Genomic DNA, 65,805 nt, shown 5'->3' on the forward strand with positions numbered 1-65,805 from the left:
CTAGGGCCTGGGCCTAGGCCTAGGCCTAGGCCTAGGCCCTGGGCCTAGGCCTAGGCCTGGGCCTAAGGCCCTAGGAGGCCCTGGGCCTGGGCCCTAGGCCCTGGGCCTAGGCCTGGGCCTAGGCCCTGGGCCTGGGCCCTGGGCCCTGGGCCTAGGCCCTAGGCCTGGGCCTAGGCCTAGGCCTAGGCCCTGGGCCTAGGCCTGGGCCTAGGCCTAGGCCTAGGCCTAGGCCTAGGCCTGGGCCTGGGCCCTGGGCCTAGGCCCTAGGCCCTGGGCCCTGGGCCCTGGGCCTGGGCCTGAGGCCTGGGCCTGGGCCCTGGGCCCTGGGCCTGGGCCTGGGCCTGGGCCTAGGCCTAGGCCTAGGCCTAGGCCTGGGCCTGGGCCCTAGGCCTGGGCCTGGGCCCTAGGCCTGGGCCTGGGCCTAGGCCCTGGGCCCTAGGCCTAGGCCCTGGGCCTAGGCCTAGGCCTGGGCCTAGGCCCTAGGCCCTGGGCCTGGGCCTGGGCCTGGGCCTGGGCCTGGGCCTGGGCCCTGGGCCCTGGGCCTGGGCCCTGGGCCTGGGCCTGGGCCCTGGGCCCTGGGCCTGGGCCTGGGCCTGGGCCTGGGCCCTGGGCCCTGGGCCTGGGCCTGGGCCTGGGCCCTGGGCCTAGGCCTAGGCCTGGGCCTGGGCCTAGGCCTGGGCCTGGGCCTGGGCCTGGGCCCTGGGCCTGGGCCTGGGCCTGGGCCTGGGCCCTGGGCCTGGGCCTGGGCCTGGGCCCTGGGCCTGGGCCACAGGCCTGGGCCTGGGCCTGGGCCTGGGCCTGGGCCTGGGCCTGGGCCTGGGCCCTGGGCCTGGGCCCTGGGCCTGGGCCTGGGCCCTGGGCCTGGGCCTGGGCCTGGGCCTAGGCCTGGGCCTGGGCCTGGGCCTGGGCCTGGGCCTGGGCCTGAGGCCTGGGCCTAGGCCCTGGGCCCTGGGCCTGGGCCTGGGCCTGGGCCTGGGCCTAGGCCCTGGGCCTAGGCCTGGGCCTAGGCCTGGGCCTGGGCCTAGGCCCTGGGCCTGGGCCTGGGCCTGGGCCTAGGCCTGGGCCTGGGCCTGGGCCCTGGGCCTGGGCCTAGGCCTAGGCCCTGGGCCTAGGCCTGGGCCTGGGCCTGGGCCTGGGCCCTGGGCCTACAGGCCTGGGCCTGGGCCTGGGCCTGGGCCCTAGGCCTGGGCCTGGGCCTAGGCCTAGGCCTAGGCCCTGGGCCTGGGCCTGGGCCTGGGCCTGGGCCTGGGCCTGGGCCTAGGGCCTGGGCCTGGGCCTGGGCCTGGGCCCTAGGCCTGGGCCTAGGCCTAGGCCTGGGCCTGGGCCTGGGCCTGGGCCTGGGCCTAGGCCTGGGCCTGGGCCTAGGCCCTAGGCCTAGGCCCTGGGCCTGGGCCTGGGCCTGGGCCTGGGCCTGGGCCTAGGCCCTGGGCCTAGGCCTGGGCCTGGGCCTAGGCCTGGGCCCTAGGCCCTGGGCCTAGGCCTGGGCCTAGGCCTGGGCCTGGGCCCTGGGCCTGGGGGCCCTAGGCCTGGGCCCTAGGCCTGGGCCTAGGCCTGGGCCTGGGCCTAGGCCTGGGCCCTAGGCCTAGGCCTGGGCCTGGGCCCTGGGCCTAGGCCTAGGCCCTGGGCCTGGGCCTAGGCCTGGGCCCTGGGCCTGGGCCTGGGCCTGGGCCTAGGCCCTGGGCCTGGGCCCCTGGGCCTGGGCCCTGGGCCTGGGCCTGGGCCTAGGCCTGGGCCCTGGGCCTGGGCCCTGGGCCCTAGGCCCTGGGCCCTAGGCCTGGGCCTGGGCCCTAGGCCCTAGGCCCTAGGCCCTGGGCCCTAGGCCTAGGCCTGGGCCTAGGCCCTAGGCCCTAGGCCTAGGCCTAGGCCTAGGCCCTAGGCCTAGGCCTAGGCCTAGGCCTGGGCCCTGGGCCCTGGGCCCTGAGGCCTGGGCCTGGGCCCTGGGCCCTGGGCCTGGGCCTGGGCCCTGGGCCTGGGCCTAGGCCCTGGGCCTAGGCCTAGGCCTAGGCCTAGGCCCTAGGCCTAGGCCTAGGCCCTGGGCCCTAGGCCCTGGGCCTAGGCCTGGGCCTGGGCCCTAGGCCCTGGGCCTAGGCCTGGGCCCTGGGCCTGGGCCCTGGGCCTGGGCCCTGGGCCTGGGCCTGGGCCTAGGCCCTGGGCCTGGGCCCTGGGCCTGGGCCTGGGCCTAGGCCTAGGCCCTGGGCCTGGGGCCTAGGCCCTGGGCCTAGGCCTGGGCCTAGGCCTAGGCCTAGGCCTAGGCCCTAGGCCTGGGCCCTGGGCCTAGGCCCTGGGCCTGGGGCCTGGGCCTAGGCCTGGGCCTGGGCCCTGGGCCTAGGCCCTGGGCCTGGGCCTGGGCCTAGGCCCTGGGCCCTAGGCCTAGGCCTCAGGCCCTGGGCCTGGGCCCTGGGCCCTGGGCCTGGGCCTGGGCCCTGGGCCCTAGGCCTAGGCCTAGGCCTAGGCCCTAGGCCTAGGCCTAGGCCCTAGGCCTAGGCCTAGGCCTAGGCCCTAGGCCTAGGCCTAGGCCCTGGGCCTAGGCCTAGGCCTGGGCCTAGGCCTAGGCCCTAGGCCTAGGCCCTAGGCCCTAGGCCCTAGGCCTGGGCCTGGGCCCTAGGCCTAGGCCCTAGGCCTAGGCCTGGGCCTAGGCCTAGGCCTAGGCCTAGGCCTAGGCCTAGGCCTAGGCCCTAGGCCTAGGCCCTGGGCCTAGGCCTGGGCCCTAGGCCTAGGCCTGGGCCCTGGGCCTGGGCCTGGGCCTGGGCCCTGGGCCCTGGGCCCTAGGCCCAGGCCTAGGCCTGGGCCTGGGCCTGGCCTAGGCCCTAGGCCCTGGGCCCTGGGCCCTAGGCCTGGGCCTGGGCCCTGGGCCCTAGGCCTAGGCCTAGGCCTAGGCCCTAGGCCTAGGCCTAGGCCCTGGCCTAGGCCTAGGCCCTAGGCCTAGGCCCTAGGCCCTAGGCCTGGGCCTGGCCCTAGGCCTAGGCCTAGGCCTGGCCCTGGGCCTAGGCCCTGGGCCCTGGGCCTGGCCTAGGCCTAGGCCCTGGGCCCTGGGCCTAGGCCTAGGCCCTGGGCCTAGGCCCTAGGCCCTGGGCCTAGGCCTAGGCCCTGGGCCTGGGCCTAGGCCTGGGCCTGGGCCTGGCCTGGGCCTGGGCCCTAGGCCTGGGCCTGGGCCCTAGGCCTAGGCCTGGGCCTGGGCCTAGGCCTAGGCCTGGGCCTAGGCCTAGGCCTAGGCCTGGGCCTAGGCCCTAGGCCTAGGCCTAGGCCTGGGCCTAGGCCTAGGCCTAGGCCTGGGCCTAGGCCCTGGGCCCTGGGGCCTAGGCCTGGGCCTAGGCCTGGGCCTGGCCCTGGCCCTAGGCCCTGGCCTGGCCCTAGGCCAGGCCTAGGCCTAGGCCCTAGGCCCTGGGCCCTAGGCCCAGGCCTGGCCCTGGGCCCTGGGCCTGGCCTAGGCCCTGGGCCTGGGCCCTGGGCCTAGGCCCTGGGCCCTAGGCCTAGGCCTAGGCCTAGGCCTGGGCCTGGCCTAGGCCTGGGCCTAGGCCTAGGCCTAGGCCTGGGCCTAGGCCCTAGGCCCTAGGCCTAGGCCTGGGCCTAGGCCTGGGCCTAGGCCCTGGGCCTGGCCTAGGCCTGGCCCTAGGCCTAGGCCTGGGCCTAGGCCCTGGGCCTAGGCCTAGGGGCCTGGGCCTAGGCCCTGGGGCCCTAGGCCTGGGCCCTGGGCCTGGGCCCTGGGCCTAGGCCCTGGGCCTGCCTAGGCCTGGGCCTGGGCCTGGCCTGGGCCTAGGCCTAGGCCTAGGCCCTGGGCCTGGCCTGGGCCTGGGCCTAGGCCCTAGGCCTAGGCCTGGGCCCTGGGCCTGGGCCTGGGCCTAGGCCTGGGCCTGGCCTGGGCCTGGGCCCTGGGCCTGGGCCTGGGCCCTGGGCCCTAGGCCTAGGCCAGGCCTAGGCCTAGGCCTAGGCCCTAGGCCTAGGCCTAGGCCCTAGGCCTAGGCCTAGGCCCTGGGCCTAGGCCTGGGCCTGGGCCTGGCCCTAGGCCCTAGGCCCTAGGCCTAGGCCTGGGCCTAGGCCTGGGCCTAGGCCTAGGCCTAGGCCCTAGGCCTAGGCCTAGGCCTAGGCCCTGGGCCCTAGGCCCTAGGCCCTGAGGCCTAGGCCCTAGGCCCTAGGCCTAGGCCTAGGCCTAGGCCCTAGGCCTAGGCCTAGGCCCTGGGCCCTAGGCCTAGGCCCTAGGCCCTAGGCCCTGGGCCCTGGGCCTAGGCCCTGGCCTAGGCCTAGGCCTAGGCCTAGGCCTAGGCCTAGGCCTAGGCCTAGGCCCTAGGCCTAGGCCTAGGGCCTAGGCCCTAGGCCTAGGCCCTAGGCCTAGGCCCTAGGCCTAGGCCCTAGGCCCTAGGCCTAGGCCTAGGCCTAGGCCTAGGCCCTGGGCCTAGGCCTGGGCCTAGGCCTAGGCCCTAGGCCTAGGCCCCTAGGCCTAGGCCCTAGGCCCTAGGCCTAGGCCTGGGCCCTGGGCCCTAGGCCCTGGGCCCTAGGCCTAGGCCTGGGCCCTAGGCCTGGGGCCTAGGCCCTAGGCCCTAGGCCTAGGCCTAGGCCCTAGGCCTGGCCCTGGGGCCTAGGCCCTGGGCCTAGGCCTAGCCTAGGCCTAGGCCCTGGGCCCTGGGCCTGGCCTAGGCCTAGGCCTGGGCCTAGGCCTGAGGCCCTGGGCCTAGGCCTGGGCCTGGCCTGGGCCCTGGGCCTAGGCCCTGGCCTAGGCCCTAGGCCTAGGCCCTAGGCCCTAGGCCCTAGGCCCTAGGCCTGCCTAGGCCCTAGGCCTAGGCCCTAGGCCTAGGCCTAGGCCCCTAGGCCCAGGCCTGGGCCTAGGCCCTGGCCTAGGCCTAGGCCTAGGCCTGGGCCCTGGGCCTGGGCCTGGGCCTAGGCCTAGGCCCTGGGCCCTGGCCTGGCCTAGGCCTGGGCCTGGCGGCCTAGGCCCTAGGCCTAGGCCTAGGCCTAGGCCTGGCCTGGCCTGGGCCCTAGGCCCTAGGCCCCTAGGCCTAGGCCTAGGCCTAGGCCTAGGCCTAGGCCTAGGCCTAGGCCTAGGCCTAGGCCTAGGCCTGGCCTGGGCCTGGGCCTGGGCCCTAGGCCTAGGCCTAGGCCAGGCCTGGGCCCTGGCCCTAGGCCTAGGCCTGGGCCTAGGCCTAGGCCCTAGGCCTGGCCCTAGGCCTAGGCCTAGGCCCTAGGCCTAGGCCTAGGCCCTGGCCTGGGCCTAGGCCTGGGCCCTGGGGCCTGGGCCTGGGCCTGGGCCTAGGCCCTAGGCCTAGGGCCTAGGCCTAGGCCTAGGCCTGGGCCCTAGGCCTGGCCTAGGCCTGGGCCTGGGCCTAGGCCTAGGCCTAGGCCTAGGCCTAGGCCTAGGCTGGCCTAGGCCTAGGCCCTGGGCCCTAGGCCTAGGCCTAGGCCTAGGCCTAGGCCCTAGGCCTAGGCCCTAGGCCTAGGCCTAGGCCCTAGGCCTGGGCCCTAGGCCCTGGAGGCCTAGGCCTAGGCCTGGGCCTGGGCCTGGGCCCTAGGCCTGGGCCCTGGCCTAGGCCTAGGCCCTAGGCCCTAGGCCTAGCCCTAGGCCCTAGGCCTAGGCCTAGGCCCTAGGCCTAGGCCTAGGCCCTGGGCCTAGGCCCTAGGCCTAGGGCCTAGGCCCTAGGCCTAGGCCCTGGGCCTAGGCCTAGGCCCTGGGCCTAGGCCTGGGCCTGGGCCCCTGGGCCTGGGCCTGGGCCTAGGCCTGGGCCTAGGCCCTAGGCCTAGGCCTAGGCCTGGCCTAGGCCCTAGGCCCTGGGCCTAGGCCTGGGCCTAGGCCTGGGCCTGGGCCTAGGCCCTAGGCCTAGGCCTAGGCCCTAGGCCCTGGGCCTAGGCCTAGCCAGGCCTGGGCCTAGGCCCTAGGCCCTAGGCCTGGGCCTGGGCCCTGGGCCCTAGGCCTAGGCCCTAGGCCTAGGCCTAGGCCTAGGCCCTAGGCCTGGGCCCTAGGCCTAGGCCTGAGGCCTAGGCCTAGGCCCTAGGCCCTGGGCCCTAGGCCTGGGCCAGGCCCTAGGCCTGGGCCTGGGCCTGGGCCTAGGCCCTAGGCCTAGGCCTAGGCCCCTAGGCCCTAGGCCTGGGCCTGGCCTAGGCCTGGCCTAGGCCTAGGCCTGGCCTGGGCCTGGCCTGGGCCTAGGCCTGGGCCTAGGCCTAGGCCCTGGCCAGGCCTGAGGCCTAGGCCTAGGCCTAGGCCTAGGCCTGGGCCTGGGCCTAGGCCCTAGGCCCTAGGCCTGGGCCCTAGGCCCTGGGCCCTAGGCCCTGGGCCTAGGCCCTGGGCCTGGGCCCTAGGCCTAGGCCTAGGCCTGGGCCTAGGCCTAGGCCTAGGCCTGGGCCTGGGCCCTAGGCCTAGGCCCTGGGCCCTGGGCCTAGGCCCTGGGCCTGGGCCTAGGCCTAGGCCTAGGCCTGGGCCTGGGCCTAGGCCCTAGGCCTAGGCCTAGGCCTGGGCCCTAGGCCTGGCCAGGCCCTGGGCCTGGGCCTGGCCTAGGCCCTAGGCCTAGGCCCTAGGCCTAGGCCCTGGGCCCTAGGCCCTAGGCCTAGGCCTAGGCCCTAGGCCCTAGGCCTAGGCCCTGGGCCTAGGCCTGGGCCTAGGCCTAGGCCTGGGCCTGGGCCTGGCCCTAGGCCCTGGGCCTGGGCCTGGCCTGGCCTGGGCCTGGGCCCTAGGCCTGGGCCTAGGCCTGGCCCTAGGCCTAGGCCTAGGCCTAGGCCTAGGCCTAGGCCTAGGCCCTAGGCCTAGGCCTGGCCAGGCCCTAGGCCTAGGCCTGGGCCTAGGCCTAGGCCTAGGCCTAGGCCTAGGCCTGGGCCTAGGCCAGGCCTAGGCCCTGGGCCTAGGCCCTAGGCCTAGGCCTAGGCCTGGGCCTAGGCCTAGGCCTAGGCCTAGGCCTCTAGGCCTAGGCCTGGGCCTAGGCCCTAGGCCTAGGCCTGGGCCTGGCCTGGGCCTAGGCCTAGGCCTAGGCCCTAGGCCCTAGGCCTAGGCCCTAGGCCTGGGCCTAGGCCAGGCTAGGCCTAGGCCCTAGGCCTAGGCCTAGGCCTGGCCTAGGCCTAGGCCTAGGCCTAGGCCAGGCCTAAGGCCTAGGCCTAAAGGCCTAAAGGCCTAGGCCTAAAAGGCCCTAAAGGCCTAAAGGCCTGAACCCTAAACCCTAAAAACCCTAACCCTAAACCCTAAACCCTAAACCCTAAAACCCTATACCCTAAAACCCTATACCCTATACCCTATACCCTATACCCTATACCCTATACCCTAAACCCTATACCCTAAACCCTATACCCTATACCCTATACCCTATACCCTATACCCTATACCCTAAACCCTAAACCCTATACCCTATACCCTATACCCTATACCCTATACCCTATACCCTATACCCTATACCCTATACCCTATACCCTATACCCTATACCCTATACCCTATACCCTATACCCTATACCCTATACCCTAAACCCTATACCCTATACCCTATACCCTATACCCTATACCCTATACCCTATACCCTATACCCTATACCCTATACCCTATACCCTATACCCCAAACCCCAAACCCCAAACCCCAAACCCTATACCCCAAACCCCAAAACCCAAACCCCAAACCCCAAACCCCAAACCCCAAACCCCAAAACCCCAAACCCCAAACCCTATACCCTTAGCCCTAAACCCCAAACCCCAAACCCTAAAACCCTAAACCCTAAACCTTTTGTTTCATGGAAAAATGGATTATTTCACGGAAAAATGGATTATTTCACGTCAAAAGAAATTATTTTTTGTCAAATTGGATTATTTCAAGTCTCATCAAAATGGATTTTTTCTTGCCAAAATTGATTATTTCACGTCAAATTTGATTATTTCATGGAAAATGGATTATTTCACGTGAAAATGGATTATTTCATGTCAAAATGGATTATTTCACATCAAACTGGATTATTTCTTAATAAAATGGATTATTTCACATCAAAATAAATTATTTCATGTCAAAATGGATTACTTCACGTCACGTAAAAATGGATTATTTCACATCAAAATGGATTATTTCACGTCAAAGTGGATTATTTCGTGGAAAAATGGATTATTTCATGTCAAAATAAATTATTTCCAATCAAAATGCGTTACTTCACGTCATGTCAAAATGGATAATTTCATTGAAAAATAGATTATTTCCTGGAAAAATGGATTATTTCACGTCAAAATGGATTATTTCATGTCAAAAGAAATTCTTTCACATCAAAATGGATTATTTCGCATCACGTCAAAATGGATAATTTCATGAAAAATGGATTATTTTCTGGAAAAATGGATTATTTCACGTTAAAATGGATTATTTCATGAAAAAATGGATTATTTCATGTCAAAAGAAATTCTTTCACATCAAAATGGATTATTTCGCATCACGTCTAATGGATAATTTCATGGATAATGGATTACTTCCTGGAAAAATGGATAAAATGGATTATTTCTTGGAAAAATGGATTATTTCATTGAAAAATGGATTATTTCACGTCAAATGGATTATTTCTTGGAAAATGGATTATTTCATGTCAAAATGGATTATTTCATGGAAAAATAAATTATTTCATGTCAAAATGGACTATTTCACGTTAAAATGGATTATTTCACGTCGAAATGGATTATTTCAAGGAAAAATGGATTATTTCTCAGAAAAATGGATTATTTCATGGAAAGATCAATTATTTTATGGAAAAATGGATTATTGCTTGTCAAAAATGGATTATTTCATGGAAAAATGGAATATTTCACTTAAAAAATGGATTATTTCACGTCACGGCAAAATGGATTATTTCAATGAAAAATGGATTATTTCCTGGAAAATGGATTATTTCACTTCAAAATGGTTTATTTCATGGAAAAATGGAATAGTTCACGTCAAAGTGGATTATTTCGTGGAAAATGGATTATTTCGTGGAAAATGGATTATTTCACATCAAACTGGATTATTTCTTGGAAAAATGGATTATTTCACGTCAAAATAAATTATGTCACGTCAAAATGGATTATTTTACATCACGTCAAAATGGATTATTTCACGTCAAAATGGATTATTTCACATCAAAGTGGATTATTTCGTGGAAAAAATGGATTATTTCACGTCAAAATGGATTATTTCATGTCAAAATGGATAATTTCATGAAAAATGGACTATTTCCTGGGAAAATGGATAATTTCATAATTATGTATCGGTTGTTGCCATGGGCAATCGTGGATAGGATGGATAGGATGGTGAAGTGTTTTGCTAATGCCCGTGGAATTTTGTCCGGCATGGATTGAGGTCAATTAGACGGTGAGCTTTGGTGCTGAGCAAGCTGTTGACTACAAAGTATGTCGTTTGTTGTTATTGTATTTTCTATATTTTTAGATTTTACAGTGGAGAAAATCATTTATATGGTAAAGCATCTCGGCCATGGAAACTAATTCGTATGTAGGCACCTGTCTGTTGTATTGTTGAATCTATTTATTTATTTTTGCTTTCTCCATTTCATGACATGGTGCCCAATAAAATAAAATAGAATAAAAAACCATTTCTTCACGTGAGAATAAGGAAGTTACATGCCTATTACAAGAGCAATATATATTTTCTCATAGATCTTCTTGACAGGAATCAATCTATCTGCTTTCTCTCCTCTTTGAAAAATTATTACCCTTGACAGGACATCGAATTGGCAATAAAAGGAAAGTTTGATGCGGTTTTGGATACTATAGGTGGACCAAAGATGGAGAGAATAGGCGTTAATTTTTTGAAAAGAGGTGGACGCTATATTACACTCCAGGTAGGATAAAGCGTAGTTGTATGGTTTCCTCCAGTATTGCAAGTTCAGACTTCACTCAACCTCAGTTGCAGGGGAATTTAATAATTATGAATTTTGATTATGTTGGGTTCCCTGCACTTTCAACAAGGTTACGAAAGAAACAATTTCAGTACCTCAACTCTCATGGAATAGGTATGGTTATGTTTTTCTCAATGGCGCAGTACCCAAAAAAATCTCCATTCTAACAAAAAAAAGTTGAGGGTTTTATTTTTCTGTGTTCTTCCATTTCTTGCTTGGTACAGTTTTGTTTTCATTTTCGAATTCATGCACCTGGGTTTGTTGGATACAATGTCCATCTTATAAATCCCGTTGTCTTTGATACTATATGGTTCTTCCCTTCCAAGTACTGGTATACTTGTTTACAATTACCTGGTTTATAGAGCAAACGGCATATTTTGTTGACCGTGTCAGTCATGCTTCACTATACATATTAATCTTCTATTTGCCATCCTGATGGCGGCAGAATATTTCGAGACATTAATGAGGCCCGAGCATGAAGATTTAGTGGAGATCCGCAAGCTATCTGAAGCTGGGAGGTTGCATATACCTGTTGATAAAACATTCCCAATTACACAAGTGAGAGAAGCACACGAGGCTAAAAAGAGGCAAATTCCCGGAAAAGTGGTGCTGGAAATCGACTGAAATGTATGCAGAAGCTGATGTGTTCGGTTAGTCTTTATAAATGGTTCTCTACTTTGGAGGGGTAGCATGGGCAAAGAGGTGCGTGCAGAAAATTCTTGGCATCTGAGTAGATAGACTTCGCGTTTTGGCGAAGAGCAACATCTTCATCACGGGAGGGACTCAGGCGTTGTGACCAGTTAATTCAATGCCTCGGGTTTCAGCAGGGTACATTGCCATTTCGTTATCTTGGTGTGCCTATTATCTCAACTAGACTGCGTAAGGTGGACTGTAAAGCCTTGATTGATTCTATCACGGCTCGTGCCCGTTCTTGGTCCCAACGCTTTCTTTCCTTTGCTGGTCGCCTACAGCTTATAAAGTCGGTCTTGCATTCCATTCAAGTATACTGGGCCACCATCTTTTCTTTACCCAAATCAGTATTGCATAGTATTGAGGCTGTTCTGCGGCAATTCCTATGGAAAGGTCCTGACCTTGGAGTTGGTGGAGCTAAAGTAGCGTGGAAGGCTGTTTGCTTACCCAAAGAGGAAGGCGGCCTAGGCATCCGGAGACTTGTTGAATACAACAATGCTATGACTTTAAAGCACATTTGGCTTCTCTTTACCGACAAAGAATCCTTGTGGTGTAAGTGGATACACTCCACCTTTTTAAAGAAGGCAAATTTTTGGCTTGTGCCCAAACCTACCTTCTGTTATTGGACATGGAAGAAAATCCTTGATATGCGGTTATCTGCTCAAGCTATGTTCCAATGGAAGATTGGAAATGGGCGCTCTGTATCCTTCTGGTTTGACTGGTGGCACAGCAGGGGCCCGCTATACTTGCTTTTTAGTAATGCGGAGATCTATCAATCGCGCATTCCTCGGGATGCTACAGTGCGATCTTTCTACGAAGGTTCTTGGCAACCTTCTAACACCCTTGCCACTATTATGGGTTGGATGGATCCCCTTCCGTCTATTGTGGATAGCTCGTTGGACAGCTCGTTGGACAGCTTCGGTTGGACACCTCATCCTTCTAATTCCTTTTCTGTTACTCTTGCTTGGAATCATATCCGAAGGAAATGGCATCCAACCCCCTGGCATTCCTTCATTTGGGATCGGCACATAGCTCCTCGTCATGCTTTTCTCCTTTGGTTAATATCCCTTAATCGGCTACCTACCCAGGTATTCTTGTTACAAAATCGCAGGATTGCCGATGCTCTCTGTGCCTTTTGTGGATCTACACCAGACTCAATCAACCATCTCTTCTTTGAATGCACTTCTACCAGTAGATTGGCTTCTCTTTGGGCGACAAATTGCAGGCTACCTTGGCACAATCGTCCCTGGCAAGAACATATCCTCTGGGCTATGAAAGTTTGCGGAGGATCTTCGTTTGCCCACCGCATTTCTAGATTTTCCTTTGGTGCTCTATGTCACATTATTTGGACCGAAAGGAACAACGCTATCTTCAGGAACAAAAGCGTTTTCATCCCTGGTATGCGTAAGCATCTCTTCAAAGTCGTGATGGACAAAGCTATTTCCATGGGGACAGTTGAGGATACTTATAGGAACCGCATTGTCCAGAGAAAGTGGGACCTTCCTCCTTCTATCTTTGATTAATGACGATTATGGCTGATCTGATGCCTTTTGGAGCGAATTCCGGAGTTGTGGGCTTCACCTCCGTGGTTCGGTTTGGCCCAGCTTATTGTGGTGGTTTTGGTTTCCCGGCGCCTTTTGTGCTGCTTGGGTAGTGCTGCTCCCGGCTGTTCCGGAGCCCTCTTCAGCAGATTGCCGGAGTTTTTGGCGTCGCCCATCTAATCTGCGGCTGGATTGGTTGTCTTTGTCTTCTTATTTCTTTTTTCCATGTTCTTAGCCGTCCTTCGGCTTGTTATATAGTTCCTGCTGGACCCTCTTGACCTTGTATGGACATTACTATGTCCTAATATGGTCATGAGCTGGTTTGGGCTTAGGTTGTACTTGGTGATTTGGAAAGTTATACATATTCTTACCTTACCAAAAAAAAAAAAAAAAGACTTCGCGTTTTGGCTGTCTTTGCTGGATCAAGTCTGTTTTCCAATTAATAGTGATCTCACTTCGACAGTTGTTGGCCCGTGTTTCGTTGTAATAAATTACTTTAAATAGACTGATTTTAAGCTCCCAGTCCTCACTTAAATAATGTTATTGGGAATGACTTTATACACTTTACCAATACAGTGACTGGCAATAGTTTGGAAACCTAAAGTGACTACTGAACTGCGATCGCAAAATAAGTGGAGAGTGACTAGCCGGATGCTCAGTTCTTGATATAGATTATGGACTCAAGGGATGCAGTTGAAACTACAGAGATTTGACTTGCGTCCGTGGCTCGTAGAGCGAGGGAGAACGATATTCAGCTGATGATTCCAGCGTACAAGGTTACTCGGTAACATTGTGCAAACTCCCGCGAGATAGCAATTACGGTGCACAGGAAAATCAAAAATTTAGAATGGATTGCATTTTCAGAAATTGTCATGAGACACCGCTCAGAAGAACAAACAGGAACATTCGGTATTCAGAAAATGACTAAATAAATGACTTTCCTTCAGATTAATCTATTAGAAGAAAAATTACATCGTATCGTTTGGACAGTGCTCGTCGAGATAGAAACAACGATACAGTTCTCGTGATAATGTAACACTTTAACAAGTTAAATCAGGCTAACGGCCTAACAAAAATGTCGATTTGTAAAGTTAAACACTGAAAAGAGCAAGATATTACAATCCGCTGCTTCTATCATCAACCGTAGTCTGCAAATGCTTTGACGGAGTAAGCAAGATGAATCGTTTGAGATGTTTCGTGCATCGGTTCTTATAGGATATTCAGATGAAAATGAAAGTATTGACCATGAAATCAATCTTCACAACATTACAAAGGAGTATAATAGATAAAGTCACTGCAACAGTACATACATCACGTGGCTCGCCAACCAAAAAGACAGGAGAAATGTTCATAATTACACGAAACGATCCTTGAAAACTGGGAATAATTCCAATACATGGACTTCTCGAACCAACACAACCATGCTGTTTTTCCTTGCTCATCTGACGGAAGGAAAGATTGTGATGAATTATGGGTTATTAACATGATGGCCCCGTTTAACAACAGAGAAGGTAAAGCACTAGTGCGAAAGAGGCTAGATAGAGTCCTTTGCAACATTAATTGGAGAGTATGGTTCCCAAATGCGGAAGCTTATGCCTTACTTACAATAGGCTCCGACCATAGCCCAATTCTCCTATCCCTCTTCCCAGGGCGGGCCAAAAGGAAAAAGGAATTCAAGTTCGAGGCATTTTGGCTTGCTGATACTGAGTGTAAGGAGCTGGTGAAGGAAACATGGTGCGACCCGGAAGAAAATTCAGCAGCTTTCGCTTGCAAACTGAAAAAAACCACCAATGTATTGAACTCGTGGAGCAAAAAGAAATTCTCCAATGCCTATAACCAGATTGAGGCATTAAAAAGAAGACTAACGACCCTCACAAACACAATAAATGGCAATAGCAGCAAAAGAGAAATATAGCAAATCAAAATGCAAATTCAGAAGTTGTGGAAGCAGGAAGAGCTTTATTAGGGAATGAGATCGCAGATTAATTGGATCAAATGCGGAGATAAAAACACCAAATACTTCCATACTGCTACGGTTCAACGAAGACAAAGGAACAAAATCTCAATGTTGAAAGTAGACGATATGTGGTGCAGAGACCCCTATGGTCTGAAGCAACACATTGCCAATTTTTATGACTCTTTGTACGAATCTGTGGGAACTAGGAACTTTAGCCCTATACTAGACCAATACTCTTTCCAAGTTCCAAAGGGGATGAATGAGACGTTAATGGCACCAGTGTCCATAGATGAGGTAAAGAAGGCGACTTTCCAACAAAGAGCAACAAAGGCCCCGAGACCTGACGGGATGAATGGCCAGTTTTATCAGCATCATTGGGAGTTTTTACAACACAATCTACACAGGCAAGTCAGCAATTTCTTCCATTCAAGCAATCTCGATCCAGAACTCAACAAAACACACATAGTGCTTATCCCTAAAGTGTCTAACCCAGAAAGCATCACACAATTCAGACCCATTAGCCTGTGCAACTTCAGCTACAAAATCATTTCAAAGGTGATGGCGAACCGCATCAAGCCCTGGCTCCCAAACCTTATTGCTAAAGAACAGAGCGAATTTGTTTGTGGGAGGCTTATTCAAGATAATATACTTATAGTCTAGGAGATTCTATATCAACTGAGAATCAGGAAAAGAAAACGGAAGTTACAGGCTATCTTAAAGCTAGACATGCAAAAAGCATATGATAGAGTGGAGTGGGACTTACTTTGTGCGAGCATGTTGAAAATGGGGTTCTGTGAGAAATGGGTGTCTTTGGTGAAACAGTGTATCTCTACTGCCACATTTAGCATCAAGGTAAATGGGGAGCCTTTACAGTATTTCCAGCCATCAAGGGGAATTAGACAAGGAGACCCACTATCTCCTTACTTATTCATAATCATGGCCAATGTGCTCTCTTCCATGCTATCAAAGGCAGTGGACGATGGCCCCGTTGTTGCGACCCTAAAAAAGATTGAAGGTTTAGGGGTATTGCCTAAATAGCGGGCCGATTGGCCCATCGAATAGACGTGGGCTCTCCCAAGCCCATATCCCGCGCGACATTGGGTTTTTGAATTCTAAACAAGTCTATAAGAAAGATGTAAATAAGGAGCCGCCACTAGCCTATTTGGGTCAACTAGAAACCAAGTGAGGTATAAGAATATACCTCACTACTCACGCAACCAGAGATTGAGAGGTCGGGGACTTGATTATGCTAATTGATCGACTAGCGCCCTTTCGACACCTAAACTTGATCGCTTATCAACTAACGGGTACATGCAAATTTAAGATCCTATGATTCATCTTGACCAATTTAAAAGAGAAAATAACAAACAATTTATTAAATGCTCAATCAATTAATAATCGAAATAAAAGTGCGCAATCAACGACCTAGCATGGGTCTCTAAGGCAAACAAGATTTTACTCAAATTTGAAACCAATTTTTAAAGATTTTTCGAATTTTTTATACTAAACCTAAAACTAAATAAAATTAAACTTAGCACTAAAATTTAACTAAAACTAGTTAAAAGGCAAAATCTTAGATTTTCTTATTCTTTGGGTTTTTTTTTGAATTTTTGAATTAATAATTTTTTAATATTATTTAATTCTGAAAATGGGGCCCAGTTCAACTCAACCCGCTTCACGGGTTGGACCTGGACCATAGAGGTCTGGGTCGGAGTCAGGTCGCGGGCCGGCCATTTAGGGCGCAAATGATAGCCATTCTGCTTCAGAAATCAACTTCTGGCTAGAAATTGATTTCTAGAATTCTAGAGGAGAAATCTGTTTGATAAAACAGGAGAAAATTTCTACTTCTGGAGGAGAATTTAAAAAAAAAAAATTGAATTTTTTTATTTTTTATTTATTTTTTGTCTAAGACCGATGATCGGCGTTGGCAGACGGTGGCCAGCAACCGACCTCACTGGCCTTGCCCTAGCCGGCCATGGCCAAGATGGATTCTGGAAGAGAAATTTGATTCTGGAGTCAAAAAAAGAATTTATTTTGTCAAACGCATATCTGCTCTAGAATGCAAAAATTGCTCCAAAATAAGAATCCAGAAATTTTTTAACAAATGCATTTCTGCTCCAAAATGCATTCTAGAGCAGAAATTCTACTCCAAAATGGTTACCATGCGCACCCTAACTAACCGGCCCGAGCAGAATTGAGCCCGGCGAGATGGGCTTGAACTATTCAATAGTTCAAGCTCAATCTCTAATTAAACATAAACTCAGCCCATACCCACAATATAAAAAACCTACTGGCCGGCCTAATTTGGCGGCCTAGGATGAAATGAAAATAAAAAAGGTAAAAAGAGGAGCCCCAAAGCCCAACTCTAAGTAAAACAAAAGGGGGCCAGAATTCTAAACGGCCCACACGCGCAGAAAGAAGCCCACATTCCAATTTCTTTTCTCCGGCCCGACCCGACCGTGCTAAGGTCGTCTCTTTCACCTGACTCACACCCGAGACACACCCGACGCTTGACGTCGCGGCCACCACGGCGCCACTGCCCGCGGCTGCCGATCTACTCCCGCCGATACCGCGGCTCAACCTCGCGGCCCCCTAGCATCAACTTGCGGCCATCACTAACCGATGGAGCCATTGTTAGAAATTAAATCAAATTTGTTGGTACTTGTTTCCTTTTTGAGTCTGTTCGTATTTTCATATTTTGATTTTTCGTGTTTTTAGGTAAAATAATTGTTTTTTCAGATATATGATGAGATATTAAGAGATATAGTTAGATATGAAGAGATAAGATGAGATATTGTGAGATATTCTTTCTAGTTATATTTTAGGAAAGATAAGGGTCACGTAACTTTTCTTTAAATATGTGAGTCTTGTAATTTTTTCATAAGAGTGAAATCTGAGTGAAATATATTGAGTCAGAAAATTCTATCTATCTTCTTCTTTTCTTTGCGTGAGTTGTGATTGTTTCACCTTCAAAAATTTCTTCCATCAAATCAAATTATTACCGTGTCTCTGACGCTTAACAAATTGGTATTAGAGCTTACGGTTCGTGATCATGGCCTCAACGAACAATCAGCTTCCTCTTCAATACCCTTGTCTTACGAAAGAAAATTATGGTAACTGGGCTGTTAGAATGAAAGCTCTACTCGGCGCCTACGGTGTGTGGGAACTTGTTAACACTGGCTATGATGAGCCAGAGGATGAAGCCACGTTGAACCAGAACCAAAGGAATGCCTTGGAGAAGGTTCGAACGAAAGATCAATATGCCATGTCGATCATCTATCAAGCGTTAGATGATTCCATGTTCGAAAAAGTTTCGAACGCCACTACCGCTAAAGAGGCATGGGAGATTCTTCAAAACACACATCAAGGAGTTCAAAAAGTTGAGAAGATTCGCCTTCAAACCTTGAGAGGCGAATTCGAGGTAATTCATATGAAAGAATCTGAATCGATTGCTGATTATTTCACGAGAATTTTGGCAATTGTTAATCAGATGAAAAGAAACGGAGAAGACGTTTTCGATGTTCGTGTTGTTGAGAAAATACTTCGGTCCTTAGACAAGAAGTATGATCATATTGCGGTTGCAATCGAAGAATCCAAAGACTTGGATGCCATGACGGTCGATGAACTTATGGGTTCATTACAAGCCCATGAAGAAAGGTTTGGAAAGAAAAAGATTGAACCGGTGGAGGAAGTTCTCCAAACGCAATTGACCATTCGAGATGAGAAGGAGCAAAGAAGAGATCCCGTACAAAATCGCGGGACAAATCAAGACCGTGATCAAGGTCGTGGCCGAGGTCACTTTCGAGGAAGAGGTCGTGGATGAAGCAGAGGAGATCCTGCTCGAAGTGATGGAGGATTCCAGTACCAAAGAGGTGTTCGTGGAAGAGGAAAGAACTCGACGAGCCAATGGTATGATAAATCTAAAATCCAATGTTATCATTGCAATAAACTTAGCCATTATGCTTCTAACTGCTGGAACAAAGAAAGTAGCAGAGCAGATGAAAAGGCGAACTTGGTGAATGATGCTGATCAAGTTCTCTTATTGGCATTCAAAGAATATGAAGAAGGTCAAAGTAATACGTGGTACTTGGATACCGGCGCAAGCAATCACATGTGCGAGAGGAAGGAGATGTTTGCCGAGTTAGATGAGACAATTAAAGGGACTGTCTCATTCGGTGATAACTCTAAAATTCTTGTTGAAGGGAAAGGTACAATTTTGATTCGCTTAAAGAATGGTGTACGTCAATTTATTACCGATGTTTATTATGTTCCAAAAATGTCATGCAATATGATTGAGAAGACTAGTCAAAGATATTCTTATGCAGCAGAAGAAAGCAACGAAAATTTTTGTTGATAATGTTTCTGCTATTGCTTTGGCGAAAAATCCAGTTTTTCATGAACGAAGTAAACATATCAATGTTCGATATCACTTCATCCGAGAACAGGTTAAAGAGAATGAAGTTGAAGTATTGCGTGTGAAGACCGGAGATCAAGTAGCAGATATATTTACTAAACCTCTCAAGATCGATGCTTTTCGAAAGTTCAAGAGCCTGCTTGGAATGATCGATGGAAGAGAATTTGGTTTAAGGGAAAGTGTTAGAAATTAAATCAAATTTGCTGGTACTTGTTTCCTTTTTGAGTCTGTTCGTATTTCCATATTTTGATTTTTCGTGTTTTTAGGTAAAATAATTGTTTTTTCAGATATATGGTGAGATATTAAGAGATATGGTTAGATATGAAGAGATAAGATGAGATATTGTGAGATATGCTTTCTAGTTATATTTTAGGAAAGATAAGGGTCATGTAACTTTTCTTTAAATATGGGAGTCTTGTAATTTTTTCATAAGAGTGAAATCTGAGTGAAATATATTGAGTTAGAAAATTCTATCTATCTTCTTCTTTTCTTTGCGCGAGTTGTGATTGTTTCACCTTAAAAAATTTCTTCCATCAAATCAAGTTGTTGCCGCGTCTCTGACGCTCAACAGCCATTCCCAGAAATCAACACGAAAGACCAAAAACGAGTCGCCAAAACACAACAGCCAAGCAAGAACCCAAACGAACGTGATAAACACATATATGCGAGACAAAGGAAAGGTAACGAACTAACGAGACGGGAACCGAGGCAATCATCAGAAAAGCGAGGAGATTCCAACTCGAAGGTTCATCCATGTTCGATGCCGGGTTCGTCGGTGGGAATGAGCTATTGGAGTCGTCGACGGCGAGGACAGAAATGCCGGTTTTCGTTAGCGAACGGACGCTTGATTCCTTGCTCGACTTATCCTTATTTTTCTTCTCTGTGTGGCCAGAACCGAAAGGATCGCTGGCTCCTCCTCTCTTCTTTCTGCTCTCTGTTTCTCCCTTCTTTTGTCTTTCGTTTGTTGCTTTTCCACAAGAAACTTTGAAGAGACCAAAGAGATGATCGGCCTCCCCTTTTTTCACAGTCTGTGATGCAGAGCAAAACATATAAGGAACGATAACATGCAAAGCGTGTAGGAAATCTCCAATTTTTAATATCTAAAAATTCTATCGTCTCAAACATGAATAAACACCTTTTATATGAGGTGTTAACCCTAACCCTACTAGGACTCTAGCAAACACAAACTTACAAAATTGCCACTAGTAGCAAAAAAATAAAGCCCAAAAGAAAATACTAAAAAAAATTGAAAAATCCATCTAAATGACCCCGCAGCGCCAAAATTCATCATTAGTCATGGCCAAAGGTGTGAGAATTGATCAGGAGGCCGTTTCACTGCAACCGACCGAATTTGAGTTCCAAACTCGTCGACCTCCGAGTCCGCCGGTCCTAAGAGCATCTTCCTCCCTTCGACTTCCGTTGGGATTTCTGCCTGTCCAATCGGCCCAAAAACGCACTGCTAATACTCTCCAGATCATTCTCCTCCACTTGAGAAAAACTCGTCCTCGAGGTAGAATTAGGATCTGGATACAAAGGCTCAGTGGATTCATGAAACGGTGACAAATCAGCAACATTGAAAGTGTTGGAAATGCCCATGCTACATGGAAGGTCTATAACATAAACATTATCGTTGATCTTTCTGCTGACAGTGTAAGGTCTGTACTTCTTTGGCTGCAACTTGCTATAAGAACCGATGGGAAACCGCTCCTTATGAAGAAACACCATGACTTTATCGTCTACTGCAAACACCAGCTTTCGCCTGTGTTTATCTATTGCAGCTTTATACTTTTGATTAGCCTCTTCCAACTTCTGTTTGACTTCCTTATGCATCTCTACAATTTGCTTAGCCACATGATCCGCTGCTACACTCTTATTTGCTTGCTTGGGCAACTGAATCAAATCCAGGTTATGCAGAGGTGCCTTTGTATAAACGACTGAAAAGGGTGACTTACCAGTAGAACGGTGAACGGCATTGTTGTAAGCAAACTCTGTTTGCGATAAAGCAATATCCCACTGCTTCGGTTTATCACCACAAATACTTCGAATTAAATTACCCAGAGTTCTATTGACCACCTCTGGCTGCCCATCAGTCTGCGGGTGAGCCGTGCTACTAAAGTTCAAAGATGAATCAAATAGCTTCCACAAGGTCTGCCAAAAATGCCCCAGAAATTTGTTATCCCTATTCGAGATAATAGACTTAGGGATGCCATGCAAACGAACCACTTCCTTAAAGAATAATCTGGCCACACTTACTGCATCAGAAGTCTTCCTGCAAGGAATGAAGTGCGCCATCTTGGAAAATCTGTCAACCACAACGAAAATAGAATCCACCCCTCTTTGGGTTCGTGGCAAACCAAGTACAAAATCCATGGACAGATTTTCCCATATATTTTCAGGGATAGGTAAAGGCATATACAGACCCATATTTTTAGATTGCCCTTTTGCAGTCTAGCAAATATAACACTTCTGCACATACCCGCTGACATCTCTACGCAATTAGGACTAGTAAAAACATTCCCGAACTGCAGTAACAGTTTTATCACGTCCCAGATGTGCAGCTAACCCACCATCATGTAAATCACGAATTACCTTCTTTCGTAATGATGTCCGAGGAAGGCAAAGTTGATTGCCACGCATCAGATAACCATCCAGAATATAGAACTCTTGTACAGGTTGACCGGCAGCACACGTCTCCCAAATCTACCCAAAATCATCATTGCCTGCATAACAGTCTTTCAGCTGCTCGAACCCCAGAATATCCTGGGTTAACGTAATCAACAAGCCAGCCCTCCTGCTCAACGCATCTGCTACAACATTATGCACACCTGATTTGTGCTGTAACCTGAAAGGGAATTTCTGTAAGAACTAACACCAATGCGCATGCATATCCTTACTGATCCTCTTCTAACTATTCAAATATTTCAAAACTTCATGATCAGAATAAAGCACGAATTCTTTACCAATCAAATAGTGCTCCCACGTCCTCAAAGCCCTTACAACAGAATAAAATTCTTTGTCATAAGTGCTCCACTTTTGCCTCACCTCGCTAAGCTTCTCATTGAAATAGCAAATTGGTTTGCGCTCTTGAGACAAAATAGCTCCTATACCCGCTCCACTGGCATCACAATCTGCCTCAAACAGCTTATCAAAATTAGGTAAAGCAAGAACAGGCGCGGTACACAACTTTTGCTTCAGAATAGCAAAACTATTCTCGGCTTTCTCTCCCAACAAAAATTTGCCTTTCTTCATACATTCTGTAATTGGGGATGCTATAGTGCTAAAATCCTTAATGAATCGCTTGTAAAAAGTAGCCAACCCATGAAAACTCCTAACTTCAGAAACCGTTTTAGGTGTAGGCCACTCCCTAATTGCTTTCACCTTCACCTCATCCACCTCTATTCCCTCAACAGTGATAATAAATCGCAAGAAAAACAGCTTGTTAGTTAAAAAACTGCATCTTTTTAAGATTTATATACAGCTTATTAGCCTGCAATGCTGTCAACACCTCTCTCAAGTGCTTCAAATGATCCTCCTCGGTCTTACCATAAATCAGGATATCATCAAAATAAACTACAACGAATTTGCCAATAAAAGATTTCAAAACCTGATTCGTAAGCCTCATGAAAGTACTTGGAGCATTGAAAAGTCCGAAAGGCATCACCAACCATTCGTACAACCCCTTCTTTGTTTTGAAAGCTGTCTTTCACTCATCTCCAGGCCGAATCCGAATCTGATGGTACCCATTCTTCAAATCCAGCTTCGAGAACCATTTAGCACTGTGCAACCTATCCAGCATGTCATCCAATCTCGGAATTGGAAACTTGTAACCCACGGTTATTTTGTTGATGGCTCTGTTGTCTAGACACATCCTCCAACTCCCATCTTTCTTAGGAGTCAACAAAGCAGGAACGGCACATTGGCTCATACTATTCTGAATGTGCCCCTTTTGCAGCAGCTCCTCCACCTTCTCTTTTAGAATCTCGCTCTCCTTAGGACTCATCCTGTAGGGATTAAGTCTATATAGTGCTGAATATCGCACATAGGCGACAACCCATCTGGAATCTCCATAGGCATCAACTCACTAAACTCCTTTAATAAAGGTTTAACTGATTCAGGCTGCTCCTCCACTTGTAATTCAGCCTCTGTCTTGAATGCCTGTTTCACTATTAGCGCGTGAATCTGTCGGGTCTCCTTAATCTCAACTTCAAATTTCCTTGTAAGGGTAAGGAAATTATTTTCAACAGCTTGTTTTCCTTTATTCTTCAATGGTAGCAATGTATACTTCACTCCACCCCTCACCAGACTATACTGATTGCTCCTCCTCGAATGCTGTGCATCTACATCATATTGCCACGACCTTCCAAACAACACGTGGCATACATCTATGTCTACCACATCACAATACAACTCATCATGATACTTACTGATGGAGAATGGAATTTTGCATCGTTCAGTCACCTGAATACTTTCCGCTCCAGATTTAATCCATCCTAACATATATTGGTTAGGATGTTTCTCCACAGGTATCTCCAGCTTCTTTACTGCCTCCTTCCCGATAATATTCTTCATGCTACCACTATCAATGACCACCACAAAGATCTTACCCAGAATGGTGCACCTGATTCGAAATAATTGATGGCGCTGCGAATCATCTTCTTGTTTTGGGGCTAACATCATCCTGCGCACTATGCAAGTTATCTCCCCCTCTTTCTCATCTTCGAGATCTTCTTCCTCACCATCTGGTTCATAGCAATATTCATCTTTCTCCTCTTCTCTTGCTGCCATGTTTACTGTCTTCCTTTGAGGGCATTCATTGGATCGGTGCCCTGGCTGATTACATCTGTAACACTTTATCGCCGCCAGTTTAGCATAAGGATTCGGGTTCGCAGTTTTCTGTGCATGCGTCCCCTTGTCTTTCGCTTCATTCATAGGATGCTTTCCTACCGCCTCATCTTCCTGATTTCGCCCTACGTTAAAGCGATTGTTGAAACTGCTCTTTTCTATTAAACTGCCTGAATTGCTACCTCTATAATTTTCGTAGCCTCTTTTTCCCATTTCTTGCTGCATCAATTATGCCTTCATCGACATATTCTTCGCTTCAGATAGATTCCACAGAACCTGCACTCTGATTTTTATCTCGAACGAAGGGCTTCAATCCATCGAGATATCTAGCCACCTGCTGTCCCTCCGTCTCCGACAGATTATTTTGCTCCGCCAATCTCATAAATTCTGCCGTATACTCATGTATAGTTTGATTACCCTGCTAGCAACATTGGTACTGCTGGAACATAATCTGCTCATAGTCGGGTGGAAGGAACTCCTGCTTCAGCAATCTCTTTATTCTGTGCCAAGTTCGAACTCTCTCTTTTCCTTCACGATCCCTCCTATTCTGCAATCTCTCCCACCATGCGGACGCACCTCCCTTCAATCTACAAGCCACTAATCGCACCCGTTTCTCACTAGGGGTCTCCATATAATCGAAGAATTTATCAATATCAGCAATCCAATCCAGAAAATCTTCTATTCCCAGACCTCCATTAAAATAAGGTATATCGACTTTTAATTTAAAGTAGTTGCCTTCACGATCATCATAACGTCGTCTTCCATTATATCCCCTCCGAAGTCTCCCATAGCGATGTTTGCCTCCATAGCCAGCGGGCTCTTTGTCAGCAGACTTGTCTTCCTCTTCTTCCTAACTCTCTGAAAATAAAGGATTATACTGCCTGCGGACAGGAACAGGACTATTAACAGGATCACCACGAGCAACATCTGCACCCGGCCTTCTGCCATGCTGCCTATTCCGGTTCACATCAACGCCGAAAGCTTCAAATCGATCTGCTATTTCATCAAATCGTTCTTCGATACGATGAAGTCTGTGATCAATTCGTTGATCTAGGCGTTCCATTAAACGCTGCTCCAAATATTACAGCGCATCATCCCCAAGGATCGGGGCTCTAGTCTCTTGAACATTGTCACGAAGACCACCGCTTCCTCCGCCAGTTGCCATTGGCTCCGATACCACCTGACGCAGCGCAAAGCGTATAAGGCACAATAACACGCAAAGCGTATAGGAAATCTCCAATTTTTAATATCTAAAAATTTTGTCGTCTCAAACATGAATAAACACCTTTTATATGAGGTGTTAACCCTAACCCTACTAGGACTCTAGCAAACCCAAAATTACAAAATTGCCACTAGTAGCAAAAAAATAAAGCCCAAAAGAAAATACTAAAAAAAATTGAAAAATCCATCTAAACAACCCCGCAATGCCAAAATTCATCATTAGTCATGGCCAAAGGTGTGAGAATTGATCAGGAGGCCATTTCGCTGCAACCAACCGAATTTGAGTTCCAAACTTGTCGACCTCCGAGTCCGCCGGTCCTAAGAGCATCTTCCTCCCTTCGACTTCCATTGGGATTTCTGCCTGTCCAATCGGCCCAAAAACACACTGCTAATACTCTCTACATCACTCTCGCCTCTCTCCTTTTCTTTTCGTTACTTTTTTTTCCCTTTGGTTTTTTTGTTACGCCTATGGAGAATCCAAAAGAAGAAACTCCCTCGCCCCACCCCCCCACCCCTTTGCTTTGCTTTATCCCAAGATACGTCGATTCAGTGTATTCATCCTCGTGCCTCTTCATGTGTATTCATGTATCTCTTGAATTCATGAATCTCGTGAATTCATGAATCCTTCGATTCGTGTATCTCTTGGATTAATATATCCCTTAGATACATAAACTTTAAGACTCTATATATAGAGGTCTCCCCTTAGTTCAAAGGTATGTACTTCCAAACACAATTTCCATAGCAATCTTCCAAGTGTGCTGGTTTCGAGCAGTGTTCGACAGAGTCCTATTCGTATAGTGCAAATACCAACAAGTTCGAGGTGTTGTATCTTGGGAGGCATAATTCGCGAAGCTGCTGCGCACCGTAGGCAAGAACTAATCGCCTTTAGGAGATTCGGTTAGTATCGTACCTCACCTCTAGATCCCTTTTGTCATTTATTCTTTGAGTCTTTGGTCATCAAGAAGCCATCGAGTACTCGGAGAAGACATCGAGGACTCGGAGAAGCCATCAAGCACTCAGAGAAGTTCACGATATCTAAAGAAGCCATTCGACTACTCGAAGAAGTCATGAAGAAGCCGTCGAACCGTCGAACACAAGACGAAATCGTCAATCGATTACTGGAGTTATATTACAACCAAGTAAGTTTATATTTGGTTTGTAATTGTATCATCGAGTACATCAACTTGATCATTATATTGTTATCATCTTCTTCATGTAATAGATTTCTGATTACTACAAACAGTATTATGTATTCTCCCCAATATGTGTTTTTCGGTGCTTGTGCGCGTGTGCACACATATCTTTCCAACAACCTTAAGGCGTTAGTCGTTTATCGATTAATTGATTTGTTGTGATTATTTACTATTTGTTTGGTCATCAAAAAATCGAGGTGGTTGATAACAACGAAGTACCCATTGATGTCGGAAATGTTCTTGGAAATGTTCCTTTGGTCGACCCAACCGCTGCCGTTGGAGGGGTTCAAACCTCGAGGCCTAAAATTGTGGCAGTTAATGCTGCGAGCCTTCGGGCTAGTACCATCTTTGGTGGTACGGGTATACATCAACAGGCTTTGCCTCCCTTGATGGTACCATCTCATACACCGAATGAGAAATCGGAGAAATTCACCGGCGTGGGTTTTAAACAGTGGCAACAGAAGATGTTCTTCTATTTGACCACATTGAATCTGACCAAGTATTTATCGAAGGTGTGCCCGATAATTAGTCCAAATGAGCAAGATGTCACAACGCTCGTGGCGTTGGAGGCTTGAAAGAATGGGGACTTCCTATACCAGAATTATATTCTTAACTATTTGGACAATTCCTTATACAATATTTATTGTAACTTTGGAAGTGCTAAACAGTTATGGAAGTCCTTAGAAAAGAAAAACAAGACTTAGGACGCAGGCACCAAGAAATTTGTGGTAGCCAAACTCCTGGAATTCACAATGATAGATTCTAAATCTATCATGAATCTGATTTAGGAATTACAAATAATTCTGAACGACATCTTTGTTGAGGGAACGATACTTAGTGAATCATTCCAAGTTGCAGCTATAATTGAAAGGTTGCCTCCGTGCCGGTTAGGCTTCAAAAATTATTTGAAGGATAAACGGAAAGAGATAAGTCTTGAAGATCTCATTCTTCGCCTCCTAATCGAGGAGGAATGCTAATCCTATTGTTGAACCAAAGGCCAACGTAGTTGAGTCTTCCAATTCCACGCAAGATGAGCTCGGAAAGTTTCTTGCAACAGGTAGTCCGCAACATCAGGTTCCAAATCACATCTACGAAAGTCGGGTGCGCTTTGACTGTTTGCTGGAAGGAACAGGATCAGATTTTTCTGGCAGAGATGATTTGAGGGGGTTGTAGCAGTCTAGAGTCACAATCATCTTTTCAAGCTTAACAAGATATGCGGACATTGAACCGAGAGAGACTTGGCTAGCCTTGATGTCAGCCTGAATAGGTGCCAGGGTTGAAGAAACAGGGGCTTCCACAGGGGGTGTGGACCTAGATGGACGAGGAGGTCGAGGTGCACTGTTCTTGGGAACAGGAGCTGGTTTCTTCAACTTCTGAACTGCTGAAGTGCTGCCTTTTAATTTCCTAATATAATTTAGGACATTAAAAGCTCTTCTTCAATCATGGTCATAGACACTTAGTCGGTCAGTTCCGACCAAGCACATATACGAACATACGAATCAAAGTGAACAGTCAATTATGGTCAATGGGAATAGGAAATACAATCAAAGTGAACATTAAAATACGGTCAAAAAGTGAATACTGATTTGGTGGAAAGGTTGTAATATTAGGGGAAGTGGAGTTTGAAATGATTGAGAAAGGACATTAGAGTCAAAAAGGAAACGAAAGAAAGATAGAAAGAAAGGAAAAGAAAGAAGTAAAAGAAAGGAGAGAGAGAGAAAAAGACTCGGCGAGAAGAGACGACAAACAAGAAGCGAGAGGCCTCGCGCAGGAGGAGAAAAGGAGGAGAAGAGAGAGAGAGAGAGAGTACACGGAAGTAAGGGAGAGTTTGTTGAGCAGAGTGACGCATCAAGGAAAGTCACAAATTCCACGGCCATAGAGTCAAAATCAGCCAAAACCATCGACTTCCCTAATACACATTTGAACAGCTACATAAGTTCATGCACGTCTATGATATTTAAAGAAGAGGAGGGAGCGGGAGTGTTTGGTGAAGAGGGCGTTGGTGGAAGCAAATAGAGAACATAGCAAAGAGAGAGAAGAAAATATATATGTGTGTTCAGATGAAATGAATTTAAATACAAATTATGGAAAAATAGCGTCTCCACCACTACTTTACTGTTTGGCCAAAAATAAATAAATAAAACTCCTCTATTTGTGACGGAAATTCCATAAGTCAAAGCTCTCTCTTGTGATTCTGGTCCCACATTCAAGGTGGACCATTAGATCAAAGGGAGAGAAAACGTGGTCCATCAAATTTGTTTTGCAAAACCGATGTTTGTCATAACTTAGACACAATGAAGGAAAGTTACGGATGCAACAATTGATCGAATTTACAGATTGAGAAAAATCACAAGCGTAATGAAAATTATTAAAACATAGGCCTCAAACCTTTACTAAGAGTAAAATAAAATTACGATCAATTCAAATATTTTACTAAAAATATGCAAAAGAAATTTACTTTTAACCGAATAGGTTACTATTCACAGGCTCTAGAGAACTTACGACCACCAAGGAAAAATTAAACCCTCCAAAAAAAGTTATGTAATGAAAAATTACAAATAAATTACTATTAGTGATGAAAATTACGTATGCCACAAGAATGTTACAATTCATTAGATAATTTATTAACAGTAGAAGAAGATATTCATTAGGTAGATACTATTTTTTGTGAAATATTACAAATCATAGGATTCATGGAGTTTACGACAACAAAAGGAAATTACATAATATGAAAAAGAGAGATAGTCATAGAATGATATGTAACCAACATATTACTATTAGTGAGGAAAATTACAAATAGGGAAAATCACGAACAACTAGACAGACCCGGTCTGTTTTCCCTTCTTGAGTCAAGTTCAGCCTGAGTATTTCAATCAAAGGGAAGAGCCAGAGCAAAGCAAACAAGGGAATGCATCAGTTCATTTTAGGGCGTTCTTCTGTGGTGCTTAGTGCACCAAATTCTTGTTTCTTTGTTCGCTTGTAACCCTCTCAAGAAGAGGAAAACGAGTGGAAGCGATACAAATGCAGAAAATAAGGGCACCGACAGATCGTCTACATATTCGTCCATCTATCCAACGCCAACGGGCGCGGGGAAAGCGATCCTTGCGATGTAGTCTTGAGCTATAGAGGCTCAGGTACTCGCAAGATCGCAAGGGCTTCACTGATTACCTCACCATGAAATTCTTGAGCTTTAATCTCACTTGTTTATCCGTCTCACAGTAATATCCGTCCTTGATAAATTATTTCCACATTTGCCATCGCGAAATTTTAATTTTCTACAATAATTTACGAGATTAAATGCTCTTCTTCATTCATGGTCATGGACACTCAGTGGGTCACTTCCGATCAAGCACATATACGAACAGACGGTCAAAGTGAACATTCAAATATGGTCAATGTGAATAGGACATACGATGAAAGTGAACATTAAAATACGGTCAAAAAGTGAATAGTGATATGTTGGAAAGGCAGTAACATTAGGTGAAGTGGAGTTTGAAATGATGAGAATTAGGGGTGATCGGTTCCCGGTCCGGTCCGGTTCCGAGTGGAACCGGGAACCGGACCGGGAGAACCGGTTCCCAATTTTGGAAACCGTGGACCGGACCGTTTGGTCCTAGGACCGGGAACCGGACCGGACCGTCGGTCCGGTCCGGTTCCGGTCCGGTCCAATAGAACCGATCACTTAGGATTTAGTTTTTTTTTTGGTCAAATACTTAGGGTTTAGTTCACATTATACTAATTTTTATCAATGAATTTATATCAATGAAGTTCACTTAGAGTTTAATTCACATTTTACTAATTTTTATCAAAGAATTTATGTCAATAAAGTTTACTTAGGATTGAGTTTACATTTTATTAATTTTTTTGAAGAAAAAATATGTCGGTCCGGTCCGGTCAGTCCGGTCCGGTCCGGTTCCCCCTTGTAACCGGGAACCGGACCGCCCGGACACCGGTTCCATTTTTAGGAACCGGGAACCGGACCGGCACCCCTTAGAACCGCCCAAATAGTGTCGGTCCGGTTCGGTCCGGGCGGTTCCCGGTTTGGGCGGTTCCATTTGCACACCCCTAATGAGAATAGACGTTAGAGTCCAAAAGGAAAAGACGAAAAGATAGAAAGAAAGAAAGGAGAAAAAGAAAGGAGAGGGGGGGAGAGAGAGAGTGTCGGCGAGAGGATAAGATAAACAAGGAGAAAAAGAAAGGAGAGAGGGGGGGAGAGAGAGAGTGTCGGCGAGAGGATAAGATAAAACAAGGAGGGAGAGGCCTCGCGCAGGAGGAGAAAAGAAAGAGAGACAGACAGACAGAGCACACCGAATTAAGGGAGAGTTCGTTGAGCAGAGTGACGCTTCAAGGAAAATCACAAATTCGACGGCCATAGAGTCAAAATCAGCCGAAACCCCCAACTGGAGAGTGACAGTAGACTCAAAGAGCTTTCCATCCGTAGATAATTCACTCCGTACAGAGATCAGGAGGTCGGTCAAAAGGGGTCCGAAAACACCGTTTTTCGGAATGCCCGCCGGTGAAAGGATCAGCTGACACCCTCTTGGAAAGAGCCAAATTCGGTAAGCTACACTTAGAATCGGTGTACTAGCCATATACCGTTGGAAAATAGACTCGATCGTCGTGGAACCTAGGTCATAGCTTTTCGTGTTGGTATAAGTTAGGTCAAGATCTGACCACGTTTGTCGTGAGGAAAATAATCGAGTTCCATGTCAACCCAAAGCTTTCCATCCAGGTTAGTGAAAACTCTAGGCATGAAGTTAGATCGATCATTTTAGTACTCTTGAATTCGGTTGGTTGATGCCTACTTATTTAGTTTAAATTTTGATGTTGAATTTATATGAACTTCAAGCGTAACTTGCTGAGTTAATTGTTGGCTTGAATTGAAGAGTTTTATATATATGCTTGGGATATGTTTAAATAATTAGCAAAATAGTTGGTTGCATCTTGGATGGAGGAAAAAGGATAAATTGAACTAAACCTAAAGGTGGCAAAAAGTGCAGGCATTTAGAGGGTGAGGTCCATTGGGTAATAACTGCATGACACTACATTAGTTTGGCTAATGAAAATGGGATTAGACAGAAGGGGTTGCGAAAACGAGGTGGTGGACATAGTTAGGGTTGTTTATATATTAGGCTAAAAAATATAAGAGTTAGGTCGGAGATTATGATAAGGCATCGTGTGAGCTTATTATCATAGGAAGATGCTCCCATGGAGTTTCCTACATAATTTCAATATCTTGGGTGTGAATCGAAAGAATCCAGCTTTAAATATCGTAGACGTGCGTTAAGTTATGTAGTTGTTCAAATGTGTTTTAGGGAAGTCGATTAATTACACTTCAATCTGTTTCCATATGTGTGTAAATATTTAAATGTGTTTCAAAAATGACTTGGGCTATTTGGGGGCCTCTTTAGGGCCACCTAATCTTCCACACTGAAACGACTGTCAGCTTACTTAACTAAAGGCCGTGTCGTCATTGCCTAACTCTTTCTCCAGAACACGAACCTTCTTCAGCATTGCCTAGGCGGAGAAATTAAGAACACGTAATTAGGAGTGGACCAAGCCAACAAGCTTGACTTTGATTGGAGGGTGAGGTCCGAAAGAAGCTGACTCCACCTGTTTGTGAGCAGAATCCGAGGCTGTAAGGACACGAGGTATGCTGAACATTCTCAAGCACTTGATTTTTTACACACGATTAGCTGACCGAGGATCGTACGAGCTTCGCTCGCTTGATAAGTTAAGGACTACAAGCATTTGCAGAAAAGCATCCTAAGAGCATCTTTCTTTGTTCATCAATCCCTTTGGCCGCAGAAAAAGCTGTCTTTCGTTTCGACTAGACGTGCGTGAAGTTATGTAGTTGTTCAAATGTGTTTTAACAAAGTCGATTAATTACACTTCAATCTGTTTAAATATGTGTTTAAATATTTAAACATGCGTCAAATATGTGTTTCGGAACAAGTACTTGATGTGGGCATTCTGGGGAGAAATTAACGTACACGTTATTCGGAGTGGACCAAGCCAAACAAGCATTTGCAGAAAAGCATCATAAAAGCACGTTTCGTTTCAACTTCCTACCTTAGATCCTCATGGACAGAGTGTGACATTCCGGATTTTGGCCCATTTTTGGGATTTATAAAACGTGTAATTCGTCAGTGCGCTTATAATAAAATCTCGCCCGGAACTGATCACTCCTGGGTTATTATTTTTAAAATTAGAGATTTCGCTAGAATCGCACTTGATCGAATTTGGCCGTTATTTAGACCCCGAACTTGGCAGTCGATTTTCGGGAGTTTTGGGACGAAATAAATTGGACGGTGTCAATATTATGGTAGCCAACGTTGAGATTTTCAGGAATGATGGAAAAAGGGGAGTGTTTGACCACGTGCAAATTTGGACTAGTAGACCTCCCTCGTTATAATTTGGTCTAATTAATTTGGCCTTTGTCCCTTTTTATATGCGAGACTTATTTTGGACCGGTAGATCGTTTTCGGTTTTGAATTTGGACCATCGGTTTGCAAATAATATTTGAATGTTCAAATTATTTCTTATTCTATTTTCTCTCTCTCCTCTCTCTCTCCTCTGGCCGCGTGCGCGTCTGCCCCATGCAGCGTCCCCTCAGCCCATACCCCTTGCAGACCTACTCTCCCTGACACTCTCTCTCTTCTCTTTCCTTCTCTTCCTTTTTCTTTTTCTTCTTCTTCTTCTTCTTCTTCTCTTTCCTTGGCCGACTGGTTCGCTCCGCTTCTGCTAGAGCTCGCCTGACCGTCGTCGACCCCCTCCGCCTCCGCCGGACGCCGCCCTACTAGCCGCCGACGCCGCCGTCCGCCTCGCACCGTCGTCGCGCCGCCGCGCTGCCCAGCGGCTCCGTCCCGACTCGGTCTCTTTCTCCTACCCCTGTTTTCTTCCGCCCCGAGCTCGCCCTACCCAGCTCATTTCGCCGCCCGCGCCGCCGTCCGGACGCTCGTCGCCTCCCCTCGGCTCGCCACCGCCGCTCCGGTTTCCCTTCTCGGGCCCGCCTTCGCCCGCCATTCGGCGGCAGCCAGCTGCCCCCTCCTTGTTCACGGCCGTGCTAGGCATTTGCCGAAGTCGCCGCCGTCCGGTCTCCATCGCCGCCGCCGTGTCGCCCGGCCCAGAGCTAGCTTGCCCGAGCTCGCCCGGCCCACCGACCGGATGCTACTCGCCGCCAGTGGCTTGCCCCGTCAGCCGTCGATCGTCGTTCGGCCAGCCGGCTCGCCGTAGAAGCGTCTTGACCATGCTCGAGCTCGTCGGCCGAGTGTTCTCGGGGCCGTGGCCAAGTCGCCCAAGCCGTGGCCGAATCGTTGCCCGTGCCCGTGCCCGCGCCCACGCCCGTGCTTGTGCCCGTGCCCACGCCCGTGCCCGTGCCCGCGCCCACGCCCGTGCTTGTGCCCGTGCCCACGCCCGTGCCCGTGCCCGTGCCCACGCTCGTGCCCGTGCCCGTGCCTGTGCTCGCGCCCGTCGCCGTGCCCAGCCGTGACCGAGAATTTTGCCCGTGGCCGACCGCCGTGCCCGCGCGTGTGCCTAGTCCGCACTGTTCACCCGGGCCATTTTAGGCCCGAGCCGACTTTTCCCGGGCCAAACTTAGGTAAGTGGCTTCCTAAACCCTACCTAGTATTTTGGGTACTTTATTGACTTGTCTCGGGTTAGAACGGCTAGGACGTGTTTTAATTTAATTATATTATGTTACAATTGCGCTATTTAAATTGGATTAAATGATATGCTTGACTCGGGTAATGGTGTATGGCCGACTTGAACGTCGGGTTTGTGGACTGAGGTGGCGAATTGTGAATTGGACTGAGTTGTGAGTATGGGTTGTTTGATGCAATTGGCGTGAAATTGATTTAATTGATTGGCGTGTGCTTGCCTGTTTATTTTAAGCCCGGATTGATCGGAGGGCTACGGACTTGGGACGTGTTGACGGCGGTCCGTGTGAAGGCATGAATGGCCGATGTGCCAAATGGATTCGGGCTTGAGACGTGTTGACGGTGGCCCGTTAAAGGTGTGTTGGACCGGGACGTGTTTACGTCGGTCATTGGAATTTGAGCCCGGATTGATCGGAGGGCTACGGACTTGGGACGTGTTGACGGCGGTCCGTGAAAGGAAAGTGTGGCTTGGGACGTGTTGACGGCGGCCACTGGAATTGATTGAATGGTATGGCTTGGGACGTGTTGACGGCGGCCATTGGAATTGATCGAATTGTGAGGCTTGTGTGCCTGTGAGAATGAATTTGAGGCGCAGTGGCGCGAGTTGTGAGAAAGATGTTCGGACACGCATGTGATTTGAGTGTGACTGAATTGGCCGGTTGAGCGTGTGGCCGAATTGGCTGGTTGAGCGTGTGGCCGATTTGGCTGGTTGAGCGTGTGATTTAATTGACCGGTTGAACGTGTGGTTGCTTGGCTAAATTTGGTTAAATGCGAGTGAGATTGCGTGTGCCGGGTGACCGTGATATGATGATGAACTATTATTGCATTGTCATGTTTGGACTAATATGCAGGGTTGGCTCGTGATTCGAGGGCAAGGTAAGTATAATGATGTGAACTCTATATGTTATGGGGTAGTTTGCATGTACGACTTGTCTGGGTACGCATTGGCCTACGTGGGGTATAGGGGGTTGCTTATTGAGACTCGTTCTCACGGTTATTATATAACCATTTCAGATCCGCGACCGTGAGTGATGGGAGACGCTGCAAGGGTATCTCGGAGATCGAGGACGGGTCGAGTGTCCCGTATTTTGAGTTTCCCCTTTTGTAGAGGAGTTAAGTTCGCGAACCATTGTTCCTTTTGATGAGCGTTGTATGTATTTGCCAAGTGTAGGAATTACAGTTATTGTTTTGTGCTATTGTTACCCCTTGTCATTATTAATTGTCCGGGTTGTTTCTATTTGCTTCCGCGCGTGCCTAATCTCTGATGTTTGGGTTGGGTCGGCGACGCGTCCTGGGACGTCGCGTTCAATGATCGACCATCGCGGGATAATCGCGCGCTCGTAGGGTGCGGGGCGTGACATCCCCGTTGATTTGGTATCAAAGCAAGGTCAGCTCGATCCAAGTGGTCGAAACCTGGAGTGATAAGGAGCGATGACTTTGGGGTAGCCAGTTAGGGAGATTTGTTGGCCATGCGTTACCCCAGACTATTTGATTGTGATTGCTGAGTGATGTTATGCAATAACGTGTGAAATGCAGGCGCGTCAGGACTTGAGGTAAGTGCACGAACCCTATTGGTTGTGATTGGGTGTTGTTTGTGATTGACTATCTGCTAAGTGAATTGTGGTGATTCACTGCCTAGGGCTCGGGACTGGTATAGTTGGCCTAGGTTTTTAATTCCCGATGAGAATTATAGCAGGTAAGTGGGTGTTGTGAACCCTTGAACCCTGTGAGGTTGAGTAGTCGAGGTAGAGGTCGAGGTTGAGGTCGTGTAGGTCCGCAAGTTGGAGTTGCAGAGGATCCCAGATGGGATGAGATTTTGAGGGCACTCGAGGAAGTTAGAATTTTAATGGGAAGGCAAACTGAGAAGCGAAATGCTACTGTTGCTACTAATGCTGAGGCCGCTGTTGTCGCCGCCAATGGAAGTAACGGGAATCGTGGGCATAATGGAAATGTTGGGAATCAAGGTCAAGGGTAAGTTAATGCAGTCAAACAGATGCGTCAGTTGGTTGGAAAATTTTTGAAACTTAAACTTGCAAGGTTCGATGGGAAGATGTGACCCGGAGGCTACATTACTTTGGATAGAAAGGACTTAGAAAAATAGGCTTTGAGGTATTCGGGTGCACTGATGATGAGAAAGTGACCCTGTGTGTATATCAACTCTAAGGAAATGCAAGTGACTGGTAAAAGGACCCCCAAAGTAGGATATTTAGAAGGGCATAACTCCAAGCTGGGGAGTCATTGTCGAGGTCTTCAATGAGGAGTACATTCAGAGAGTGCGCGATGACAGAAAATGATATAGTTTCTTTGGCTTTGCTAGATTCGGATGTAATTGATCAATACGAGGTCGAGTTTATAAGGTTGCCTAAGTACGAACCAAGGATGGTCAAGGACCATGTGGATAGGACAAGGAGGTTTCGGGATGGATTGGAACTGGAATTCCGCAATCAGTTAGTACTTTTGAGTCTTAAGGGATGGTAATAAGCTATATGACAAGGCTTAAACGGTTGAAAGGGATATGAATGAGAGGGTTAACGTATATGGATCGCGGTACACGCCAGCTAGGGACAATGGGAACTTTGGGAGGAAGCTTATGACCGAGAACAAGAAACTTGTCCCTTCGTTAAGAAAGAACTTTAGAAAGACGAACTACTACTCCAACGCCACATGTCGGCCTTGTGGAAAGGGGCATAGAAATGACTATTGCCAAGGTAGAAGTGGAGCATGTTGTGGATGTGGTCAGCAAGGTCATTAAGTGAGAAATTGCGGAGCCGACGGGTTAGACCACTAATGCAATCATAGCGATTGCAAGTAGGATATTAAGCGGGAGCTTCCTCGCAGAATAATCAGAATTGACCATTGACGTAAGGAAAGATGTACGCTGTGGTGGGGAAGGAATCAGAGGATGTGCCGCGAAAGTCTAAAGGCGTTACGTGTTGATATTGGGTGCAATAGGCAATGATTTTGAAGTTATAACTCTAATGGTCATGTACGACTTATAATTACTTATGGTGGATAGGCGCAATCGATTTATGGACTTCTGATTTACTAGTGACATTCTTGGACGAGTTTGGAAGGAGGAGTTATACTTGGAAATTTCGGATCTTGTAAAGAACCGAGGTGATTTGTTTTGGGAGACTGTTGGATCGAAATTAGATGGATTGAGCTTTGTCTTTGAGGTAAAAAAAAAAATCAATTTGGGACTGATTAGTTGGTTGAGGAATCAAGGCTAAAGGACATAGCCGAGGTATGTAATCTTCTCGATGGAATTGCCGGGATTGCCACCTGATAGGAGAGTCGAGATTGTGATTGAGTTGGCCCCAGGGACAAAACCGACCTTGGGAGCGCTCTACAAGATATCACTGTCGGAATTGAAGGAATCGAAAGTCCAAATGTGAAAGCTATTGGATAAAGGTTTTATTCGTTCGAGTGCGTCTCCACGGGGAACGCCGGTTTTATTCGTGAGGAAGAAGAACGGATCGTTAAGGTTATGTATTGACTACAGACAGTTGAATTAGGTGACCATTAATGATAAACGCCCGTTGCCAAGAGTAAATGACCTGTTCGACCAGTTACAAAGGGCATCAATATTTTGTAAGATCGACTTGAGGACTAGTTATCACCAATTGAGAATCAAGAAGGAGGATGTGCCGAAGGCGGCATTTAGGACGAGGTATGGACACTATGAGTTTATGGTGATGTCGTTTGGACGGACGAACGCCCCTGCAGCCTTATTGGATTTAATGAATCAGGTATTCAAGGAATTTCTGGATCAGTTTGTGATCGTGTTCATAGAAGATATTCCGGTGCATTCGAAGAGTTCCGTCGAGCATGAGGTGATATTCGAGAAAGGAATTGCAGTGGATCTAGCAAAGATTGAAGTTGTCAGGAATTGGCTAAGACCAACAACAGTAATCGAGGTTCGGAGGTTCTTGGATCTGGCAAGTCATTATAGACGTCTCGTGGAAGGGGTTTTTAACGTTAGTAATACCGTGGACGCGTTTGCAAAAGAAGGAAACGAAATTTGAATGGACGGATAACTACCAAATGAGTTTTCAGGATTGAAACAGAGTTTGACAATCATGCCAGTGTTGACGGTCCCGTTAGGTTTGGGAGGATATAAAATCTACAGTGACGCGTCGTTAAGAAGACTCGAATGTGTGTTGACACAACGTGGAAGAGTAGTGCCATACGCATCGCGACAAATGAGACCGCATAAGCTGAATTATCCAACTCATGATTTGGAATTAGCCGCAATTATTTTCGCCCTTAAGATTTGAAGGCATAACCCGTGTGGGGAGAGATTTCAGATTTACATAGATCATCAGAGTTTAAAGGTATCAGTTTTCCCGAAAAGAACTTAGCATGAGACAGCGCCATTGGATGGAACTCCTCAAGGACTACAATTGCGATAGATTATGTATCACCCTGGAAAAGCTAATAAGGTAGCGGATGCACTGAGCCGGAAATCAAGCATTGCGCATATGATGGTCAAGGAGTGGATTCTGTTGGAGGGAGTTCGAGATTTGGAATTTAAGTTTGAAGTGAGTCATGTCTCGAGTCTACTTGCAGCATTGAGGATTGAACCAGAAATACAGACTAAGATTAAGGCTTTACAATCGACGGACCCAGATATTCAGAAAATTTTGAGTATGGATGCCACAAAAAGGAAGTCGGATTTTCAGGTATCCGAGGATGGGATTTTAAAGTTCCGAGGACGGTTATGTGTACCCAGTGATGCCGAACTGAAGGAAGAAATTTTGTCTGAAGCACACCGCAGCACTTACAGTATTCACCCGGGAAGTACGAAAATGTATCAGAATTTACGGCAACATTATTGGTGGAACGACATGAAAGTGGACGTGGCCAAGCATGTAGCTAAGTGTTTAACATGTCAACAAGTGAAGGCGCAACATTGCAAGCCGGGTGGAATGTTGCAGCCATTAGAGATTCCCGAGTGGAAATGGGAACACATCACGATGGGCTTTGTAATGGGATTACCGAGAAGTCAAAGGGGTCATGATTCGATTTGGGTGATAGTTGATCGATTGACAAAGTCAGCACATTTTCTACCGGTGCGAAAGGATTTCGCCTTGGAAAGGTATGCCGATTTGTATGTGCGACATGTAGTCCGTCTTCATGGAGTACCGGTGACGATTATTTCGAGACCGTGATCCTAAATTTCTTGCCGCCTTTTGGAAAAGTCTTCATGCGGCATTAGGAACGGTTACTGCTTTAGCACGGCCTATCATCCCCAGACGGATGGCCAGTCTAAAAGGACGATTCAGACTTTGGAGGATATGCTGCGAGCATGTGTTTTGGATTTTAAGGGTGGTTGGGAGGAACAGCTACATTTGGTTGAATTCGCCTACAACAATAGCTACCAGCAGAGTATTAGAATGGCACCATTTGAAGCGCTTTATGGAAGAGTTTGCAGAACACCGGTTTGTTGGGATGAAGTGGGTCAGAGGAGCATTACGGGTTCAGAGTTAGTGCAACAGTCGATTGAGACAGTCAAGGTTATCCGGGACAGACTCAGAACCGCACAGAGCCGCCAAAAGAATTATGCAGACCGGAGACGTAGGCCTTTGGAGTTTCAAGTAGGGGACCACGTTTTTCTCAAGGTATCGCCTATGAGAGGATTATCTCGGTTTGGTAAGAAAGGGAAGTTGAGCCCGAGGTACGTGGGTCCATTTGAGGTCTTAGAGAGAATAGGCACCTTGGCTTATCGTCTCGCGCTACCGCCAAAGCTATCTCACGTTCATAATGTATTCCACGTGTCTATGTTGAAGAAGTACGAACCGGACCCGACCCACGTGCTGAGCCATGAAGAAATAGACATGGACGACAGGGTGTCGTACGTGGAAAGGCCAATTCGAATCGAGGACAAAATTGAAAGAGTATTGCGGAACAAGAAAATTCCGATGGTCAAAGTGATTTCGGAGCACCATGGGACCGAAGGTGCGACGTGGGAAAGTGAAGAGTTAATGCGACACCAGTACCCCCACTTGTTTGTATAGTTGAGTTGGATTGCAAATTTCGAGGACGAAATTTTTGTAAGGGGGAAGAGTTGTGACATTCCGGATTTTGGCCCATTTTTGGGATTTATAAAACGTGTAATTCGTCAGTGCGCTTATAATAAAATCTCGCCCGGAACTGATCACTCCTGGGTTATTATTTTTAAAATTAGAGATTTCGCTAGAATCGCACTTGATCGAATTTGGCCGTTATTTAGACCCCGAACTTGGCAGTCGATTTTCGGGAGTTTTGGGACGAAATAAATTGGACGGTGTCAATATTATGGTAGCCAACGTTGAGATTTTCAGGAATGATGGAAAAAGGGGAGTGTTTGACCACGTGCAAATTTGGACTAGTAGACCTCCCTCGTTATAATTTGGTCTAATTAATTTGGCCTTTGTCCCTTTTTATATGCGAGACTTATTTTGGACCGGTAGATCGTTTTCGGTTTTGAATTTGGACCATCGGTTTGCAAATAATATTTGAATGTTCAAATTATTTCTTATTCTATTTTCTCTCTCTCCTCTCTCTCTCCTCTGGCCGCGTGCGCGTCGCCCATGCGGCGTCCTCACCCCATACCCCTTGAGACCTACTCTCCCCGACACTCTCTCTCTTCTCTTTCCTTCTCTTCCTTTTTCTTTTCTTCTTCTTCTTCTTCTTCTTCTCTTTCCTTGGCCGACCGGGTTCGCTCCGCTCTCGCTAGAGCTCGCCTGACCGTCGTCGACCCCCTCCGCCTCCGCCGGACGCCGCCCTACTAGCCGCCGACGCCGCCGTCCGCCTCGCACCGTCGTCGCGCCGCCGCGCCGCCCCACAGCTCCGTCCCGACTCGGTCTCTTTCTCCTACCCCTGTTTTCTTCCGCCCCGAGCTCGCCCCTACCCGGCTCGGCTCGCCGCCGCCCTAGGTCCCGGACGCCGTCGCCCTCTCCCTCGGCCGCCACGCCGCTCAGGTTTCCCTTCTCGAGCCGCCTTCGCCACCGCCATTCCGGCGGCAACGCAGGTGCCCTCCTTATTGCGGCAGGTGCTAGGCCGTGCCAGTCGCCGCCGTCCGGTCTCCATCGCCGCCGCCAGTGTCGCCCAGTGCAGCCCGGCTTGCCGAGCTCGCCCGGCCAGCAGGACCGGATGCTGCTCGCCGCCGTGGCTTGCCCCCGTCGCCGTCGATCGTCGTTCGCCAGCCAGCTGCGCCGGCGGCGTGCCCACCATGTTCGAGCTCGTCGGCCGAGTGTTCTCGGGGGCCGTGGCCAAGTCGCCAAGCCGTGGCCGATCGTTGCCCGTGCCCGTGCCCGCGCCCACGCCCGTGCTTGTGCCCGTGCCCACGCCCCGTGCCCGTGCCCGCGCCCACGCCCGTGCTTGTGCCCGTGCCCACGCCCGTGCCCGTGCCCGTGCCCACGCTCGTGCCCGTGCCCGTGCCTGTGCTCGCGCCCGTCGCCGTGCCCAGCCGTGACCGAGAATTTTGCCCGTGGCCGACCGCCGTGCCCGCGCGTGTGCCTAGTCCGCACTGTTCACCCGGGCCATTTTAGGCCCGAGCCGACTTTTCCCGGGCCAAACTTAGGTAAGTGGCTTCCTAAACCCTACCTAGTATTTTGGGTACTTTATTGACTTGTCTCGGGTTAGAACGGCTAGGACGTGTTTTAATTTAATTATATTATGTTACAATTGCGCTATTTAAATTGGATTAAATGATATGCTTGACTCGGGTAATGGTGTATGGCCGACTTGAACGTCGGGTTTGTGGACCGAGGTGGCGAATTGTGAATTGGGACCGAGTTGTGAGTATGGGTTGTTTGATGCAATTGGCGTGAAATTGATTTAATTGATTGGCGTGTGCTTGCTGTTTATTTTAAGCCCGGATTGATCGGAGGGCTACGGACTTGGGACGTGTTGACGGCGGTCCGTGTGAAGGCATGAATGGCCGATGTGCCAAATGGATTCGGGCTTGAGACGTGTTGACGGTGGCCCGTTAAAGGTGTGTTGGACCGGGACGTGTTTACGTCGGTCATTGGAATTTGAGCCCGGATTGATCGGAGGGCTACGGACTTGGGACGTGTTGACGGCGGTCCGTGAAAGGAAAGTGTGGCTTGGGACGTGTTGACGGCGGCCATTGGAATTGATCGAATTGTGAGGCTTGTGTGCCTGTGAGAATGAATTTGAGGCGCAGTGGCGCGAGTTGTGAGAAAGATGTTCGGACACGCATGTGATTTGAGTGTGACTGAATTGGCCGGTTGAGCGTGTGACTGAATTGGCTGGTTGAGCGTGTGAGCCGATTTGGCTGGTTGAGCGTGTGATTTAATTGACCAGTTGAACGTGTGGTTGCTTGGCTAGGCTGGTTAAATGCGAGTGAGATTGCGTGTGCCGGGTGACCGTGATATGATGATGAACTATTATTGCATTGTCATGTTTGGACTAATATGCAGGGTTGGCTCGTGATTCGAGGGCAAGGTAAGTATAATGATGTGAACTCTATATGTTATGGGGTAGTTTGCATGTACGACTTGTCTGGGTACGCATTGGCCTACGTGGGGTATAGGGGGTTGCTTATTGAGACTCGTTCTCACGGTTATTATATAACCATTTCAGATCCGCGACCGTGAGTGATGAGAGACGCTGCAAGGGTATCTCGGAGATCGAGGACGGGTCGAGTGTCCCGTATTTTGAGTTTCCCCTTTTGTAGAGGAGTTAAGTTCGCGAACCATTGTTCCTTTTGATGAGCGTTGTATGTATTTGCCAAGTGTAGGAATTACAGTTATTGTTTTGTGCTATTGTTACCCCTTGTCATTATTAATTGTCCGGGTTGTTTCTATTTGCTTCCGCGCGTGCCTAATCTCTGATGTTTGGGTTGGGTCGGCGACGCGTCCTGGGACGTCGCGTTCAATGATCGACCATCGCGGGATAATCGCGCGCTCGTAGGGTGCGGGGCGTGACACAGAGGGCAGAGTTTGAGAAAGATAAAGAGAGAAGACGAAGAGAGCACCGAGGGAGCATCCACTTCTTCATTCATCTCTCCGGAAGCCGCAGTTGTAGGTAGTGTTCAATACGATGTGTTCTTGAGCTTTAGAGGCTCGGATACCCGCAAGGGATTCACCGATTACCTCTATCACAGTTTGGTCAAGGCAGGGACTGTACCGTTTTGTGTGTTCAGGGACGATATCAGCATCCCAATTGGTGAGGAATTTGGTTCACAGATTTTCGATGCCATCGCACGGTCTAAGATTTCGATCCCTGTCATCTCCGAAAATTATGCTTCGAGCAAATGGTGCCTCCGCGAGCTCATTCGTATCATGGACCGCAAGAAGAGCACATCGCACATAGTGTTGCCCATTTTTTACAAAGTTGCCCCATCGGATGTGCGGCATCTAGCGGGAAATTTTGGAAATGCCTTCCGTTCAAAGAAGGAGCATTTTGACGAGAAGGATATTCAGGAAGGGCAATGTGCACTTAACGAAGTCAGCTACTTACATGGATGGGAATCTGAGAAAATTGCCGACGGGTACTTTACTGAACTTTTCTGTTTTGATAAGTAAGTTTTCTTCTTCATGCGTAACGATGAGATGCAAATGAATTACTTTCACTGCAAGCCCGTAAAAGATCCCCGAAATGTCCCAATAGACAACCATAATGCCTCGAAGACAAACTCCAGTACTCCCCAAGATGTCCCCGAAAACTAAACCAACGACAACTAAAACCAAAGCATTCCATAGCGCCCAAATATTTTACATTTGCCTCTGGTACAGAGCAAAAAAACAAAGAAACGACAATGCCTCCAGCCAATAGTACCAATCACGAAACAGTAGGCCTACAAAGGACTCCAATGCTCAGTCTTCCGAAGTTTGGTCACCACCAGATAAATTTGACCTCCTATAGCCAGCAAGGGTTAGCTCAGTTGATAAGGATCGAATACTTCGCATAGACTATGTCTAGGTTCATAATCTCTGATTGTTTTTGTTGTTTGACAGGCATGAGGGAGAATTAATAGAACGCGTGGTCAAAACTGTTGTAAGCAAGTTACAGGAAGATTTCCAGTTAGATGTGCCTAAGCAACTAGTTGGACTTGATGGTCGTTTGAAGAAAATTATGGATTGGATAGACAATCCTTCCATCAATGCTCGAATGATTGGAATTTATGGCATGGGCGGGATAGGCAAGACAACTCTTGCCAAGTGCATCTACAATCAACTCTCGGATAAATTTGTGCATGTCAGCTTCCTTCCAGATGTTCGAGAAACTATAAAGCGCCACGGTATTACGCATCTACAGAGTCAACTTGTATCGGATATACTAAAGGGGAAAAATGAAGTGTCTAGAGTTGATGATGGAATTAATATAATCAAATCTAGATTCCAAGGAAAAAAGGTTCTCATTTTTCTCGATGATATAGATGACAAGAATCAACTAGATGCTTTGGCTAGGGAACGTAATTGGTTTATGGCAGGAAGTATGATCATTGTTACGACTAGAAATGAAGCCGTTCTTGATCAATCTGAATTTGAAGTAGACTACAAGTATGAATTGGGTGAATTGGATGATGAGAATGCTTTGCTTTTGTTTAACAGACATGCATTTCGTATGGATCATTCTCCGTGGGACTTTATGGATATATCTCATTATATCATATCCACCATGGGTGGACTTCCCTTGGCACTTAAGGTTGTAGGTTCATACTTGTATAAAAAAACGAACCGAAAAGTATGGGAAGATGTGCTGAAGCAATTACAAAGCCAACCACATAAAGATGTCCAAAAGATGTTGGGAATAAGTTATGATGCATTAGAAGATGACCATAAGCAGATTTTTCTCGATATTGCTTGTTCTTTAATTGGCAAAGAGAGCAAATTCGCTATGTACATGTGGGAGGACCGTGGGTTTTATCCAAATCAAGGAATTGAAGAGTTGAAGTTGAGGTGCTTAATTAAAATTGGAGATCATGGTGAGTTTAAAATGCATGATCAACTGAGAGATCTTGGAATAAGCATTTTTTGCCAAGGGCACCTGCTTGGGAAACGTAGCAGACCATGGGACAGGGACTATGGGGGACTCTCAAGAGTACTAAATGATCAGGTAACATATGTCACACATTTCTTTTTCTCTCCCTCTTATTTTAATATATTTAATTTGATCTATTCTAATATCTCATCTAGGATGAGCAGATGCTCTTACTTTCTTGGAAAAAAAAAATCTATGTAAACATCCTTTTATGTCCATCATAGATTAATTGTAACAGCTAAATGGATTATAAGTATCTCAAGGATGAAAAGTTATATCATTTGATTCGATTTCATTGATATAAATTACATATGTAGAAATTTAATCTACAGTTAATTTAAGATCCTTTAACTACAATTTTACACTATAAATCTCATTTACTAGAAGCATGTAATTGTCATATCTAGTTGAAAATATTGATAATCTAAAGGACTACAATAATGAATCAAGATGAAGTATAAACATCATGGATCAAATAAATGAAGATTTTTTGGTTAAAAAAAGAGATAGTATGTACCAATTACAATAACAGATAATTCATTCAAAACAATAAGATTGGAAAAGTTTCACACTTGTCACATGTGCATGCTTTCTAGTATGGCCGAATGTATTTGTGGTGCTCCCGCAATTTAGGAATCCACTGTTTGATATATTTTTTTCTCCATTTTGATTTTGAAGAAATCCGTCCCTCTACTAGTTATCTCTATCTCTTTTCATTCTTTTCTCCTCTTAATAGATAAGATAGCAAAAATCCCCTTAAAGATATTTTTAGGAAAATCTACTATTTTTTAAGGTTTTTGTCACATTAACCTTGCTCATTTCTTATAACAAGCATTTCTATCCGCAATAAGTTGTTTTATATTATTTATATTTTTTGGGGGCAATGCCCTTTTGTGCTAGAAACCGCTAGACTAACTTGACTATTCAAAAAAGAAAGATTGACTATTTAGAGAAAATTTCATGCCTTTGTATTCATTATATATGATTTTCAGCATGAAGCCAATTTTTTCAACTATGTTTATCTTTTACTAAAATTATCAATGTTCACGCCACTTTATTATTATAGTATTGTCCATTTGGGATGCCTCACAGGCTCATGACTGATCAATGGCGAGGAATTAACCCTAGCAATTAACCAAGAGATGTTGGGCAAAGGAAACAGCTTTATATTCTTGATATAATTTGAAATAGTTCGTTCCTACAATTCAATATCACATTGTTTTGTTGATCCAATAACTTCTTATCGATAGCAAAAAGAGCACCCCATACATGTGTTTGAAAAATGAAAAAAAAAGTCAAATCTGTTTTGAACAGACAGAAATGTTGAAAGATGATAATTAGTGTAGGAAAAAAATTAAATGATTTTAACTTTGGAAAATGAAATACTTGTGGGACTAATTCCAATTGTATTGAATATATAAAATATGATTTTATCTATTTTGTTATATCCTATTTCTTTTTGTTTATTTTGGTTAAGTGTATGCAAATTGCCTGGAAGCTTTTGACGAAGATTTTTTTTAATGTAATTTACAGTTTAGATTGATGTACAAGTGAAAATTATGAAAGATGGTGTGGGATGATTACAACAATTTAGTGACTTTTCCTAAGATTAAACTTAAGAGAAATTATCTCCATTGCAGGTTTTTCACCGGTGAATATTTAAAGTAGAGATGAGTCAAACTGTAAAAGTGAATTAAACCAACCAAAAAAAAAAAATCTAACCAATTGAACTTTTGGGGGAAAGTATAGGTTTCATTAATAAAGTCAATCAAAGCCATATGGGATTTTTTTTTCAAACCATCTTCAACATATTAAATGATCTGTTTTAGCAGGAAAGTTAAAACAGTTTGTTTTGAAACAGTGCCATTCTCATGCACACGGACATATGTATCTTCACTTCCTTTTTTAGGAGGTAAATAAAAACAAGTGATATTTCTCCGGAAACCTTCTTCTTTTTTTGGGGTCGAACTGCAGAAACTTTCATATGGCAGGCTTTGCTAAAAGATATTGCCCAGCATCAACAACCTACATATAGTTCCATCCATCCATTAGAAAAACCCTAATCTAACCATATCACCGCGTTTAGTTATCTTGAAATCAACTTTTTATATTAAAAGATCTAAAACTTGTCACGAAAATGCAATTGAGTCCTAAAACTATCAAAAAGTGCAATCAAGCCCTAAAACTTGTCACGAAAATGCAATTGAGTCCTAAAACTATAAAAAAGTGCAATCAAGCCCTAAAACTTGTCACGAAAGTGCAACCAAGTCCTAAAACTTTCAAAAAGTATAATTAAGTCCTAAAACTTGTCACAAAAGCACAATCGAGTTCTAAAATTTTCATAAAATACAATCAAAGGAAGGACTTGTTTGGATCAATGTGACAAGTTCTAGAATTCAATTGCACTTTTTAAAAGTTTTAGGACTCAATTGTACTTTGTGACAAGTTTTAGGACTAAAATGTCATTTTTGAAAGTGTAGGACTCAATTACACTTTCGTAATAAGTTTTAGGACATCTAACACATTTATGCCAAAAAAAAAAGATACCTGTCGAAATCTAAAGAGTATATCGCTAACCAATGTCACCACATCACTTAATAAACATACTTTACCCAAAAAAAGAAGAAGAAGAAGAAGGTTTCAGGTTTCAAAGCAAGGATTCAATCTTGCATTTTGTCTCGTCGAATTCCTTTGCCATATCCAGACGAACACGGATAAACACAATTGAAAATCTTGCAGAGCTTCTTCTTGTTCGAAGACTTGTTGCAGAAAGCTTCAAGCGGTGACGTCAACGAACTCCTTTCTGAAGTAGGATGGCTTCAGTGCAGTGTCTTTGGAATAGATTCGTCTCTTTGGCCAACCAATTTGCATCTACCAGAATTAGCGGTGCTGGATTTAACAAACACCTGGGTCACAGAGGATTGGGAAGGATGGAGTTCAATCATGATGGTTTTATCCTCTTGCGATTTTTGGATTTGTTTGTGTTTAGTTGATCAACTTCTTCTTTTGACAGCTTCTCCTTATTTTGTATAGGCGGCGGAAAAGCGGTTACAAGTTCTCGATCTTGGAGTTTGCATGTATTTAAGATGTATGCCTGATCTCTCAGCTTTCACGCAGTTGAAGATTCTCATCTTGAGCAATTGTTGGCATATGGAGTTTCTCCACCCTTCTATTGGCCAACTCAAAAACCTCGTTTCCTTGAACTTGAGTAGCTGTTATAATCTCAATGAGCTACCAGAGGAAGTGGGCGAATTAAAAGATTTAGAAGAACTTCTATTAGATTGTGCTCTTGCTTGTACAAAGATTCCTACGTCTATTGGCTCTCTAAGGAAGCTGGAGACACTGAGCGCCTGCTCTTGTGATTCATTGAGAGAAATCCCTAGCTCAATTGCGGATTTACAGAATTTGCAACGTCTGGACTTGAGTGGTTCTGCGATTGAAAAGCTTCCTAGTGCTATTGGAAGGTTGACAAATCTGCGGACCCTACTTCTCCAATCATGCAATAGTCTGAAAGGGGCAATTCCAAGTGAAATCGGTGACTTGTCTTCGCTCGAGATTCTCGATGTGGCTTTTGTACCAATACCTGACCTGCCAGAAAGCATCCGGAATCTTTCTTCTCTCCAACGCCTTTGCCTATTGGGCTGTAAGAATCTCCGGTCGCTACCAGAGCTTCCTTCAGGCTTAACACATCTGTTGGTCTCTTGTCAAAGTCCCAGGTTGCCACAGCTTTCTAGCCTAATCCACCTAGAAGAACTTCATCTTCAGGCGTGCAATCTACTTCAGTACATCCCCGAGCTTTCACAATTAAATCGTCTGAAACGCTTACGCGTTCAGCATTGCAATTACCTAATTGAAATTGAGGGCCATGATTATTTGGAGTTCTTGGAGGGCATATTTATAGATGACTGCAATTCCATCAAAAGGCTTCTTTGTCCAAGATCACGGTGTTTGAAGCAATTAGTGGCTGTCAGGTGCAGTAATCTAGTCGAAATTCAAGGTCTTGACGGTGCAAAGTTCTTAGAAAAATTGGATTTTACAGGATGCAAATCAATGGAGGCTTTGCCAGATTTGACGGGATGTGAGAAGTTACGATCTCTAGTAGTTAAAGACTGCAAGAAACTTGCTCAACTTCGGGGACTTGAAAAGTTGGATTTAGTTGATTTGGATATTTCTGGTTGCGAATCATTGGAAACGCTACCGAAATAATCTAGAAAGAATACGCATCCTTGGAAATTATGTAGAGATCCGTCTCGATATCTCTCTTGAAATATTATACTGTGGTGATAATCATGTGATGAATCTTATACCCATATGACAACAGTGAGACGAGTCATGAGTCCTTAACAGAGGTAGATAAGCAGTAAACTATCGTCTTTCTTCTGAGATTCATGACCTACTTTTCATCACTATCTTTTTTTTATGAGAAAGTTTTCCTTGATAGGGTTCTACACTTTCCTAATTTGCTAGTCGTAAGTAATTGAAGGAGTGGTGGATTTGGTCGTAGAAGCTTACATGATGCTTCAGCCAAGATCAAAATGTCAATAGAAGGCATTGGTCATCTAGTAAGATTCTTCATCTTTTACCGGCCAGCGTGAGCGAATAGAGTGATACTTTTCTTGAAGCTATTTTTTTTTAAGAATGATTTGCTCCACACCGGCTATCTACTTGATTAATTTTGGAAACTTCGGATTTGCCTCCGTACCATTGTCGTTGATTACGTTATAGAAATGTTTTTCATTTATCGTTCCATTGGCAGCTTTTGTAGACTGCAAACAGATTAGCGGCTTGTGAGACAAGAATGAAAATATCAACATAGGTGAACAAGAATTACCTAGTGATTAACGGTTTCCCTCTCAGTAAACCCGGAATTTGAAATTTGCATCTAGAGGCCAATGATTTTCTGCCACTCAATATTGTAAACTACACCCAGAATTTCCCTATCTCCAAAATTCATATTTTCCTTGAAAAAATCCTTGGCCATTTTGAGTTCCTTTGTGAGTTCTTTTGTGTGCCAGATTGACCAATGGCAAATGTCCTGTTTGGGACAAACGCCTTCCGATTTTTCGTGATGAACGAAAGCCCTGTCAAGTTTCTTATTGTTCCCTTGATGTTCCTCTTGAACCTCCTAAGAAGAGCATCAATTCCCAGTAAGTATGATGAACTGAGCTAAAATAAAATTCAAGGTTCAAGTGTTTCTGGTTGGTGATAAAAATAAATGTTAAAGTTGTTTTGGCTAGTCTATCATATATGATTGTAGACCACCTCAACATTACCAGTAGTCAAACTGATGTTTTGAAAGATTGTCAAGCAAGGTAACTGGTGCTGCTTCTATGACAGGTTTGGTTGGTCCATGTACTGATCAAGGCTTACTTTGGGACTTCAATTCAATGAGCTGTATCGATGACCTTTTGCATAATTGGGACAATTATTTGCTTGTCTGTGAAAGAATTTGCTAATTAGTTTGCATCCCGTTTGATCCTACTGTTGTCATGGAATTGTTTTATCACATGACTGATTTGGGTGAGGCTAACTTGGCTGAGTTACTTCAAATTCCATACTTGAGACCAGTCAAAATGAAGAAAAGGGATTTGCAGAGGAAACATCGGCAACAGCTGAGGACCATCTTGTGTGTCAAACTTGAAGAGGCTCTGGGGCCACCTGGAGTGTCCTGAGGAAGTTTTGATGCTTGTGAAGATTCTAACATTTGATCTGGTCTCAACAGCACATAACTAAATGATTGTAAATGTAAATTGAATCTGCTTTCTGTATGCTCATTTGGTTCTTCCTCTCTGTTAGTCAAATATGTCGCTGCTGATTTTTTTGTATGTTACCCTGATGCAGAGTTGTTTGATGTAGTTGCGTTCTAATGATATCTCTCCTGAACTCGACGAGGCTCTGCAAAGGGAGGTATGCACTAGAGTGTCCTGAGGAAGTTTTGATGCTCGTGAAGAAGAGGAATTTTGCAGAGGGAGTATCAGCAACAGCTGAGGCCAACTTGGAGAGGCTCGTGGGCCAACTAGAGTGTCCTGAGGAAGTTTTGATGCTTGTGAAGATCGAAACACTTGTTCTGATGTCAACAGTACATACCTGAATGATTGTGAATGTAGGTTTTCAATTGAATATGTTTTTCATATGCTCATGAGGTTCTACCTATCTGTTAATCAAATACATACTTGCTGATTTTTCTGTGCGTTACCCTGATGCAGAGTAGTTTGATGAGGTCGCGTTCTAATGATATCACTCCCGAACTCAATGAGGCTCTGCAAAGGGAGGTATGCATTGCCAATCATACCATAAATATGAAAGACTTATTTGAGTGCTTATACTATATGAGCTCTGGAATTTCGCCTCAAAATCAGTATACAAGGATGCATGATGACAATCTCCTCCATTTTCTGTAAGTTTATTAGTGCGATAATATCCTTTGAATGTTGTCATATAGGTTTCTGATTAAATAAGCTCAGTTCTCATGTATGGCACATTGAATTTGTGAAGTTGAAACTCGCCTCCTAGCAAACTATACCATGTTGCTGAATTTTGCTAATCGGATATTGCGAAATAACTCGGTAACAAGCACATCTTTATGTTCTGTAGTTTAGGCACTTCAACTTTTCAGCATAATCTTATTAACATCAGTTCTGTTCCTAAACACAAACAAGGGAAGTGTGCTAATTGCTTAGTTCTCCCAAATATGTTGTTTTCTTTTTCATCGGTCAGCGAATGAAGTCTCCGTTGATTGTGGTCTGACTGCGAACTAATCAGAGACACCTAGAATGTGTGGCAAGATATGTCCTAGAATTTGTTGTAGGTGCAAATGATGTTTATTCATTTGTACCTTACCTTTCATGGGGTTGATTGTGACGCTACGATATCAGATATCTTCATTTATTGCTAATTAGTCAATCCTATCCTTCTTGTTTAGATTCAAGCTGCATTTCATTCAAATTCGGAGAAAGTCCCCCAACGCAGCACGAAGGAGATGCGGGCAGGAATGAGCCGTCATCATGAGACATTATGGAAAGGCGTCACAAAGTTTCTCGTTATTGGCGTTCATCGTGTGCTCCCGTGTTTGTTAAGACTCTCCATAGGATACTTGATAGAAAGCGACCTCTTCTCACATGGTGTAGTAGTCCTTTGTGAGATTTGACATCGTGACATTTGTTAGCAAAGCCGAATCTCAAAGTGCTTGCAGGAAGACCGCGTGTGCAGGTGGCTCCGTATGTGAATTCAAGCATAAAATCGAAGTTGTCAACAAGATCACCGTTCAGATGTCCACTTCAAGCAAGAATTTTGTTATTGGGAGAGACACCTTTTTCATGGAAAAAGCGAATGCCATGGAATCAACAAATAATCTATCAATCGCAGCCAAGAGTTTCAGTGAAAAGGTTTCCAAGAAGACGGTCGTTTCTCAATTGGAAGAATTTTGAACACCAAATAGAAGTGTTCAGTAGTTTCTCTGGTCTGGTTACATCAGAAAATGCATATATTGGTATTTTGCAGTCACTTCAATCGTATAATCTCAAACTGATTCACCCACGCATGAATCTATGAAGTAGAATAGACACAGCCATACATTTTCATACCTGAAAATAAATTTTCTGTGGCGTTGGCTACGGTAGAAGACTGATAAAAATGTTACGAAATTTTTTGGAAGGGAGAAAATGGCCCCTCCGAAAGGTTATACTCATTCGGTTTCAATCCAATACTAAGATTACAATGGTGGAATTTTAATTGTTAAAAGCTACTCATAGTCTGATTCGCTGCTTGTGGGAAAAGTGGCAAAAAAGTCATAAACATTTTGCATTGGTGCCAATTCATTCCTAAACAATTTGCATTTGTGTCAATTTAGTCCTAAATTTTTTTTTGTGCCAATTCAGTCTAAATATTTTGCATTTGTACCAATTCAGTCCTAAACCTTTTGTCTTTGTGCCAATGCAATCCTTTCGATCAATTTTGGCCGGATTTTGCTAACATGGACCCCGGCCGGTCACCGGCGCTGACGTGGACAACTTTAATAATACTTTAATATTATTTTAAATTTTTTTTCTTTTTTTTCCCCTCCTCTCCCTCCTCCCTCCGGCCGGTAAAAAAGAAAATAAAAAAAATAAAAATTCAAAAAAATATTAAAATATTGTTAAAGTTGTCCACGTTAGTGCCGATGACCAGTCAGGGTCCACTTCAGCAAAATCCTGCCAAAATTAGCCGAAAGGACTAAATTGGCACAAAGATAAAATGTTTAGGACTGAATTGACACAAAAAAAAGGTTTATGACTAAATTGGCACCAATACAAAAGGTTTATGACTTTTTTGGCACTTTTCCCCGCTTGTTGTCTACTTCAACTTTGACTCAAATTTTACGAAGCTCAAGACAAGGCCAAGTGGCTTGTTAAGCCAAGTTGAAATCTATAAGTACTAAATCATATAATTGCAGGTCATGTTATTGAGTCAAAATACTTGTTAAACACACTTAGCACAAAATAGTTTAATTTTCAGAATATAGATCAAACATAACCGGAGAAAAGTCGCAAGTACAGTCAATGTATTGACTGTGCAATTTAATTACTTAGTTGCTTAACTAATGCCTAGTCAAAATGCTTTTCATTTGACTGCTTATACAACATTAGTCACGATCTTATTGACCGAATTGATTCGAAGATGGAAAATTGTGGATCGACTGTAGTTGTATGAACATGTTGAACCAATCGAACTGATTCGGTTGTGTGCACGGGGTACCCCCTTTTCTCTTCTACTTCGATTTCATGCTAGCAATTTGCTTCGAGCTTGTTTATGAAAGTTCTATCACATTTTACATCAAAATCCTATAAATAACAGCCATTTGAACGTAACTACGTGAGTTTCCAAAGGACAGGAGAAGCTTTGCTTCGGGCTCTTCGGTTTTCCTCATTTTTGTGACTCCAAGCTCGACGGAATGGTACTAGAAATATGAAAACTGTCCTCATATCAGAATGGAACTGTAAAAAAGCCTTTCGGTTTATTTAACGCCTATGAACAGCATGTTAGAATATGTAGCTTTTGGTAGTTCGCCAGATGAAAAATCATATAATGAAGAGGAATCGAAATAGACAAATTGAGGAAATTACAGGGTCAAAAGAACCCCGAAACGGAGGCTTGAACTACATTTGCCCCCAAAAAAAGAGCTCTAAACAACAAAATCGACCATGAAGTAGATCTAAACGCCAATTCCTACGAATAAAAGCAGTCTTCTTATTTTGCAATCAGCATCATGTTGTTGAACGAAGAGCTTACTGAAAAACAATTTTTTCTTTAATGTAATCTTGAATTTAGTCCTAAACCTACATCAAGTTAACGGGATTTGCTAGTCGGCTTCTAATCCGGTAAGTTTGAATAGTGGACAAAAAAATAATGCTACACGTGGATTCAGGAAAATTACCAAAAAATTCCTAAACCTATTGCAATTGCCCAAATTCAGTCCTAAACTTTTTTCTTTTTTTTTGCCAATTGAGTCCTAAACATTTTGCATTTGTTTCAATTCAGTCCATTCGACTAATTTTGGCCGGTTATCGCTGACGTGAACAATTTTTAATAATATTTTAACATTTTTTCGAATTTTTTATTTATTTCTTTTTTCTTTTTTTTCCTTCTTCCTCCTTGGTCGCCAGCGAGGCTTGCTGTAATGACCTGGGTCCCACTCGCAAGATATTGTCAGCTTTGGACACTAAGTCCTTACGGTTTTGTTCCTCCGAGGGCAGTCTATACTACCTCCAGAAAAGGCCTCTTTTAAGTTAAGGCTTCTCAGGCCTTTATAAGTTACCCAGGACTCCCCCCCTCAAATGATGTGGGAGAGGAGAGACGTGCCCTCTTGGCCATCCTAGAAGTTTGCCAGGAGCTGCTCCTTGTCCGGGTCCTTGGACCCCGGCAACCACTCTCCCCCCTCATCGGACCGGTTGTCACACTCGCCTTGGCCGAATCTGGCCTGGACCGACCTTGCCAACCATTGGCAAGGGCCGACCTCGCTCGATAGTGGATTGTCAAGCTAGGTCGAAGATGGCGAGGTCGACCCTTGCAAGATACCGGTTTGATCCTATTGTTGTCATGGAATCGTTTTATCACATGATTGATTTGGATCTGGCAAACTTGCCTGAGGAAATTCAAATTCCATACTAGAGATTGATCAAAATGAAGACAAGGGATTTTGCAAAGGAACCATCTTGAACAGCTGAGGACCATCTTGCGTGCCCCCCAAATGATTTTAAATGTAGTATTTTCAATTGAATTTGCTTTCTGTATGCTCATTAGGTTCAACCTCTCTGTTAATCAAATATCTTGCTGTTGATTTTTTTGTACGGCACCCTGTTGCAGAGTGGTTTGATGTAGATGCATTCTAATGATATCGCTCCTGAGCTCGATGAGGCTCTGCAGAGGGAGGTACGCACTACTAGTCGTACCATAACAATGCAAAAATTACTTGTGTGCTTATACTATATGAGCTGTGGAATTTCACCTGAAAATCAGTACGCACTTGCATGAGGACAATCTCCTCCATTTCCATCAGTTTATCAATGAGATACTATCCTTTGAATGTTGTCATATAGGTTCCTGATTTTTTTTATTTGATAAGCTCAGTTCTCATGCGACGTCGATTCTGTAAAGTTGAAATTCACCTCCCAGCAAACTACCCTGCATTGCTGATTTTGCTAATTGGATATTGCAAAATAACCAAGTAACACATTTCATCTTTCTATTCTGTAGTTTAGGCATTTCACCATTTCGGCATAACGAAGGTTTTGCTAATTGCTTACTTCTCCCAAGCCTGCTGTTTTCTTCTTCATAAGCCAGCTAATGAAGTCTCTGTCCATTGCGGTCTTGGTGCAAATGATGTTTATGCGTTTGTACTTTATCTTTCATGGTGTAAATTGTGATGCTATGATCGAGGATATCTTCGTTTATTGATAATCCCTCTTGCGTAGATTCAAGCTGCATTTCATAAAATTCAGAGAAAGTCCCCAAACATCACAGGTTGGAGATGTGGGCAGGAATGAGCTATGTCATGAGACATTGAGGAAAGGCATTCCAGTTCTTCGCTATTGATGTATACCATATGCGCCTTTGTTGTTAATACTCTTCATAGGATTCTTGATTAAAAGGGACCTCTTCTCATGGGGTGTAACAGTCCTTTGCAAGCTTTGACATCGTGCTATTCTTTAGCAAAGGCTGAATCTCAAAATGCCTGCAGGAAGACCGCATGTGCAGGTGGTTCTGTGAGTGAAGTCAAGCATAAAATCGAATTTGTTAAGAAGATTACCGTTCAGATATCCACTTCAGGCTACAATTTCAAGACTGGAAGAGAACTTTTCTCATGGAAAAAGTGAATGTCATGGAAGAACTTTGAACGCAAAATAAAATTGCTCATTAAGGGACAATCACCTCTCTGGTCGGGTTACGGTTTTTTTTTGTTGACATTTTGCTATCACTTTAATTGCATAATATAGGCCAAACTTGATCATTTACGCATGGAACTACAACAAAGCAGAATAGACGCAGCCATGCATTTTCATACCTGAAACCAAATTTTCTTGGGCGATGGCTACTGTTTAAGACTAAAAACTGTTGATAAAAGTTTTGGAAGGGTGAAAATAGCCCCTCCCAGAATTTTTACTCGTTTGGTTTGAACCAAAACTCTGAAAGGTCATCTAATTGGTTAATATTCGGACTCTATTATGCCAAATTGTGGTCATCGGTCATGCATTCAAGTTTCAATTGAAGCAATTTCTTTGGGGCCACTCTCAGATATTCCTAGAGGTGGTGAATGAGTGGGCGGGATTGGGCTTGGGTAAGTCACCACTGGGTTCAATCCAAATTTACTCATTTAACTCAAATTGACCAATTTATTTTCTAAACAATTTAGATGATCCATTTTTCTCTACACCAATTAAACATTTAGCAAATTTAAAACATACTAAAAGTAACGAAAAAACATCTCCACAGTTCCATTGTGCCCCTTCCTCCGCTGCCGGCACCACCGTGAAACCACCATGAACCGCTGCAGCACCCTGGCCACCACCCTCTTCAACTGCAGGAACGTCATTTGTCACTCCCAGGGAACCCCACTTCTCACCACCGTCCTCCGCAGCCCTCAGCCAATAGTCCGGCTTGAAAAACCGCTCAAGCATAACCTAACTGAGCACTTTCAAACACTACGATCAGCAAAATCGGAAGCAGTCGAAGCGACAGAAGAGGTCGTGTTCTGCATAAACAAGATGGAAAGGTTAGAGAGGCGTACACCGACAGTGAGGCCTCAGCAATTAGGGTTTGGCTGGTATTAAAATGAGCAATTGAAAAGTCAAACCATAATTGTTCATCCAAAAAGACGTCATTTTGTAGACTATTTGTCCATGTCAGCTTGCTGAGGAGAAATTCATTAATTAAGTGGCAATTCACGTAGGTTCACTAACGGCCTTTCAAGACGGAAAGTTAAGGGTGGTAAATTTGGGACAAAAACAAAAATTGGGGTTTTCTTATGAGACAAAAAAAGTTTTGAATATAATTAGGACAACACTTAAAATTTGGGGTTTTTTTGTGTATTGGCCCTAAAATTGATCGAATTAACATATTGAGAAAAATTACGATGTGTAATGAGCAAACCTTTACTATTCAATATTTTACTAAAAATACGCAAAAGAAATTCACTTTTAATCCAATAGGTTACTATTCACAGGCTCAAGAGAATTTGCGACCTCCAAAGAGAAATTAAACCCTCCAAAATAAGTTATGTAAGGAAAAAATTACAAATAAATTACTATTAGCGAGGACAATTACGTATGCCACAAGAATGTTACAATTCATTAGGTAATTTACTAACAAGAGAAGAATATATTCATTAGGTAGATACTATTTTTGTGAAATATTACAAATCATAGGATTCACGGAATTTACGACAACAAAAGGAAATTACATTATGTGAAAAAAAGAGAGAGTCATAAAATGATGTAACCGACAAATTACTATTAGTGAGGAAAATAACAAATAAAGAAAATCATGAGTAATTAGATGGACCCAGTCTATTTTCCCTTCTCATCTGGTCGTCGTGGATCGTCCGACTGCTTCTCGCCAATCTTTAGGTGGCTTTGAGTTGCGAAGAATATGGAGGAATTTGTTCTAATCAAAATGGCATGTCTTAGCTTTCTTTCTTTCGTTGCCATCTTCTCTCTACACAGTCATAGTGCATGCTTAGCATTTGCGATTCTTCAAATGAAGTAACTGCTGGATGATCACCTTATGTGATGTTTCTGCCAAATTTGCTGATTACTGCATAACAGCCAGTTATGGGGGGGCCTTGTGTTTTAGGGTAACGTTGCTTGAGAAATTTGTTCCTTTTGAGGCTGAGATTGATTCTAGCTATTGGCGACGGCATTGTTAAGTTGAGTTCAGCCTGACTATTTCAATCAAAGGGAAGAGCAAGAGCAAAGCAAACAAAGGAACGCATCAATTCATTTTAGGGCGTTCTTCTGTGGTGCTTGTTGCAGCAATTCTTGTTTCTTTGTTCGCTTGTAATCCTCTCAAATGCAGAAAATAAAGGCACAGATGGATCATCTACATATTCGTTCATCTATCCAATGCCAACAGGAGCAGGGAAAGTGATCCCTGTGATGTATTCTTGAGCTTTAGAGGCTCGGGTTCTTGCAAGGTCGCAAGGGCTTCACCGATCACCTCCCAATAAATCTCATAAACGTCAAAACTATACCAATATTTATGTTCAGGTATGATAACGGGTCCCTATTGGCGAGGGGTTTGGTCCATGGCTTTTTGATGCGATCACATTGTCTAAAGTTTTGACGCCTATCATCTTTGAAATTTATGCTTCCAGCAAACGATGCCTTCTAAAGCTCATTCAGCCATGGACTACAAGAAAATCATTGGACATAGTGTTACCTATTGTTTACAAAGTGGACCCATCGTGTGTGAGATGCCTAAAGGGGAGCCTGCAGGCTGATTGATTATGCCCTTGTGTCCAAGACACTTTGACCACATTGAAGACTCTCCAACGGTTAGTTTATTATTAAAAGGATCCAAAGGATGCTAATGGACTTGGCAGAAATTAAGAAAGCTTCAAAACTCTAAATCGCCATGATCTCTCTTGCATTCACAATATGTTTTTTTCCCTCATTTGATTCTCTCTATTAAGATTCTTAATGGTGGTTGTTAGTATGATAGAGTGGATGTAGATTTGATATAAGCTAAATTTGCTATAAATCTGTTTGCATATTCTTCCATTCTTTTATCACATTTGTTTATCTATCTGATAGTAGTATCCGTCCTTGATAAATTATTTATGTATTTGCCATGACATCATGAAATTTTAATTTCCTAATATAATTTAGGACATTAAAAGCTCTTCTTCAGTCATGGTCATGACACTTAGTTGGTCAGTTCCGATCAAGCACATATACGAACATACGATCAAAGTGAACAGTCAATTATGGTCAATGGGAATAGGAAATGCGATCAAAGTGAACATTAAAATACGGTCAAAAAGTGAATACTGATTTGGTGGAAAGGTTGTAATATTTGGGGAAGTGGAGTTTGAAAGGATTGAGAAAGGACATTAGAGTCAAAAAGGAAAAGAAGAAAAGAAAGAAAGAAAGGAAAAGAAAGAAGTAAAATAAAGGAGAGAGAGAGAGACAGAGAGAGTCGGCGAGAGGAGAAGATAAACAAGAAGCGAGAGGCCTCGCGCAGGAGGAGAAAAGGAGGAGAAGAGAGAGAGAGAGACAGTACACCGAAGTAAGGGAGAGTTTGTTGAGCAGACTGACGCATCAAGGAAAGTCACAAATTCCACGGCTATAGAGTCAAAATCAGCCAAAACCATCGACTTCCCTAAAACACATTTGAACAACTACATAAGTTCAGGCACGTCTATGATATTTAAAGACGGATACTTTCAATTCACACCCAAGATATTAAATTATGTAGGAAACTCCATGGAAGCATCTTCCTATGATGATAAGCTCACACGATGCCTAATCCTTATCATGATCTCCGACCTCACTCTTATATTTTTTAGCCCAATATATAAACAACCGTAACTATGTCCACCACTTCGTTTTCGCAACCCCTTCTGTCTAATCCCTTTTTCATTAGTCAAACTAATTTAGTGTCATGTAGTTATTGTCCAATGGACCTCACCCTCTAAATGCCTGCACTTTATGTCACCTTTAGGTTTAGTTCAATTTATCCTTTTTTCTCCGTCCAAGATGCAACCAACTGTTTTGCTAATTATTTAAACATACCCCAAGCATATATCAAAATCTTTAATTCAAGCCAACAGTTAAGTCATCAAGTTACGCTTGAAGTTCATATAAATTCAACATTAAAAATTTAAACTAAATAAGTAAGCATCAACCAACCGAATTCAAGAATACCAAAATGATCGATCTAACTTCGCGCCTAGAGTTTTCACTTACCTGGATGGAAAGCTTTGGGTGGACATGGAACTTGATCCTTCTTGCTCACGACAAACGCGGTCAAATCTTGGTCTAACTTATACCAACACGAAAAGCTACGAGCCAGGTACCATGATGATCGAGTTTATTTTCCAATAGTATATGGCTTGTACACCGATTCTAAGTGTAGCTTAGCAAATTTGGCTCTTTCTGAGAGGGTGTCAGCTAATCTTTTCACTGGCGGGCGTTCCAAAAAATGGTACTTAGGATGCCTAATCACATGTTGTGCAAGAATACTGCACCATTTGCCGCCTGTCCACTCACACTGGAAGAATAAGTGTGTTCTGTCTTTTATACCAGCTCTAGAGAAGTTACACTGAATATCAACTAAAGTCATCCATTGGTCGACAATCTCTCCTGTTGGCAGTCTATTTCTACAAACGAATCTGTCAATAAAATTGTGTTTGCTAATAACGTTGGTCCAAATTGGGTTATACCACTCCACAACCGGTCCCACATGTATGAGTTCATCATAAATTTGTCGGCAACAGTAACCTGAGCTATGGATAACTGAGGTTATAATAGGTCGCGATTTAAGGAGACATAGCCAACTCCAAGCCATACTGTCCCAAGTTAACCTCGAGCAAGTTCATGGAGGCTGACGGTTGCGAAGAATCAAGCGCCCTTCGTCGCGAAAGAAAATAAAGGACGTATTCGTTCCAAGTTGGATCAACTCACTTACGAACTAACATGATCTTTAATTCGTTCATCATGACGTATTCGTCATGAATGGGTGGGCATGTTCACATCCAAATGAAAAGGGAGTATCGTTCCTAATCTCCCCCATTCTTAATCATGTTTTTGACACCATTGCCTTTTGGCACTTGCAAGTTGCAGCAAGGAAAAACAAGGTGTCAATGTGATGACAAAGTAAAAGCATGAAGGGGCATAAAAAGGGTGTATCTCATTCCAATCCTAGTCCGATTCCTTACAGGCGACTGACATAGTTTTTCCTCATCTGCGAGGAGTGCTCGATCTAAGAGATGGTTGTGGAACGGACTGTGGAGCACCAAATGTTGGGATCTTTCAAACGAGACGCCGAAGCACAACAAAAGGATGTACTTCGTTCCTAAAACTTCATTCGCTTTGGCATAAGATAACATGTCTTTTCTTCTTACACAGGATGTCTTTGGGTACAAGGTCCGACAAGGAGACGACATGCTCCAACACCATCCCACGTAGCACGATATGCGTGGGATCGAGAGACGGCAAATGGAAGGGAAAGCTCCGGCCAATATGCGCTAATTCCCAGAAAATTTTGACTGGACCTTAGAGTTGGGCTCGAGGGCAAGTAATTCAAATTTGAGTATTATAGGATCAATGGCTGTTGTTTATAGGACAAGTCCGAGCAAGTATTTGCCGTTCCAAGCAGGGTGGAGACTCTCCCAAAAATAAAAAAGCAGGGTGGAGAGACTCAGAAAATAAAAAAGCAACAGAAGTGCATTCACAGAAAGCAAGGGAGGCCAAGAAGGGCTGATAATGAAAGTGAAAGTAGAGAAACGCGTTTGAGAACGACACGTATCATGAGTTGATTTTGGTGCACTTCTTTTGGAGAACTATTTGAGTTGAAGTGAAAGCATAGTTGAGTAACAACTATTTGCCATCACCTCAAAAAAGTCGAGAGATCCATTAATTTGATTGGGCCTGGCGGATCGTTAGCTGATTTTGGTGCTTTAAAGCATTGTGCATTGGTGATGCAGATAAAAGCGATAACTTGGAAAACTCTTCCACGATTCGACTGAAATTCAATTCAATTTCATAATATCTGAATACAAAGCTGGACGTCCTTTTATAATGATAGGACTTCTAAAGATATCCGAATTAATGAAGATAACATCAAAACAAATCAAATCTAATCAAATCTAATCTTATATAATAAAATCAAATCTAATCATATCTAATAAAATCAAACGAAATATTGATAATTCGAAATTGCCTAAAGTAAAAAAAAACTGCCTAATCAAAAAATCGCCGAGATTTCCGGCGATTACGGCGATCACATTCTTCAAGATAATCACAGGCTAACTGTTTCTACATCATTCCCTCCCTCTTCGGGAAAACTCGCCCTCGAGTTATGATCAGGATAGAGGGGTGTATCGGGAGCATGATACTCAAATAAGTCTGCCACATTAAATGTAGGGGAAATATTGAGATCACCAGGAAGGTCAACTACATAGGCATTGTCGTTAATCTTCTTCAGGATGCGGCAAGGACTAATCTTCTTGTGCTTCAGTTTATTATAGGTACCTATAGGAAAACGCCCCTTTCGCAGGAAAACCATTACCTCATCGCCTACCTCAAAAATTTTCGAACGTCGCCGTTTGTCAGCATCCTCCTTATACTTTGAATTAGAAGCAGCCAATTGACTAGCAACAGCAGCTTGGACTTCATTAATTCTGGTTGCCAAATTCTCCGCCGCGACACTATAGCCAGGAATCTTGGGCAAGGGAACCAAATCTAGAGTATGCTGTGGTGTACGCCCATAAACGACCTGAAATGGAGATGTACCGGTAGAGCGGTTAACCGAGTTGTTGAAGGCGAACTCAGCAGGAGCAAGATATCGGTCCCACTGCTTAGGCATATCACTGCAGAGGCAGCGAATGATATCCGCCATAGTACGATTCACAACTTCCGTCTGACCATCCGTTTGGGGATGAAAAGAACTACTATACTGTAAATCAGTCCCAAACAAACGCCATAAAGTATGCCAAAAATGGCTCAGAAATTTCGTGTCACGATTGGAAGTGATTGTCTTCGGCACACCATGGAGACGGACTATTTCACGAAAGAATAAACTTGCCACATACGAAGCATCCGAAGTTTTCTTACAAGGGATGAAGTGCGCCATCTTCGAAAACCGGTCAACCACCACAAAAACAGAATCTAAACTCCGTTGAGTGCGAGGAAGTCCCAACACGAAGTCCATCGATATGTCTACCCAAGGACCCGAAGGAATAGGCAAGGGGGTATAAAGACCAGTGTTCTGAGAGTGGCCCTTAGCGGTCTGACAAATGTAGCATTTATTGACAAATCGCCCCACGTCTCGCTTCAGTTGAGGCCAATAGTACCGCTCCTCCACCAAGGCTACAGTTTTATCTCGCCCCAAATGTCCGCCAAGAGTACCACCATGAAGCTCTCGAATGAGTTGTTCACGCAAGGAACCACGAGGAATGCATAATCTATTGCCAAAGAACAAGAATTTTTCTTGGATTATCATATCGCCATGACAATCTGTTTCAGAACACTTCTCCCATATCTCGCCAAAATCATCATCCTTAGGATAAAGAGAACATAGGTGATCAAAACCGACAACATCAGTGCGCATGGTCACGAGTGTCGCAGCACGTCGACTCAGCACATCTGCCACTTTATTTAAATGGCCTGCTTTGTGACGAAGCACAAAATTAAATTGCTCCAGAAAAGAAACCCATCGTGCATGCATTCGATTTAAGTACTTCTGACTCTAGATATATTTAAGAGCCTGATGATCGGTGTTAAGAACAAATTCCTGCTCGATAAAGATAGGATCGCTAATGCTTTATAGCTCGCACGACAAAGATAATATTCCTGCTCATACGTCGACCAACGCCGGCGAACTTCATTAAGTTTTTCACTAAAGAAGGCTATAGGCTTACCTTCTTGGGAAAGGACAGCGCCAATCCCGACGCCGGAAGCATCACAGTCCAGCTCGAACACTTTCTCAAAATCAGGGAGCATCAATACCGACGCCGTGGAGAGCTTTTCTTCTATAAGAGCAAAACTGGCCGAAGCTTCATCTCCCCAATGGAATTTGCCCTTTTTCAAACAGTCAGTGATCGGGGCCATAATAGTACTGAAATCTCGAATGAAACGCCTATAGAATGTTGCAAGGCCATGGAAACTTCGAGCCTCGCCAACATTCTTTGGAACTGGCCAATTGCGAATCACGGCCACCTTATCTGCATCAACGTGAAGTCCATCCGCGCCAACAACAAAACCCAAAAACAAGAGGCGTTCTGTCATGAAGCTGCACTTTTTCAGATTAATGAACAATTTATTTTGCTGCAAGGTTAGTGTAACAGCCTGAATTTCGATGTAATTCCGGGATCAATAAATTGACCATATTTCGCATTTCATTTTAGTAAGTCTTGCCCAGAGCTGATCACTCTCGGGATACTAACCAATAGAGTATGGCTAACTAGGAAAATGGTACGTGGACCAGGGACCCGATCGTGAATTGGGCACCGATCTCGAGAAATGATGAGAGAATATTATGAACCAGTATAGACCGATCTTAGGAAAGGTAACGGATCTGGTTTGGCCAAGGCCAACGATGTACCATCGGATCGCAGGTGATTCTACAAGACCGAAAGTACACGTGGCCAACCAGTCTTGAACTTGAACCGAGCGATCGTGACCTCTGGAACTAATGATAATTTCTCATTCTCTCAATAATCGAGACCATTACGATATGGATAGCCCTAGGTCGATACGCGTAACTCCTAAACAGCCGCCCATTAGTGAGAGACCCTGAAATTGAAAGTTTAGCGAGTTTTGTTCACGGAATTGAGCCCGGATTTCGAGATCGATTTTCGAAGGCTTAATAGACTATTTTTGGGAATCTGACGTCATATTACGCTGGCCACACACGTTTGGGGTTAGTACGAGTGAAAATTGGAATTTCGGTCCGGGGGTGAGAAATTACGGTTTTGCCCTGTGGGCACCGAGGCCGGATTCGGAGGCCGTTTGAGGTTATTTTTCGCGGCCAATGTCATTTTGGGGTGGCCACGCACATTTAGAGTGGTTTTGGCCAAAAAGTGGAATATCGACAAAAATTGAAAAAATAATATTATTTTATTCCCGAAACTTTGCAGTCAGTTTTCGAGGACTTAAAAAGTGAATTTTGCGATTCCGACGCCATATTATGTTGACCATGCACATATGGAACGCGTGTGTGCGAAAATTGGAATTTTGACCCAGGACCGAAAAATTACCAAAATGCCCTTGGACCTTTTTTTGGTAATTCCGAATTTTGGATTTAATTGGGGGACTAACCAAGGTGAGTTAGGGCTAAACCAGGTCTGGTCAGCTTGGGTTAAGGATCAATGACCATTTTACCCCTAAATTATTGGATGAGAAGGAAGGATAGCTCTTGGATCAAGGGCAAAATTGTCCAATAGCCTAAGATAATGACACTTGGAACCCACTAAATCAATTGTTGACCCTTATTTGACCAGATCACTCTCTCTCCAGCAGACCATTCGGCCAAATCCCCCGAGAATTTCCTTCTTCTTTCCCAATTTCGCTCAGTTCACGTTCGCTCAAACCCACTGTTCACGCCGAATAGCATTTCACGGCCGAGCTATCCCTCACGAGCCAAGCACCACCCGAAGATCTTTCCGCCTAAGAACACCACCTCGCCCATTTCCAAGATCGAATGTAAGCAAACAAGAAGCAAATCGCCGTTTCCGTCGTCGCCGCGGACCGCCGGCTTGCATCGGAACGCCGCCGCCGATCCTTACCGTTCGTCGGTGATCGACCGCCCGTTCCCGTCGTCCCGAGTCGTTAATAGGCGAGTATAAACCCCAAACCCTTAATTAGTCTAATTGTGTCCTTAGGGGGTAATTAGAGGTTAATTAAGCTCATTTAGGACCTAATGATGTTTATTTGGGTGTAGGATGATTATGATAGGTCATTAGGGCTTAATGAGGTTATTTAAGTGTGGATTAGTGTTCAAAACAGCCCCTGTTCTGGTACTGTTCACAAAGTACCGAAATTGTGCATATTTGTCTAAGTTTTGCACTAATTGAATTCAATGATTCAAGGCTTGAAATTAGACAATTCAAGTGTTAATTAAGCTCATTTGAGGCTTAATTATATGTATTTGGTGGTTGGATATTTGGGGTAGGTGATTAGGCCTTAATGAGATGGTTTAAAGGTGGTTTAGTGCCTAAATGTTAATTTTTCTTGGTACTGTTCATTCAGTACCGAAAATGCCTAATTTGTGCCC

The 65,805-nt window shown here is 45.4% G+C and overlaps 2 protein-coding genes and 1 long non-coding RNA gene across 9 annotated transcripts; all 3 read left to right on the plus strand.

The window, feature by feature from the left end:
* Positions 1–29,915: 29,915 nt before the first annotated feature.
* On the plus strand, positions 29,916–31,783 carry LOC130135774 (uncharacterized). The gene is made up of 3 exons (XR_008815006.1): positions 29,916–30,246; positions 31,181–31,338; positions 31,703–31,783. It is a non-coding gene; the product is annotated as an uncharacterized LOC130135774 (long non-coding RNA).
* A 4,255-nt stretch (positions 31,784–36,038) lies between these two features.
* LOC130134487 (disease resistance protein RPV1-like) lies at positions 36,039–48,660 on the plus strand. Its single transcript, XM_056305327.1, has 6 exons — positions 36,039–36,089; positions 37,119–37,270; positions 42,284–42,844; positions 43,311–44,412; positions 47,077–47,286; positions 47,371–48,660. The coding sequence occupies exons 1-6, from the start codon at positions 36,039–36,041 to the stop codon at positions 48,541–48,543; spliced, it is 3,249 nt and encodes a 1,082-aa protein (XP_056161302.1). The 3' UTR covers positions 48,544–48,660.
* A 116-nt stretch (positions 48,661–48,776) lies between these two features.
* LOC115663409 (phosphoenolpyruvate carboxylase-like) lies at positions 48,777–51,873 on the plus strand. 7 transcript variants are annotated; one of them, XR_008815025.1, is made up of 5 exons: positions 48,777–48,899; positions 49,901–50,082; positions 50,194–50,440; positions 50,544–50,609; positions 51,260–51,873. XR_008815025.1 is itself a non-coding variant. In XM_056305557.1 (3 exons), exons 1-3 carry the CDS (start codon positions 50,429–50,431, stop codon positions 51,482–51,484), a joined length of 303 nt encoding a protein of 100 aa, XP_056161532.1. In that variant the 5' UTR covers positions 50,179–50,428; the 3' UTR covers positions 51,485–51,873. The 7 variants fall into 7 exon arrangements, 1 of the variants encoding a protein (XP_056161532.1); XR_008815026.1 differs by having other exon boundaries at positions 48,783–48,899; positions 49,906–50,082; XR_008815028.1 differs by lacking the exon at positions 48,777–48,899 and having other exon boundaries at positions 48,912–50,082; positions 50,194–50,434.
* The last annotated feature ends 13,932 nt before the right edge of the window (positions 51,874–65,805 follow it).

The sequence above is a fragment of the Syzygium oleosum genome, unplaced genomic scaffold (assembly GCF_021117445.2).
Source record: "Syzygium oleosum isolate NSW1041296 unplaced genomic scaffold, Sole_v2.1 Sole_v2.37, whole genome shotgun sequence".
In the NCBI taxonomy this organism is placed as follows: domain Eukaryota; kingdom Viridiplantae; phylum Streptophyta; class Magnoliopsida; order Myrtales; family Myrtaceae; genus Syzygium; species Syzygium oleosum.

Excerpts from the sequence above, each read along its gene's own strand:
- LOC130134487 (XM_056305327.1), top strand. The coding sequence starts at position 36,039 with ATGACTATTGCCAAGGTAGAAGTGGAGCATGTTGTGGATGTGGTCAGC. Across the intron at positions 36,090-37,118 it reads TTGTGGATGTGGTCAGCAAG|TTTGTGATCGTGTTCATAGA; the intron begins GTCATTAAGTGA and ends TTTCTGGATCAG. Across the intron at positions 37,271-42,283 it reads ACAGTAATCGAGGTTCGGAG|AGGGCAGAGTTTGAGAAAGA; the intron begins GTTCTTGGATCT and ends GGCGTGACACAG.
- LOC115663409 (XM_056305557.1), top strand. Across the intron at positions 50,610-51,259 it reads ATGAGGCTCTGCAAAGGGAG|ATTCAAGCTGCATTTCATTC; the intron begins GTATGCATTGCC and ends CTTCTTGTTTAG.